The sequence below is a fragment of the Ranitomeya variabilis genome, chromosome 5 (assembly GCF_051348905.1).
Source record: "Ranitomeya variabilis isolate aRanVar5 chromosome 5, aRanVar5.hap1, whole genome shotgun sequence".
Classification (NCBI taxonomy): domain Eukaryota; kingdom Metazoa; phylum Chordata; class Amphibia; order Anura; family Dendrobatidae; genus Ranitomeya; species Ranitomeya variabilis.
Window position 1 is genome coordinate 98,613,211 of NC_135236.1, and position 72,089 is coordinate 98,685,299.

General features: G+C 45.2%; 1 protein-coding gene across 1 annotated transcript in view; it reads left to right on the forward strand.

The window, feature by feature from the left end:
- The window catches only part of LOC143775188 (zinc finger BED domain-containing protein 4-like), a 13,829-nt gene extending 12,311 nt beyond the window's left edge, over positions 1-1,518 (forward strand). Inside the window, exon 2 of the mRNA XM_077263030.1 lies at positions 1-1,518. This exon is cut by the window's left edge and continues 1,347 nt beyond it. Within this exon, the coding sequence (XP_077119145.1) occupies positions 1-1,395 (1,395 nt within the window). The 3' untranslated portion in view covers positions 1,396-1,518.
- Positions 1,519-72,089: the final 70,571 nt, after the last annotated feature.

Sequence of the window (72,089 nt, forward strand, 5' to 3'; positions counted from 1 at the left end):
TCAGAGCTGCTGCAGAAAGTGAGGGCCATCTGTGCACGCTTTCGGCGTTCTCAACCAGCTGCTGCTAGCCTGTCTGAGCTGCAGCGTCTCTTCTGCCTTCCCGCTCACAACCTCATATGTGACGTACCCACAAAGTGGAACTCCACCTTGCATATGCTGGAGAGACTGTGCGAACAGAAGCAGGCAATAGTGGAGTTTCAGCTGCAGCACGCACAAGTGAGTCGCTCTGTGGATCAATACCACTTCACAACCAACGAGTGGGACTCGATGCAGAATGTGTGTGCAGTGTTGCGCTGCTTCGAATTCTCCACTAACATGGCCAGCGCTGATGACGCCATCATTAGCGTTACTATCCCACTTCTATGCCTGCTTCAAAAAACTCTTCAGACGATGATGTCTGAGGTGGTGCCACAGGAGGAAGAGGTGGAGGAAAAGGGATCATTCACACGATTATCAGGCCAGTCGTCCACACTTGGCTCGGAGGGTGAGTTTCTGAACCAACAGCAGCTAGGTACACAAGTGTCCAGTCAGGGGACGGTTTTGGAGGATGAGGAGGAGGAAGAAGAGGATGAGGAACCATCTTTACAGCAGGGTGGCACTCAAAGCAGCTCACGGACATCACTGGAGCGAGGCTGGGGGGATACAGAGGACCCAGACGATACACCACCCACTGAAGACAGCTTGTCGCCTCTGGGCAGCCTGGCACACATGAGCCAATACATGCTGCTGTGCCTACGCAATGACCGTAGAGTTGCCCGGATTGTTACCAGTGATGATTACTGGGTGGCCACGCTGCTGGATCCCCGTTACAAGGACAATGTACCATCCTTACTTCCATCACCAGAGTGGGATTGTAAAATGCAGGAATACAAGCGTATGCTGGTAGACGCACTACTGACGGCGTTCCCACCTGACAGTGGGGGCTCAGTGGAAGAACAAGGCAGAGGAGAAGGAGAAAAACACCAGCGAAGCTGGGGCTCCATCACCACCTCAGGAGGGAGGATTAGCATAGCAGAAATGTGGAAAACCTTCCTTAGCACACCACAACTTCTGGCACCACCATCTGAAATGGTCCATATTAGCAGGAGGCAGCGTTTCAACAACATGGTGGAAGACTACCTGTCCACACATCTCCATGTACTGAGTGATGGATCTGCTCCATTTAACTTCTGGGTCTCCAAATTGGATATATGGCCTGAGCTTGCCCGTTACGCCTTGGAGGTGCTGGCCTGCCCTGCGGGAAGTGTACTGTCGGAACATGTGTTTAGGATTGCAGGGGGTGTGAGAACAGACAAGCGCATCCGCCTATCCACAGCCAACGTGAGTAAGCTCACATTCATTAAAATGAACCAGGCTTGGATCCCACAGGACTTGTCTGTACCTTTGGCTGACTAGAGAAATATACCAGCCACACCCAGCCATTGTTATACTTCACTGCAGTTTGTTCTTTCTATTTGCCATTTCCAATGTTTTGGGGCCTCCCCAAATTTAAAATAAACACAAAAACACTGTTGGCTACCTCCTTCTCCACCTATACTGCCATGTCTACCTCCGCCTCCTGGTTCAAGATTATCAGTTTTTTTCCTTCTGTTATTTTAAGTCATTTCCTTGTCCACATTTGTTTTCATAGCAATTGTCCTGCTCTTAACCCCATTTTGCTTTCTTTTGCAACCCCCCTACCCATTACTACCCCCATTTTACATCACAAAACTTAGTGCCCCCATTGACTTCTATGGGGTCCGGGTTCAAATTCCGGTAGCGTTCTGGTACCCAAACTGTACAGTTCAGTCAAACCTGAACATCCACAGGTCTGCTCAGCCCCAGTCAGTACATCCTTTTTATTCTGGGACAACTGTCAGGAAGCCTGGTTCAGTATTCCTATAGAATGATTTCTGAAATCTGATATGGTGAATTGTTCCAATTGTGAAGGCTAAAGGAGGCTCAACACATGAGTTTCTGTAATATAGTGGCTGATGGGTGTATAGATGTTTTACAGTTTTGACTACAAAATGTGTCACAGACAACAATGAAATGAATTAGGGGGAGAGGGTTGCTAGGATTTTTTTTTCACTTTGTATAGTTTAGAGTACCTTTTATTCTTTGTGTTTGTACAGTATATAGTATCGTTAGAAATAGATTTGGTAGGATTCACAATATACATCATGTTACACCAACCATTTTGCCAAACGGACAAGATGTGAGTCTTAGTTAAAGGGAATACTGCCTTGCGCTGGCATGTACTCTGGAGGACAGAGAATGAACTTCAATCCAATATTGCGGCCAGCATGCAGCCAGCGGGTAAGGAAAGGGTGAATCAAACACCTGAAAACCCCGCCCATATGACCCAAAACCGGTCCCGCCAAATTCAGGTGACAGGTTCCCTTTAAGGCTTTTTAGGACTTGCGCAGACAATCGTGTTATCCGTTCGAGTGCAACCCGACAAAACATAGGATCACACCCTGACCATTGTCTATGGGTCCATGCATATGTCCAATTTTTCTCTTTCCTTAGAGTCTGATGCGATATTCGGACTGTATTCACCCATGCAAGTCAATGAGTCCGTGGAAATCCTCAGACGCCACTCGGATGACATTGGAGTGCAATCCGATTTTCATGCACTGACACAATGGAGGAGATGGAGGAATTTTTATTTTCCATATTCTCATCCAAGATAATCGGATCTCTCTATAATCAAACTGTGACAAGAGATTGTACAGTGTCATTTGAATAATTAAATCGATTCTCTCAGATGAGCGAATCTACTGCTTCCTGCACGAGCCCTAGGGCATAGAACTAAAGGTATACAAAATCATTTATATCATTGCCAATTATTTTGGATATTTTGTAACAATCTTATGCTAACCAAAGAAAGCAAGATTGTATATTTTGTAATATCTGTGCTAAGTAGTGTAATTCTCTAATAATCATTTTCCAAAGTGATAGTATTCCTAAGTGCCCCTCAGTATGATACTTAAAATGTGATAATTCACTTTTAATAGGATTCTATAAGCCATGCTCGATAAAAAAAAATAAAATGAAATAAAACATGCTTCCATTTCTACATTTTCCATGCATTTAAATATACAGATTTACATTATTCTCCAAATGGTTTGCCGAACTGATTTTTGATTCTTCCTTGATTATCAATTAATTTCCATAGTGTGACAGTGATGTGTTCTTCTCTCTCCCATAAGAATAGAACAGCTAATGAATTCAGCTGAATAGAATGAATTGAGTCGCAGTTTAAGCCATTTCAGGTGATGTACAGAGACAATGGCAGTCAAATATTCATGGAGAGAAGAACTGTATAAAATCAGGTTCCCCGGGAAACTGAGCTCCTACAATCTATCTTTAAATTAAAAATGGAATATTTATCTCCCGAGCTGACATAAGCCTGTCCTCTCGTCCCTCTGTTTAGTCCCTTGGGTCTTCATCTTGACCATGTCCTATTTCTTGATGACACATCCTGTCTCCTTCCAGTGGAATTGTAGTCTTAAGAATGATTATGTTAATTTATTTGTGGCCAAAGGAAAGAAGAAAATCGTTAAGGTCAATTTGTAGACCTTGAACTTCTCTTTTCTTCTATTCTAAATAAGTACAGTATCTATTAATCAGGCATTCTTCACCCTTTCCTTATAATAATTTATGTTCTGATTGCATGAAAAGGTTGAGTAGGTAGGCTCGCCAACCTTGTAACAACCATGGAATTGTCCAATATAAGCCATGTCCTTTGTATTTTTAGGTCATTGTTCAGTAGGTGATTATCCCATGTGCTGAAATCGCTTATATACAAGATATAAATCAAACAATGATCTCAAAAATAAGCACAGAGTAATAATTACATCAGTTATGCCCCCCCGTACACATTAGATCCGCTGAAAACAAAGCTTTTATCCAACAGTCTACGGAGTATGGGAGCTATGCATAATTGATTATGAAGTTAAGGACTTGGCATGTCAGATTTCGAACTGGCGATCCTATTGTTCTCCTTGAGATGAGCCACCTCCATAGGTCAGAGTCATAGAGAATGCAGGAGCGCTTGGCAAAACAGTGATCCTCTATTTTTGAGATCAAGTCGAGACAGTTGCCATACGAACGATCGTCCAAACCATCGTTCAACCAATACCCATCTAATGTGTGCAGTATGTGGGGCTTTACACAATCCTATTCATCACTATAAGGAACAATAAAACATTTAAGTGAACGCCAACCCACGAAAACGTTTTCCTTTTCTTAATCTACACATACAAGTGCTTCTCACAAAATTAGAATATCATCAAAAAGTAAATTTCAGTTCTTCAATACAAAAAGTGAAACTCCTATATCATATAGTCATTACAGACAGTGATATATTTCAACTGTTTGTTTCTGTTCATGTTGGTGATTATGGCTTGCAGCCAATGAAAACCCAAAAGTCATCTCAATAAATTAGAATATTAACAAAAACACCTGCAAAGGCTTGCTAAGTGTTTACAAAGGATTCCTTAGTCTTTCAGTAGACTCCACAATCATGGGGAAGACTGCTGACTTGACAGATGTCCAGAAGGCAGGCATTGACACACTACACAAGGCAGGTAAGCCACAAAAGGTTATTGCTAAAGAAGCTGGCTGTTCAGAGTGCTGTATGCTCATATTATTGGAAAGTTAATTATTCTAACTTACTGAGATAATGACTTGGGTTTTCATTGGCTGTAAGCCATAATCATCAACATTAACATAAACACTTGAAATAGATCACTCTGTAATGACTCAATATAATGAGTTTCTCTTTTTGTATTGGTGAACTGAAATAAATTATGTTTTGATGATATTCTAATTTAGTGAGAAGCACTTGTATGTTCACTGTCTACTCTTACCTTTTCTTTTATTTTTTTGTTAGAGAACCTGTCCCTGTGAAAATGCAGTCCATTCTGCAGGCACCATTTTATTGAGAGGTGGGAGTTGAGTAGATTGATATACAGTGGGTGCAGAAAGTATTCAGACCCCTTTAAATTTTTCTTTGTTTCATTGCAGCCACCTTGACTGAAAAAAAACAAATGTAGATATTTTTGCAAATTTAATTAAAAAGAAAAACTGAACTATCACATGGTCATAAGTAGGGTTGAGCGAAACGGGTCGTTCATTTTCAAAAGTCGCCGACTTTTGGCAAAGTCGGCGTCTCATGAAACCGAGCCGATCCCAGCGTTGCATCGGCCATGCGGTACGCGACTTTCGCGCCAAAGTCGCGTTTCAATGACGCGAAAAGCGCCATTTCTCAGCCAATGAAGGTGAACGCAGAGTGTGGGCAGCGTGATGACATAGGTCCTGGTCCCCACCATCTTAGAGAAGGGCATTGCAGTGATTGGCTTGCTGTCTGCGGCGTCACAGGGGCTATAAAGGGGCGTTCCCGCCGACCGCCATCTCACTGCTGCTGATCTGAGCTTAGGGAGAGGTTGCTGCCGCTTCGTCAGAAGCAGGGATAGCGTTAGGCAGGGTCCACTAACCACCAAACCGCTTGTGCTGTAGCGATTTCCACTGTCCAACACCACCTTCGGTGTGCAGAAACAGTGGAAGCTACATTTTTTTTTTTTCTCTCAGCGCTGTAGCTCATTGGGCTGCCCTAGAAGGCTCCCTGATAGCTGTATTGCTGTGTGTACGCCACTGTGGAAACCAACTGCTTTTTTCAAAGCACATATCCTCTTGTTCCTTTCTGCACAGCTATCTTTTTTGTTTGTCCACACTTTTTATTTAATTTGTGCATCAGTCCACTCCTTATTGCTGCCTGCCATACCTGGCTGAGATTACTGCAGGGAGATAGTAATTGTAGGACAGTCCCTGTTTTTTTTTTTTTTTTGTGGGAGATTAAGATTGGCATTTCTGCTAGAGTGCCATCCCTGTGTGTGCCATCTCTCACTCAGTGGGCCATAGAAAGCCTATTTATTTTTTTCCTTGATTTGGGTTCTAAAATCTACCTTAACAAAAAAACACTACGTCAATCAGTGGGAGAAAAATATTGGCCTCAGTCAGGGCTTGTGTGCCACTCCTGTGTGTGCCATCTCTCACTCAGTGGGCCATAGAAAGCCTATTTATTTTTTTCCTTGATTTGGGTTCTAAAATCTACCTTAAAAAAAACACTACATCAATCAGTGGGAGAAAAATATTGGCCTCAGTCAGGGCTTGTGTGCCACTCCTGTGTGTGCCATCTCTCATTCAGTGGGCCATAGAAAGCCTTTTTTTTTTTTTTTTTTTTTATTATTTGGTTTCTAAAGTCTCCCTGAAAAAAAAAATAAAAAAACAGTGGGAGATTAATATTGCCCTTTCAGCTTGTGTGCCAGTCTTGACTCCTGGGTGTGCCACCTCTCTCTCTCAAATTGTGGGCCATAGAAAGCCTATTTATTTTTTTCCTTGATTTGGGTTCTAAAATCTACCTTAAAAAAAAACTACATCAATCAGTGGGAGAAAAATATTGGCCTCAGTCAGGGCTTGTGTGCCACTCCTGTGTGTGTCATCTCTCACTCAGTGGGCTATAGAAAGCCTATTTATTTTTTTCCTTGATTTGGGTTCTAAAATCTACCTTAACAAAAAAACACTACGTCAATCAGTGGGAGAAAAATATTGGCCTCAGTCAGGGCTTGTGTGCCACTCCTGTGTGTGCCATCTCTCACTCAGTGGGCCATAGAAAGCCTATTTATTTTTTTCCTTGATTTGGGTTCTAAAATCTACCTTAACAAAAAAACACTACGTCAATCAGTGGGAGAAAAATATTGGCCTCAGTCAGGGCTTGTGTGCCACTCCTGTGTGTGCCATCTCTCACTCAGTGGGCCATAGAAAGCCTATTTATTTTTTTCCTTGATTTGGGTTCTAAAATCTACCTTAAAAAAAACACTACATCAATCAGTGGGAGAAAAATATTGGCCTCAGTCAGGGCTTGTGTGCCACTCCTGTGTGTGCCATCTCTCACTCAGTGGGCCATAGAAAGCCTATTTATTTTTTTCCTTGATTTGGGTTCTAAAATCTACCTTAAAAAAAAACACTACATCAATCAGTGGGAGAAAAATATTGGCATCAGGGCTTGTGTGCCACTCCTGTGTGTGCCATCTCTCATTCAGTGGGCCATAGAAAGCTTTTTATTATTATTATTTGGTTTCTAAAGTCTCCCTGAAAAAAAAAAAAAAATAGGTGGGAGATTAATATTGACATTTGTGCTTGAGTGACAGTCCTGCGTGTGTGTCATCTCTGTGATTTGGTGCCACAGAAAACAGTGTGTAACATTGTGCCTGATTTTCCTTGTGGTCTCACCAACCTGTTAAGGGATATTGAAATCATACTGAAGTTATAGCTCACCGTGTAAGTTGTTTGGCAGCAACAAATAAAGTTACTTTGGTTAAGTTTTTAAAACAATGAGGAAGTCTGGTGCAAGAGGTCGTGGCCGTGGGCGTACATTGTCAGCTGGTAATGATGGTAGTGGTAGTGGAGCATCAGGTGGTCGTGGGGATAAAAATATTCCACCTAAGTCTGGAGCTGTGGAGCCAGTTTCGTCGTCTGGCTACACAAGGCCTCGAAAGCTTTCTTTTCTGGGAGTAGGAAAACCGCTTTTAAAGCCAGAGCAGCAACAGCAGGTTTTGGCTTACATTGCAGACTCAGCCTCTAGCTCTTTTGCCTCCTCTTCTGAAACTGGTAAATGTAAAAGCAGCGCGTCGCTTGTGGATGTTAACGGTCAGGGACAAGTCGCTTCCTTGTCGTCCTCAGCAAAAACAACAACAAGAGAGAAGGATGCAGCAGGCGACACAACGGGTTACTCCATGGAGCTCTTTACACATACCGTCCCTGGCTTAGAAAGTGAAACACTTAACAGGCCATGCCCATTACAAGTAGATTCTGACATGGAGTGCACTGATGCACAGCCACAGCCAGAGTACTATGCTGCTCCTTTGACTGAGACCACAACATTGCCCTCTCAGGGTACTGATCCGCAATCAGACCCTGATGAGACTATGTTGCCCCGCCACGAACGCTATACCACCGACCGACACAGTGACACAGACGAAGTTTCACACGAGCTCGAAGAGGAGGTAATAGATGACCCAGTTGTTGACCCCGATTGGCAGCCATTGGGGGAACAGGGTGCAGGCGGCAGTAGTTCAGAAGTGGAGGAGGGGCCGCAGCAGGCATCAACAACGCAACAGGTTCCATCTGCCGGGCACGTATCTGGCCCAAAACGCGTGTCAAAGCCAAAACCTGTTGGAGGACAGCGTGGCCATCCGGTTAAAGCTCAGTCTGCAATCCCTGAAAAGGGATCCGATGCTAGGAAGAGTGCAGTCTGGCATTTTTTTTTAAACAACATCCAATTGATCAGCGCAAAGTCATCTGTCAAAAATGTTCAACTAGCTTAAGCAGAGGTCAGAATCTGAAAAGTCTCAATACTAGTTGCATGCATAGACACTTAACCACCATGCATTTTCAAGCCTGGACTAACTACCAAACGTCCCTTAAGGTTGTAGCACCCTCGGCCAATGAAGCTAGTCAGCAACGCAACATCCCTTCCGTCACTGTAAGGCCACCATTTTCCGCACCACCGGCAGTATCTGTGCAGGTTTCTTTGACAGATAAAAGCAGTCAGGGTCAGGGAATCACCAGTTTTGTAGGAGGAAATATTGCATCTAGGGCACCGGCAGAAACAATACCGTCTCCAACCGTCTGTCTGCCATGTCCACCGGCACACCCCCAAGTTCCACGATCTCCATCTCTCCAGTTCAGCTCACACTACATGAGACTCTGGTTAGAAAAAGGAAGTACTTATCCTCGCATCCGCGTACACAGGGTTTTAACGCCCACATAGCTAGACTAATCTCGTTAGAGATGATGCCCTACCGGTTAGTTGAAAGCGAAGCTTTCAAAGCCCTGATGGAGTACGCTGAACCACGATACGAGCTACCCAGTCGACACTTTTTTTCCAGAAAAGCCATCCCAGCCCTGCACCAGCATGTTAAACAGCGCATCGTCCATGCACTCAGGCAATCTGTGAGTACAAAGGTGCACCTGACTACAGATGCATGGACCAGTAGGCATGGCCAGCGACGTTATGTGTCCATCACGGCACACTGGGTGAATGTGGTGGATGCAGGGTCCACAGGGGACATCAATTTCGGGACAGTTGTGCCTAGCCCACGGTCTAGGAAACAGTTGGCTGTAGGCGTTCGCACCCCCTCCTCCTCCTCCTCCTCGTCCTCCTGCAGAAGCTACAGCTCTTCCACAGACCGCAGTCGGCCAACCACTCCATCGGCAGATGACACTGTTGCACACCAGTTGTCCCATTATGGGCCAGCTACTGGCAAGCGTCAGCAGGCTGTATTGGCTATGAAGTGTTTGGGCGACAACAGACACCGCGGAAGTTCTGTCCGAGTTCTTGCAACAAGAAACGCAGTCGTGGCTGGGCACAGTAGATCTTGAGGCAGGCAAGGTAGTGAGTGATAACGGAAGGAATTTCATGGCTGCCATCTCCCTTTCCCAACTGAAACACATTCCTTGCCTGGCTCACACCTTAAACCTGGTGGTGCAGTGCTTATTGAAAACTTATCCTGGGTTCTCCGACCTGCTCCTCAAAGTGCGTGGACTTTGCTCACATATCCGACGTTCGCCCGTACACACCAGCCGTATGCAGAACTATCAGCGGTCTTTGAACCTTCCCCAGCATCGCCTAATCATAGACGTTGCAACAAGGTGGAACTCAACACTGCACATGCTTCAGAGACTGTGCCAACAGAGGCGTGCTGTTATGTTTCTCTGGGAGGATACACATACACGGGCAGGCAGTAGGATGGCAGACATGGAGTTGTCAGGTGTGCAGTGGTCCAAGATACAAGACATGTGTCAAGTCCTTCAGTGTTTTGTGGAATGCACACGGCTGGTTAGTGCAGACAACGCCGTAATAAGCATGAGCATCCCCCTAATGCGTCTGCTGATGCAAAGTTTGACGCACATAAAGGAGCTGGCGTCTGCACCAGAGGAAGAGGAAAGCCTTGATGACAGTCAGCCATTGTCTGGTCAGGGCAGTGTACAGGACGAGGTAGCGGGCGAAGAGGAGGTGGAGGACGAGGAGGATGATGGGGATGAGTATATTTTTAATGCGGAAGCTTTCCCGGGGGCACTGGAAATTGGTTGCGTGACAAGGCCGGGTTCTGGTTTTTTGAGGGACACAAGTGACGTAGATTTGCCTGAAACTGCCCCTCAACCAATCACAACCGGAGATTTGACAACTGGAACTTTGGCCCACATGGCAGATTATGCCTTACGTATCCTAAAAAGGGACACACGCATTACGAAAATGATGAACGATGACGATTACTGGTTGGCCTGCCTCCTTGATCCACGCTATAAAGGCAAATTGCAAAATATGCCACATGAGAACTTGGAACTAATATTAGCAACCAAACAATCAACTCTTGTTGACCGTTTGCTTCAGGCATTCCCAGCACACAGCGCACGTGATCGTTCTCACACGAGCTCCAGGGGGCAGCAGACTAGGAGTGTTAGGGGTGCACACATCAGAAGTGGCGTTGGACAGAGGGGTTTTCTGACCAGGTTGTGGAGTGATTTTGCTATGACCGCAGACAGGACAGGTACTGCTGCATCAATTGAAAGTGACAGGAGACAACATTTGTCCAGTATGGTTACTAACTATTTTTCATCCCTTATCGATGTTCTCCCTCAACCGTCATTCCCATTTGATTACTGGGCATCAAAATTAGACACCTGGCCAGAATTGGCAGAATATGCATTGCAGGAGCTTGCTTGCCCGGCAACAAGTGTCCTATCAGAAAGAGTATTCAGTGCTGCAGGTTCAATATTAACCGAAAAAAGGACTCGTCTGGCTACCCAAAATGTTGACGATCTAACATTCATTAAAATGAACCACAACTGGATTTCGAAATCTTTTGCCCCACCTTGCCCGGCCGACACCTAGCTTTCCTATGAAAAGCTCTTGCCTGTGGACTACTGTGAATTACTTTTCTAATGTATAATTTGCTGCAGCTGATTGTCCAGCATACGACATGTTTACACCTCCCTAAATGGCCAAACTCCCCACACGGGGCCGTGGTATCGCGACTTGGCGCAAGCACCCGTGAGACTGCTGTTTCTCTGAAGAGGTGGGTGTGCCCGCTTTTGGTCGACGGCACTGCCACTGGGTCCCTCATAGTACAATGTAGTGTCTCTGGCGGTGGTGGTGCGCACCCAACGTCAGACACACCGTTGTAACATGAGGGGCCCTGGGGCGGTCCTGCCGGCCACAAGAGAGTTCCCCCCTCCCCCAGCTCAAACTGTGCTCTGCCACGTGCAAAATTATGTCGCACAGCTCCACCAATGTTTAGTCTATTCGCTGACATCATTCAATGTCTGGCACTGACAATACAAATTTGTAGACATCTATGATGCAACTTAAAGTAGTCTGTGTCTGTGTCCTATATTGGCACCATTAAATAGTTACTGCCAAATTACTATGTCAGAAACTCAGCAGATGAGCCCACCCCTGTACCTAAGTATGCCACCTTTTTTTTTTTTTTTGGTTGTTTTGCGAGACATTAACATCTATTTATATTTTGGGAGTACTGGGACAGACACTCCTTGCAATACTCCTCCACTGACCACAATGCTGCCTGCCTGTGTATCCATGTAACCGACGTAAAACTGCCATGAGCCTATGTTTTGTTATTTTAGGCCTTTGATAGCCTGTCTGCGGTCCCTTCTTTAAATACTCCTCCACTGAACACCAAGCTGCCTGTGTATCCATGTAACCGATGTAAAACTGCCATGAGCCTATTGTTTGTTATTTTAGGCCTTTGATAGCCTGTCTGCGGTCCCTACTTTAAATACTCCACTGACAACAATGCTGCCTGTGTATCCATGTAACCGACGTAAAACTGCCATGAGCCTATGTTTTGTTATTTTAGGCCTTTGATAGCCTGTCTGCGGTCCCTACTTTAAATACTCCTCCACTGACAACAATGCTGCCTGTGTATCCATGTAACCGACGTAAAACTGCCATGAGCCTATGTTTTGTTATTTTAGGCCTTTGATAGCCTGTCTGCGGTCCCTTCTTTAAATGCTCCTCCACTGACCACCAAGCTGCCTGTGTATCCATGTAACCGATGTAAAACTGCCATGAGCCTATTGTTTGTTATTTTAGGCCTTTGATAGCCTGTCTGCGGTCCCTTTAAATACTCCTCCACTGACCACCAAGCTGCCTGTGTATCCATATAACCGATGTAAAACTGCCATGAGCCTATTGTTTGTTATTTTAGGCCTTTGATAGCCTGTCTGCGGTCCCTACTTTAAATACTCCTCCACTGACCACCAAGCTGCCTGTGTATCCATGTAACCGATGTAAAACTGCCATGAGCCTATGTTTTGTTATTTTAGGCCTTTGATAGCCTGTCTGCGGTCCCTTCTTTAAATACTCCTCCACTGACCACCAAGCTGCCTGTGTATCCATGTAACCGATGTAAAACTGCCATGAGCCTATTGTTTGTTATTTTAGGCCTTTGATAGCCTGTCTGCGGTCCCTACTTTAAATACTCCTCCACTGACAACAATGCTGCCTGTGTATCCATGTAACCGACGTAAAACTGCCATGAGCCTATGTTTTGTTATTTTAGGCCTTTGATAGCCTGTCTGCGGTCCCTTCTTTAAATACTCCTCCACTGACCACCAAGCTGCCTGTCTATCCATGTAACCGATGTAAAACTGCCATGAGCCTATTGTTTGTTATTTTAGGCCTTTGATAGCCTGTCTGCGGTCCCTACTTTAAATACTCCTCCACTGACCACCAAGCTGCCTGTGTATCCATGTAACCGATGTAAAACTGCCATGAGCCTATTGTTTGTTATTTTAGGCCTTTGATAGCCTGTCTGCGGTCCCTTCTTTAAATACTCCTCCACTGACAACAATGCTGCCTGTGTATCCATGTAACCGACGTAAAACTGCCATGAGCCTATGTTTTGTTATTTTAGGCCTTTGATAGCCTGTCTGCGGTCCCTTCTTTAAATACTCCTCCACTGACCACCAAGCTGCCTGTGTATCCATGTAACCGATGTAAAACTGCCATGAGCCTATTGTTTGTTATTTTAGGCCTTTGATAGCCTGTCTGCGGTCCCTACTTTAAATACTCCTCCACTGACAACAATGCTGCCTGTGTATCCATGTAACCGACGTAAAACTGCCATGAGCCTATGTTTTGTTATTTTAGGCCTTTGATAGCCTGTCTGTGGTCCCTACTTTAAATACTCCTCCCCTGACAACAATGCTGCCTGTGTATCCATGTAACCGACGTAAAACTGCCATGAGCCTATGTTTTGTTATTTTAGGCCTTTGATAGCCTGTCTGCGGTCCCTTCTTTAAATACTCCTCCACTGACCACCAAGCTGCCTGTGTATCCATGTAACCGATGTAAAACTGCCATGAGCCTATTGTTTGTTATTTTAGGCCTTTGATAGCCTGTCTGCAGTCCCTAATTCAAGTTGTCCTCAAATGAATGAAGCTGAGCTTCTACCTTCTGCCTCTCATTAACTGCTGTTTTTTTTTAAAAAAAAATGGTGTTTAGGGCCTACTAACGGTTTCTGCCCCTCCCTGGTGTTGCCCTCAACTGAATACAGCTGAGCTTCAACCTTCTGCCTCTCATTAACTGGTGTTTTGTTTAAAAAACAAAATGGTGTTTAGGGCCTACTAACGGTTTCTGCCCCTGCCTTGTGTTGTCCTCAACTGAATAAAGCTGTGCTTCAACCTTCTGTTCCAAATTACGATTTTTAAAAATGAACTTGGCTGTTCCGGCCTACTAAAGGTGTCTGCCCCTCCCTGGTGTTGTCCTCAACTGAATAAAGCTGTGCTTCTACCTTCTGCCTCTTATTAACTGCTGTTTTTTTTTAAAAATTGGCTGTTCTGGCCTACTAAAGGTGTCTGCCCCTGCCTGGTGTTGTCCTCAACTGAATAAAGCTGTGCTTCAACCTTCTGTTCCAAATTACGATTTTTAAAACTGAACTTGGCTGTTCCGGCCTACTAAAGGTGTCTGCCCCTGCCTGGTGTTGTCCTCAACTGAATAAAGCTGTGCTTCTACCTTCTGCCTCTTATTAACTGCTGTTTTTTTAAAAAATTGGCTGTTCCGGCCTACTAAAGGTGTCTGCCCCTGCCTGGTGTTGTCCTCAACTGAATAAAGCTGTGCTTCAACCTTCTGTTCCAAATTACGATTTTTAAAAATGAACTTGGCTGTTCCGGCCTACTAAAGGTGTCTGCCCCTGCCTGGTGTTGTCCTCAACTGAATAAAGCTGTGCTTCAACCTTCTGCCTCTTATTAACTGCTGTTTTTTTAAAAAATTGGCTGTTCCGGCCTACTAAAGGTGTCTGCCCCTGCCTGGTGTTGTCCTCAACTGAATAAAGCTGTGCTTCAACCTTCTGTTCCAAATTACAATTTTTAAAAATGAACTTGGCTGTTCCGGCCTACTAAAGGTGTCTGCCCCTGCCTGGTGTTGTCCTCAACTGAATAAAGCTGTGCTTCTACCTTCTGCCTCTTATTAACTGCTGTTTTTTTTTAAAAATTGGCTGTTCCGGCCTACTAAAGGTGTCTGCCCCTGCCTGGTGTTGTCCTCAACTGAATAAAGCTGTGCTTCAACCTTCTGTTCCAAATTACGATTTTTAAAAATGAACTTGGCTGTTCCGGCCTACTAAAGGTGTCTGCCCCTGCCTGGTGTTGTCCTCAACTGAATAAAGCTGTGCTTCTACCTTCTGCCTCTTATTAACTGCTGTTTTTTTAAAAAATTGGCTGTTCCGGACTACTAAAGGTGTCTGCCCCTGCCTGGTGTTGTCCTCAACTGAATAAAGCTGTGCTTCAACCTTCTGTTCCAAATTACGATTTTTAAAAATGAACTTGGCTGTTCCGGCCTACTAAAGGTGTCTGCCCCTGCCTGGTGTTGTCCTCAACTGAATAAAGCTGTGCTTCAACCTTCTGTTCCAAATTACGATTTTTAAAAATGAACTTGGCTGTTCCGGCCTACTAAAGGTGTCTGCCCCTGCCTGGTGTTGTCCTCAACTGAATAAAGCTGTGCTTCAACCTTCTGTTCCAAATTACGATTTTTAAAAATGAAATTGGCTGTTCCGGCCTACTAAAGGTGTCTGCCCCTGCCTGGTGTTGTCCTCAACTGAATAAAGCTGAGCTTCTACCTTCTGCCTCTTATTAACTGCTGTTTTTTTAAAAAATTGGCTGTTCCGGCCTACTAACGGTGTATGCCCCTCCCTGGTGTTGTCCTCAACTGAATAAAGCTGTGCTTCAACCTTCTGTTCCAAATTACGATTTTTAAAAATGAACTTGGCTGTTCCGGCCTACTAAAGGTGTCTGCCCCTGCCTGGTGTTGTCCTCAACTGAATGAAGCTGTGCTTCAACCTTCTGTTCCAAATTACGATTTTTAAAAATGAAATTGGCTGTTCCGGCCTACTAAAGGTGTCTGCCCCTCCCTGGTGTTGTCCTCAACTGAACAAAGCTGAGCTTCCACATTCTGGCTTTCGGCCTATACTATCAGATATTAAACTGCATTTGGCCTACTAGTGTGGTTAGGCCCTTGAAACAGTGTCTGCTGCTCTTGGGTTTGCTACTCCACTGAACAAAGCAATGCCGCCTGTTTAGTCCTGTTACCAATTTTGAACTGCATTTAGCCTACTTTATTCTTTGGCCCTATATCTGTTTCCTCCTCATCCTGCCCATTGCCCAGCCACTGCTAGATGAGTCTGCTGGTACATTGACCTAGACCACTACATTCCCCTTGTACTCTACACAGGCAGAATCTGACCCTGCTGAAAGTAAGGTTCCCCTTCCCGCATGTTATACCACCTTACACAGGGACAAAGAGGAAGGTGCAGATGAAAGTGCAGGTTCCTTCATCAGGTGGGGGGGCATACTCGTTGGCGACGTCACTGGCACAGGGCCCCTCAGAGTACGCAAAAGTGTCGCTGCTGGTGGGAGGCGCCCCCGCCATGCAAACACCGCCGTACTTTGAGGGGCCCTGTGCCAGTGCCAATGCAAACGAGTGGGCCCCCCCCTGCTTGCTCAGGATCACAGCACTTGCAACGTTGAAATACTTACCTCTCCCTGCAACACCGCCGTGACGTAGTCCGCATTTCCTGGGCCCACGAAAAACTTGAGCCAGCCCTACTCCCCCCACAACTTTTGCCAAATGACCCCCAATTTCCTATGCCCAACTATTATTATAAAGTTAATTAAGATTGACAAGCTTCAGAAACAAGAATGGATGTTTTTGGCATTAAAATGGGCACTGTAGGTGTTTTCCTGGCCTCCACTCACTGCCGACTATGCTTCCCCATTGACTTGCATTGGGTTTCGCGTTTCGGTCGATCCCCGACTTTTAGCGATAATCGGCCGACTGCACTCGACTCGACTCTGGACAAAGTCGGGTTTCACAAAACCCGACTCGATCTTAAAAAAATGAAAGTCGCTCAACCCTAGTCATAAGTATTCAGACCCTTTGCTCAGACAATCATATTTAAGTCACATCCTGTCCATTTCCTTGTGATCCTCATTGAGATGGTTCTACTCCTTCATTGGAGTCCAGCTGTGTTTAATTGAACTGATAGGACTTGACTTGGAAAGGCACACACCTGTCTATATAAGGCTTCTTTCACACTTGCGTCGGTACGGGTTCGTCGCTAAGCGTCGGGCCGACGTACCGACGCACGTTGTGAAAATGTGGCACGACGTGGGCAGCGGATGCAGTTTTTAAACGCATCCGCTGCCCATTCTAAAGTCCGGGGAGGTGGGGGGGCGGAGTTCCGGCCGCACATGTGCGATAGAAAATGGCGGATGAGACGGACGAAAAAACGTTCCCTTGAACGCTTTTTCGTCCTGACGGTCCGCTAAAACACGACGCATCGAGTGCACGACGGACGCGACATATGGCCATACGTCGTGATCCGTCAGCAATACAAGTCTATGGGCAAAAAACGCAACCTGCGGGCACATTTGCAGGATTCGTTTATTACCCAAAACGACGTATTCCTAAAAACGCTAGTGTGAAAGTAGCCTTAGACCTCACAGCTCACAGTGCATGTCAGACCAAATGTGAATCAAAAGGTCAAAGGATCTGGCCAAGGAGCTCAGATCTGGCCAAGGTTACAACAGAATTTCTGCAGTATTCAAGGTTCCTAAGAGCACAGTGGCCTCCATAATCCTTAAATGTAAGAAGTTTGGGACCACCAGAAGTCTTCCTAGACCTGGCTGTCCAACCAAACTGAGCAATCGTGGGAGAAGATCCTTGGTGAGAGAAGTAAAGAACCACCCCAAGATCACTGTTCCCCAAAGTCAACTATCACTGCAGCCCCCCACCAGTTTGGCATTCATGGCAGAGTGGCCTGACGGAAGCCTCTCCTCAGTGGTATGTGTGGAGAAAACCAGGCACTGCTCATCACCTGCCTAATACAATCCCAACAGTGAAACATTGTGGTGGCAGCATCATGCTATGGGGGTGTTTTTCAGCTGCAGGGACAGGATAACTGGTTGTCATTGAAGGAAACATGAATGCGGCCAAGTACAGATATATCCTGGATGAAAACCTCTTCCGGAGTTCTCTGGACCTCATACTTGGCTGAAGGTTCACCTTCCAACAAGACAATGACCCTAAGCACATAGCTAAAATAACAAACCAGTGGCTTCAGAACAACAACGTCAACTATCACTGCAGTCCTCCACCAGTCTTGCCTTTATGGCAGAATGGCCCGACGGAAGCCTTTCCTCAGTGCAAAACATTTAAAAGCCCACATAAAGTTTGCTAAAAACACATGAAGAACTCCCAGACTATGAGAAATAAGATTCTCTGGTCTGACGAGACAAAGATAGACCTTTTTGGTGATAATTCTAAGCAGTATGTGTGGCACTGCCCATTAAATGGCCAATACAATTCCAAAAGTGAAACGTGGTGGCAGCAAGAAACATGAATGCAGCCAAGTACAGAGATATCCTGGATAAAAACCTCTTCCAGAGTGCCCTGGACCTCCGACTTAGCCGAAGGTTCACCTTCCAACAAGACAATGACCCTAAGCACACTGCTAAAATAACAAGAGTGGCTTCAGAACATCTCTATGACCATTCTTGGCTGGCCCAGCCAGAGCCCTGACCTAAACCCAATTGAGTATCACTGGAGAGACCTGAAAACGTCTGTCCACCAACATTCACCATCCAACCTGATGGAACTGGAAAGGATCTGCAAGGAAGAATGGCAGAGGATCGTCAGGTGTGAAAAACTTTTTGCATCATTCCCAAGAAGACTCATGGCTGTACTAGCTCAAAACGGCGCTTCTACTCAATGCTGAGCAAAGGGTCTAAATACTTATGACCATGTGATATTCCAGTTTTTCTTTAATAAATTTGCAAAAATTACTACATTTCAGTTTTTTCAGTCAAGATAGGATGCAGAGTATACATTAATGAGAAAAAAAAATGAACTTTTTTGAATTTACCAAATAGCTGCAATGAAACGAGTGAAAAATGTAAAGGGGTCTGAATACTTTCCGTACCTACTGTATATACTTTTGTGAGAAGATTTCATATAACCTGTGATTGCATCATCTAATTCTCTGATCCTCATGTGATTTCTGGTCAAGTGGGCAGTCATATCAGTGGCTGGGGGCTTTCTCTGTAAGCACTCTTATGCAAAGAAAGTCGTCAATCACTAATAGCACCGCCCACTGGACTGAATCAAAGCACAATCAGAGGTTTAAATGATTAAAACAAAGGTTATACTGAATATTTTCTCACAAAACTATATATCAATCTACTCGGCTACCTTTGCTCTATAACAGTGCCTTTAGATTGGACTGCATTTTTATCGTGACAAGAAGCTTTCTCATACAGAGCAGAATTTACTTTTACAGTCAGTGGTATAACTACCATAGTAAGGTAATGTGGCTAGTATGGGGCCCGTGCTGTGATAGGGCCTGATAAGAGTGCCTCCGAAATTGGGATAATTTTATAGCAGCTATCTACAGTTACATCTATGGGCACACTTTGTATACACTTGTCCACCTTTACGTTCACATGCTTGTTGCTCAGGACTCCAGTTTTTCACAGTACAAATTCAACACATTATAGGAAAACCATCAACAGGCTGCAATTTATAAAAAAAAAATAAGTCTACTTTATGCTATATAGAGACATACAGTATAAACAATTCCTTATAGTACAGTATCTTGAAATTGTGCTTGCTTTTTTCTCGTATGTAGAGCAAATAAGAAAGGTAAGGAAGATAATATTCTATCCTGATATAAAACTCCAAAATTCTCTGCATATACATTGTAAAGTTGCAGCTGGACAAATCCTGAATGGGAGGTATGTGTCACCGAGGTGGCTAGCCTTGGTGATGTAGGACCAGGAGAAGCAGGGTCCAGCATGGATAGTCCTGAGAGGGTTTTTTAAGGGGCCTAGATTTTGGGTCCTGGTTTTAGCTCGTCGTTTCCATACCTCTAATTCCAGGCTTTTGATACACTTTTGTGGTTTCCTGATGGAGTCATAGTACTCCGAAACGCGTTGAATAAAGCCACTTTTCATCTGAATATCCATTTGGACTTTTATCTTTCAAGCAGCGTGGAGTTAATCCACCTTTTTATCCCATTTTTTTTTTCTTTACTCTGGTTGGTCACAGGGAGACCAGTGTATCTGCAGCAGCTAATATTTCTATGAGAGCCCAAACACAGGCTATCTGGTGAGTAAAATCTGATTAGAGGTATCTCTTAATACCCAGATAAGACCCTATTGAGCTTTTACTTTCCTTCCAGCTTTTTAATAATTCCAGGCCTTGGAATGGCCTATTTAATGATGTTCACCTGCCTCATTCAGGGTCTGTGTGCAGATGGTGGAAAGACCTTGTATATGTCGCTCTCTGCCAGTGGCTGTGAGAGGAGGACTGGTATCTAAATGGGTGAGCCTGTACTAATATAAGGATTTTTTATTTTCAGTCTTGTTTGTGTTGGCCTTTTATGCTTAACCCCTTAACGATTGCCGATACGCCTTTTAACGGCGGAAGTTAAGGGTACTTAAACCACAGCGCCGTTAATTAATGGCGCTGTAGAAAATGTGAATAGCGCCCTCCAGAGTCGGATTTTCTCTGGGGTCTCGGTTACCCTGGGGTAGCCGAGACCCTAGAGAACATGATTCGGGGGGTTTTTACTGACCCCCGGGTTGCGATTGCCGGTAATTAACCGTTTACCGGCGGTCGCAAAAAAAACCACAGCAGACACATCTCTACAACAACTGTTAAGAGGAGACTTTGTGCAGCAGGCCTTGATGGTAAAATAGCTGCTAGGAAACCACTGCTAAGGACAGGCAACAAGCAGAAGAGACTTGTTTGGGCTAAAGAACACAAGGAATGGACATTACACCAGTGGAAATCTGTGCTTTGGTCTGATGAGTCCAAACTTGAGATCTTTGGTTCCAACCACCGTGTCTTTGTGCGACGCAGAAAAGGTGAACGGATGGACTCTCCATGCCTGGTTCCCACCGTGAAGCATGGAGGAGGAGGTGTGGGGGTGCTTTGCTGGTGACACTGTTGGGGATTTATTCAAAATTGAAGGCATACTGAACCAGCATGGCTACCACAGCATCTTGCAGCTGCATGCTATTCCATCCGGTTTGCGTTTAGTTGGACCATCATTTATTTTTCAACAGGACAATGACCCCAAAAACACCTCCAGGCTGTGTAAGGGCTATTTGACCAAGGAGGAGAGTGATGGGGTGCTACGCCAGATGACCTGGCCTCCACAGTCACCAGACCTGAACCCAATCGAGATGGTTTGGGATGAGCTGGACCGCAGAGTGAAGGCAAAAGGGCCAACAAGTGCTAAGCATCTCTGGCAACTCCTTCAAGATTGTACTGTATGTATGTATGTGGCAGGGCCGGGTCTTATCATCCTGTCTACTTTCTTCCTCCATTGCCACCTGGTACACATGCAAAGCTACCTCGTTTTGAGCAGTGTGTAGACACAGAAGCAGGATGATAACGCTAATTATGTTGTCATCGCCGCTCACCATGTTGGTTAATTCCTTGAAGTTTCTGAGAACCTTAAAGATGTCTGATATCAATGGCCACTCGTCGGTTGTGTGGAGGCAAAGCGGAATACTTATGGGCATGTTGGAATTGGTGTTCAACTACTTCTCATTGCTGCTTACAATGCCTTTCCAACATATGCATTGTTGAGTTCAAACTCATGTGCAAGTCACAAAATGGGTGAGGTAGTAGTTACAAACACTACTGCAGCACTGCCAGACTTAAAGCAGCTGTAGGTGACTTGCAGAAATGGGCGCACATACAGCGTACTTTCACAAGTAGCTCAGGAAATTAGGGTTAGGTTTTCAGAAAGCGCTGAACCGCTATGTTGAACACATATGGCCTGGCATAGTATGTGTTCGAGGTTGCCATGTTTCAGATCCACCACCAGGTTACGGCAGTTATCAGACATGACCATGCCTGGTTGTAGGTTCAGCGGCATGTCTTATCTGTTAACATTTTCAACAATTCTGCTGCAGTGTGCCGTTTGTCAACTAAACATATAAGTCTAAGTAGAGCTTGTTGCCACTTTGCCGAGGCAGTGCTTCCAACTTGCGACTGATATAGACGATAATTCTGAGATTGGAGGATGAGGAGTAGGAGGAGATGCAGAAACTGGAGCAGGAGGAAGGGGAAACCCTGATGAAATTTGGGCCCGTAATTCTAGGTGTCGCAAGTATATGTTCAGTCCCAGGGTTAAACTTGGTCCCGGCCTCTAACAGGATCACCCAGTCCAGGACCCGTTGAAGCGTCTCATCAAAGCAAAACGGCTGTCATCCTTTGCTGCACCTGCTGCTCCCCTGCATCCATGTACTACTTGCACTGTATTAAACCACTTGAGTGGTTTCCACTCTTTGTCTCAGAGAACCTGGTGTAATCACTATTTGAATACATATATATATTTATTCTTTTTTAATAGAATTATTTATTCATTTACTTAGTTGCGTTATTTACAGGTGGTACTGTTTTTTATATACACTAACATTCATAAGTTTATGGTCACCCAGACAATTGTGTTTTCCATGAAAACTCATACTTTTATTAATCAAATGAGTTGCCAAATGAATTGAAAATCTAGTCCAGACATTGACAAGGTTTGAAAAAAAGATTTTTATTTGAAATAATAATTTTCTCCTTCAAACTTTGTTTTTGTCAAAGAATGCTCCCTTTGCTGCAATTACAGCATTGCAGACCTTTGGTATTCTAGCAGTTAATTTGCTGAGGTAATCTGGAGAAATTTCACCCCATGCTTCCAGAAGCCCCTCCCACAAGTTTGTTTGGCTTGATGGGCACTTTTTGCGTAACATACGGTCAAGCTGCTCCCACAACAGCTCAATGGGGTTGAGATCTGGTGACTGCGCTGGCCACTCCATTACAGATTACAGATCGAATACCAGCTGCTTGCTTCTTCCCTAAATAGTTCTTGCATAATTTGGAGGTGTGCTTTGGGTCATTGTCCTGTTGTAGCATGAAATTGGCTCCACTCAAGCGCTGTCCACAGGGTATGGCATAGTGTTGCAAATTAGAGTGATTGTCTTCCTTATTCAAAATCCCTTTTACCTTGTACAAAACTCCCACTTTACCAGCACCAAAGCAACCCCAGACCATCGCATTACTTCCACCATGCTTCACAGATGACATCAGGCTCTCTTCCAGCATATTTTCAGTTGTTCTGCATCTCACAAATGTTCTTCTGTGTGATCCAAACATCTCAAACTTGGATTTGTCTGTCCATAACACTTTTTTCCAATCTTCATCTGTCCATATTAATCTTTTCCTTTTATTAGCCAATCTAAAATATGGCTTTTTCTTTGCCAGTCTGCCCTGAAGGCCAGCATCCTGGAGTCGTCTCTTCACTGTAGAAATTGACACTGACGTTTTGCGTGTACTATTTAATGAAGCTGCCAGTTGAGGACCTGTGAGGCGTCGATTTCTCAATTTACAGACTCTAATGTACTTGTCTTGTTGCTCAGTTGTGCGGCGGGGCCTCCCACTTCTTTCTACTCTGGTTAGAGCCTGATTGTGCTCTCCTCTGAAGGGAGTAGTACTCACCGTTGTAGGAAATCTTCAGTTTCTTGTCAATTTCTTGCAAGACGTAGCCTTCATTTCTAAGAACAAGAATAGACTGTCGAGTTACACATGAAAGTTTTTTTTTCTGGCCATTTTGAGAGTTTAATGGAACCAACAAATGTAATGCTCCAGATTCTCTTTATCTCCCCTCCGACCCATAACCTTCTCGCACTGTTCTGGCTTCAACTGTAGTGTCCCCCCCCCCCCTTCCCCGAAAAAGCAAGGTCTCGTGGATGAGCATTTTGTTGTGCTCCAGCAGTAGGATAGTTTCACCTCGACCATGACCATGTCCTCAAATCTATTTGAATTGTCCCTGAAAGGAGTTTTGTCTGTGCGTGGCAGCCACAGGATCTGTAATGCAATCAAACCTGTCAAAATATCTCTTAATATGTTAACCCATTCCACCAGCTAACCCTAAATGATTTTCATATATGAGCAGTATTGTTAGAGAATAGAATTTATTTGAATTAACCTTCAAATAAGGGTTGTTAGTTTAACTTTGCAACACCAAGGTCTTTAATGCAATCAACCCTGCTCTAAGTGTCTCTAATACTCTTCCTACTACAAGAGTTAAGCCTACCCTAATTGCAACTAACAGCGGTATTATAGAATGGAATCAATTTGAATTGGCCCTAAATAGGGCTGCTGTTTTAACCTTGCTCCAGCAGTTAAATAAACTCTGTAAAACACTCTGTCCCTCATGCAGCAGTGACCTTTCCTACACTATTTCCGGGTACAATGTACCCAGGATGGCGTCACTCTGTCTTATATACAGTAGACTCGATGACGCTATGCGACTGGCCAATCACCGTAAAGTGCAGAGCTTCTTGAGCAGAAGGATGCTCAATCAAGCCCAGAGCAGTGTCGCGCACTCTTGCCCAGCACAGGTCAGTCAGAGAAAATAAGATGTCATCTGCAGGATAGGTGATAACTTGTTGAACATGGGGGGCTGACCACTAGTACTAGCACTGATCAGCAGAATGGAGCACTTTTATACCTGCTAGAAGTCTGAACATGCTATATTCACTCTACATGGGACTGCCGAGTGCTGTGCTCTGCTTTTTTCCTCCAGCCCGATAGAGAATGAATTGTATTATTTATTTATATAGCACCATTGATTCCATGGTGCTGTACATGAGAATGGGTTACATACAAATTACAGATATCGCTTACAGTAAACAAACTAACAATGACAGACTGATACAGAGGGGCGAGGACCCTGCCCTTGCGGGCGTACATTCTACAGGATGGTGGGGAAGGAGACAATAGGTTGAGGGTTGCAGGAGCTCCGGTGTTGGTGAGGCAGCATCTCCGGTAGTGATGAGGAGACAGCGGGGTCAGTGCAGTCTGTAGGCTTTCCTGAAGAGATGTGTTTTCAGGTTCCGTCATGACAGTCCAGCATCCGACCTGCTGCTCCACTTTGTAATGGGGATAAAAGTTCCCTGTTCTCATGATTAGTGCTGACCCAAGTGATGGGACTCCCACAGTCCAACACATTATCACCTATACATACAGCCTAATGTAATAAGGTAGATATACCCACAACACCTGACAACACCCACTACAGTTTCAGAAGAACTGCACAAAAGGAGTTGAACCGTTTTGTTCAAGTGGCAAGAAATGAGCATGGAGAGAAAACTAACCACATACATTCTGCTAGTAAGTGGTACAACTTTGCACCATAATTTGGGGGGGTCTATTCGTTTTTCTCTTTGTGGCTTCCTATCCTCTATGTACTGATGCTAAAACCCTCAGCTTAAAACAGCTTTCACGCTCTCTGTCCCCTTACCAATCAGTATGAGCTTTTAATATACAGAAGGATATACATAGTTACATGACTATTTTGTTCTGCATTTACAATGTTTTCAAGTACTACGGGTTGTGAACAGGAATTAAATCTATCCTGACTCTCCTCTGTCAAATCTTTGATTTATGTAGCATTTGATGTAAACTTGGCATTGAGCAGTGGTGCTATTGGATGGCCTGTGCTCGGCTGCCCTCTGTACTAATGAACATGGAACCGCTGGGTGCCAGTGTCCAATCATCCAAGTAGCAGAGATAAAAGGCAGTCGGACATTTATAATGAACACAACGTCTAGAAATGCTCTGATGCTGACTTTTGATAGTCAAGGGGTGGAAGGCTGGAAAGAAAATCTGTTAAATAGAGAGTGTATGAAATACAATACCATGTGCAACTGGAGAAAGTGGAGATAAAACCGCGCTGCCAGTAGTATAACATGCAGTTGAAAAACTGTGAAGGTATAAATGCTTTTTTTATTTATCAACATGTTTCAAAGCATACGTGGTTTTCTGTGATTTGTCCTGAGGGAGAAGCAGATGTGCTTCGAAACGCGTTGATGAATAAAAACCGCATTTATTCACCGTTTTTCTACTGCATCTTATTCTACTGGCAGTGCGGTTTTATCTCCACTTTCTCCAGTTGCACGTGGTATTCTCCTTTTGTGGATCAGCAGCAGCCAATTTCTTCAGCAATCATGGGTTGTGCCTCTCACAACCTTCGAAGGTAAGCATATTCTTTATTTTCATTTTTTAACCCCGATAAGACCCTATTGCGCTCATTATCTTTCCAGTTTTCATCATCACATTATGAAAATGCAATTGCTGTTCTGTAGAGGTGTGCAAATCTGTTCTTGGTGAATTCAATTTTCCAGGAGTTTTAGAAAAAAATTTAGATTTCCCTGAATCTGAATAGTTTGCAATTTGTTTTGAACAAATTCAGCAAAATGGTGGCGGGCTGGCTGCTATTTTGCTAAATTGAAGCGTAGAGGGCTGGTAAAAAATAAAAAAATATATATATTTCACCACTCACCTGTCCTTCCGCCATAGCTTGCCATCCAGTGCCCTGTGTGTCCTCCTCGGCTCTTTCTTCATCTTCAGAACTTGAGCAAGCCTCAGACATCACGAAACACATTGACCGATTCTTAGCGTCGGGGACCCCATAGAGCCTAAAAATGGACATTCTATTGAATAATTTCAAAGCAAATCAAATTTACAGGGCCAATATTGAGCGAACTGGCAAATCCAAACTTGGCAGATTTGCTCATCCATACTATTCTGATTTTCAGGAAAGAAAGACAAAAAGAAAGAAAGAGAGACTCTTGGAGGACAACTAATAAATGTCAATTTTTAAGGATGACACACATTATGCCGCAGGCAGACGACCATATAACTGGGATGATTTCTATCTGTCGTTTTGAGGGATAATCACTTGTCCTCATGTTATTCTATGGGGGTGTGCACATCACCGATTTTTTTCCTCAGTCCTAGTCGGTCCAAGCAAAATACCACAGCATGCACGATTTGCCTCAGGGAGTCTGATGGCACTCACCCAATCACCTCTTTGGGTCCATGAAAAATATCAAACAAAACTCAGATGACATCCGAATGCTGTCAGATTTTGATGGAGTGACATTATAAAGGAGGTGGAGAAACCTTTTTATTATCGCCGCTTTTAAGGAAATAAGATTATACTGGTCAAACTCTGATCAAAATTAGCCTTAGGGTAAAATCATCCAATATTAGCAAAACCAGACAATCATATGATGTGTATAAGGACCTCCTAATGCCCCTCCACCCTTCCCTTCCCCCCCCCGATGGATGATGATAGGAGGAGGAAAGAACCGGACATGTTGAATAAAACTACCCAATCCTTTTTTCTTAGGAAATAAGCAGCTGCTATAGATGTCAGATGGCCTTCTCCCTCTACCCTTTGAAAACAGATGAACACTCGGCTTCCATGTATGTGGTTGGTTAGGATAACTGTCGGCTATTTCATATGTATAGGGACCCTGAGGCCAAATTAACATGTTCAGTATTTGGTCAGTAGCTTACATCAGTATTTGTAAGTCAAAATCAGGAAATGAGTTAAAAAATGCAGATGTGGTGACATGTTTCTATTGTACTTTTCTTTTGATTGCTCCACTCCTGGTTTTGGCTTACAATACTGAGGTAAAATACTGACCAAATACTGAACATATGAATGTGGCTATAGTCAGGTACTGCACAGATATAAACAGGATTTGCGCTCACAAAATGACCTGTGGCTGTTGCCTACATTGTTCTATGCTAAACATGCTTTTTTGAAAATTTGGGGTGTTTTATTTTTCCTTCCTTTTTACATATTTCTATATTAAAGTAAAATCTGAAATCTTGCAGTTTTGACTTTGACCACTGAGCGACACTTCCTGTTCTGTAGCGATCACTTCTCAGCAGTAACACCTATGTATAGATAACACAGGATCCCCCATATGTCATGAGGGAGGTCAGAGCTACACAGATCGTTAAGCATGCTCAGATCACTCCTGCTTAGAAGTCTTTATATTCAGATTACAGGTCCATATGGTCATTGTGGCTACAGTAAAGAATTTCTCTCAGTGCTCTTATCAGCAACTGAAGTGGGATGTCTGCCCCCATGATCATCTCAGGCAGAGTCTCTGCCGCCATGATCCTCTCAGGCAGGGTCTCTGCCGCCATGATCCTCTCAGGCAGGGTCTCTGCCCCATGATCCTCTCAGGTATGGTCTCTGCCCCCATGATCCTCTCAGGCAGGGTCTCTGCCCCCATGATCCTCTCAGGCAGGGTCTCTGCCCCCATGATTCAGGCAGGCAGGGTCTCTGCCCCCATGATCCTCTCAGGTAGGAGCTCTGCCCCATGATCATGTGCATAAATTTACATAAAAATGTATGTATCAGTATCTGATTTTAATGAATTTAAAATATAGGAAATACTCTCACTTTAGGTGTAAAGCAGATCGGCAGCCAGATTTGACAATATAAACCGCAAGTATTATTAAATACATCTGTTAGACTAGTTGAGGCTGGTGTGCTTGCACTATAAGTCCTTGCCAGAATTGCTGTATAATCCCTTTTTTACATTTTGAGAAACTTCTCAAGGACAAGCTGCAGCACATTAATCAGAACCAAGTAACTGAGCCAGAGAGTGTGTAGGTGTAAGTGCAATGTGTAGGTGCACATTCACACTTTGGCCATTCAGCAGACAAAACCTAGGATTGTACTTTGTACATATAGGGGCACAGCGCCCCCTTTTTGGGAGGGGCATCTCATCTATATAGCTTCCATGAGCAAGTGTTGAAACAGTCATGTCTTGCGCCTGCTCTGCCTCCTATTTTGAGGTCAGCTGGCAGATAAAGTGGTGGATTACACGAGTTGGGGTCCATCATGATTGGGTACACCTTGTCGCGATGTGATGGGTTTTGGTCAAAAGAATCAGTTAAGATCCCGATGCTATTTACATGTATTATTACTAGTCATTTACGTACTGCAAGGTATTGCTCATTTTATTTTTATCTTCTGTTTTAGCACATTAATCAGACAGGGTCCGCTGAGATTGAGAATAGCTCATAAATACACTTGGATTTATGAGCAGTTTCCCTCTTCTGCATAATTCAAACAGCACCACCCATGTCCATAGGTTGTGTTTTGTATTGCAGGGGACTACATTGCCAAACTTTTTTTTATATTCTTCAATAACCTCTTTAATGGTTGCTCCATTTTTATGATTGTTGGAAAACCAACATGGACAATGTATGTATCATAAGAACACTGAGCTCACAATTGAATCCATAAACTCTGGATAAGACCAAAGACCTACATCAAAGAGACCATGAGCTGTAAGTGTGGCGGTCCTAAAACCTATTGGGCAGGAAGGCAATTGTTTGTTGATGGGGTAAGGGTACTGTCACACAGTGCCATTTTCATCGCTACGACGGCACGATTCGTGACGTTCTAGCGATATCGTTACGATATCGTAGTGTCTGACACGCTACTGCGATCCGGATCCCCGCTGAGAATCGTATGTCGTAGCAGATCGTTTGAAACTTTCTTTCGTCGTCTAGTGTCCCGCTGTGGCGGCATGATTGCATCGTGTGACACAGGTTGTATACGATGTGCGCACAGTAACCAACGGCTTCTACATCGCAAATACGTCATGAAATTATCGCTCCAGCGCCGTGTATTGCAACGTGTGACCGCAGTTTACGACGCTGGAGCGATAATCATACGACACTACAACGTCATGAATCGTGCCGTTGTAGCGATGAAAATGGCACTGTGTGACAGTACCCTAAGGAGAGTACCTACATGTGATGGAAATCTTGTCTGGCCTCTTGGAAGGTACATAACTCCTCTGGTGTTTGAGTTACAAGCGATTGTTCTTTATTAACCCTTTGTTCTTGATGGACATCTTGACTCCAACCTAAATTGAATTTGAACCTGCCCTCAGGCCTTTTTGATGCAATGACCTGGCTATATACAAGGACGCCATATGTAGGAAGATGAAGACCACTGCACTCACGTTGGACCCTTGACTCCAATACTTTCTCGATCAAAGAGTGCCCAGCCTTCAGGAAAGCATGGACATCAGCACGCGCATGTTTCTGGAGAACTCAACAGACTGTGACCTGATTGAATGGTACTATTATGTGGAGGTGTTAAAGGGATGGGCAATGTATGGGCTATGTCTGTGTCACTGATCTAAATGTAGCACACCAAGCTAGTTAGGCATTTTTCCAACTTCCCGTCTTCCACCATCCTCTCCCTTTTCCCTTTCATTGTACCCTTGTCCCTTAGCTAGGTTTCCCTTATGTATGACATTATAAATATCCTATTTTTAATAAATCCCCTTTTAAAGATCCAGTTGCTCTTGTTAATTAATATTAACTGGCACCCTTAAACCCAGCAGATTCTACAATGATAGTCATTGTATTTTAAAATCTTTTTTTCCACTTTTCCTATACACATATCGTTGCAATCTTCATTTCTGCTTTTTACTTTAGGTTTACTTTTTCCCTGGGAAATCCCACCGCTTTATTGTGATCACTGGATTCGATAATTTTTTTCCAGAAAGCGGCTTTGGGTCATGCGTCAGTAATAATGAGCTGATTTATAAGTGTGCTGATATAAGCTTTTCTGCTGCATCTGATCGTGGCAGAAAAACTGTGCTTCTATTTGTTTGCTGTGCTTCTGCTGAGAATATTTTCTTTGCACGTGGCTGCAGCCACAGACTACAGGGACATTTGGTAATTTTTCCAGCTTTTCTGAGAAGCTGATGTGTCCAGATTAGATGTAGTTACTCTTGTGTGCAGCAGAAAAGAGACAATATAGCACAGAGGCTCAAAAAAATTCACACATACAATAAATTCTCACATGCTCCGCATAGTGTTTACATATGAATGCAGATGGCTTTTACTTAAATACAGATGGATGAACTGACATACCTGTATTTGTAGGGATTAACTCTTTAATGACCCCATTATATTATAACTTAAAGCAGGGGCGCACAAACATTTTTGGACGGAGAGCCGCATTGCCGGATTGAACCAATCTAAAGGTCTGCAGTGAAACCTCAGAGTCATAAGCATCACAACATAAATATGAAATAAGTGCTGATTCTATTAGGACTTCTGCTATCAGGATGGAGGTCCTCTTTTCTCTCCTTCACAATCCAGAAAGGAAGAGACCGTGGATTTAGCTTTCTCCATTGTAGTTTATGGGAAAGGCTGACCACCAAGTGTTTCCCTTCTTCCATAAGCTACAGTGATTATCGCAGCACTCGTACATGGCCACTTCTTTTCGCTATCTACCCCTTACCTAGATGATGACATGGCCACAGACATGACCACACGGTGCACCATTATTAATTAGCTATCACTATGGTGCTACCTGACTGTCATCTATTCCCCAACATGGTAAATACATGTGAGCGCCCACAAGACCCTGTTAGACATGGCTGTGACTATGAAGTTGAGGGCTACGCAGAAAGGCATCAGAGGCCGCATGTCACCCCTGGGCCTCAGGTTATGCACCCCTGGCTTAAAGGAGTAGGTACTTCATAAGTATGCATTGGGAAGATGAAGGCTCACAATCTGTATTGTAGAGTGTCACAAGTGTGTTACTCTAACCTGGGAGATCTGGGGTTAGAAGATCACTGCGTGATCACTTGTGAATCGCAGATCGTCCCTTTAGCCTGTATGTTTGGATCCCTCCTATAATAATTGAATTTGGTTTCTGTTGGTGCTGAAGAGGTTAATGATCCTCTCTATGCTGGTCAGAAACATGCAGCTTCATTGCAGCTGCTTGTGATCTGTTCCTTAACTCTTCCTATGAAACCTGGCCAGACCCTCTCTACCTTGCCAGTGACTGTTCTGCTCCCTTGCTCTTAGGAGATGCTGAACAGATTAATCTTCCTGCGTTGTCTGATTAAGCTTACGGCTTTGGAGAGAAGTTTTTGTACAAATGTTCTGTTGTATATGTCTGTTTATCTCCTGGTCCCTGGTCCCGTTTCATTTATTCCTCCTTGTCCCTATCCTCTGTCCTATTGTTGGTTGGTGCTTTTTTATGAAAGAGGACTTATGTTATCCCTGTTTTCTCTTGCATGCCTTGTTCACATTACATTTCTGTCCCAGGCTCCATTGGGTGGGGCAGGGGACAGACCAGGGATTAACAGGAGCAAGGTGAGGTCTGAGATTCGGGCCTCTCTAACATCAAGAATATGAAAATGGTAACGTTCGGCACTCAGTCAAAGACAAATTCAAATTTCAGATGATTTTAAATTTAATGAACAGCCGACATATTAAGATAACAGACATCAATACATCCAACGTTTCGGCATCATCCCCTTTATCAAGGACGTCTGTATAGAATGTATGATGGATTTTCAGTGCAGTGTGGTATAAATGATGCCAATTGGCATAAGGTAGAAACAGCTCATGTGTTGTGATAAGGAGATGCCGGTGCATGTAATCAACGCTAGCATGCCGGCATCTTATCACAGCACATGGACTGTTTCTACCTTATGCCAATTGGCATGATTCGTACCACGATGCACTGAAAATTCATCATACATTCTATACAGACTTCTTTGATAAAGGCATTGATGACAAAACGTTGGATGGATTGATGTCTGTTATCCTATAACCGTATGTCGGCTGAATTTGAAATCATCTGAAATTTTAATTTGTCTTTGACTGAATGCCGAAGGTTACCATTTTCATATTCAACTTTTTTCCTTTGAGCACCTTCCACTTGACTATAGGGTACACCACTTTTGACCGACTTAACATCAAGAGTAGCCCGGGACTAGGATAGTTGAGGTTCCAGTTCCAGGGACAGTTTAAGGCCTCCCTCCCCTACCTAAAGATGGCGACTATATCCTGGAACAAACCCTGGAAGAAATTTTTGGAATGTGAAGCAGATACTGGACATTGAATTGATTGCCATATATGGAGTGGAGTTGGCAAGGACCTATCATAGACTCACACCTGTTATGACCCCAGTGGACAGGGTCTCAGAGGAACGTGTAAGTCTGCGAGATTCAAAAATCCAGCTCATAGGGCTGTGGTAACTGGGTTGACCAAATAGCTACTCCTAACGCCAACACTAGAAGTAGCCGGGGATCATGCCTACGGTGATCGCTAGATGACTCGCGCCAGCCGGAGAATCTAACTACCCCTAGGAGAAGAAAACAAAGACCTCTCTTGCCTCCAGAGAAAGGGCCCCCAAAGCAAGATACAAGCCCCCCACAAATAATAACGGTGAGGTAAGAGGAAATGACAAACACAGAAATGAACCAGGTTCAGCAAAGAGAGGCCAGCTTACTAATAGCAGAATATAGCAAGATAACTTATCTGGTCAACAAAAACCCTATAAAAATCCACGCTGGAGATTCAAGAACCCCCGAACCGTCTAACGGTCCGGGGGGAGAACACCAGCCCCCTAGAGCTTCCAGCAAAGGTCAGGATACAGATTGGAACAAGCTGGACAAAAATACCAAACAAAACAAAAGCAAAAAGCAAGGAAGCAGACTTAGCTTGAAATACAGGAACCCGGATCATAGGACAAGAGCACAACAGATTAGCTCTGATTTCAACGATGCCAGGCATTGAACTGAAGGTCCAGGGAGCTTATATAGCAACGCCCCTGAACTAACGGCCCAGGTGAGGATATAGGAAAAGACAGAAGCTCCAGAGTCAAATCACTAATGACCACTAGAGGGAGCAAAAAGCAAAATCACAACAGTACCCCCCCCTTAGTGAGGGGTCACCGAACCCTCACCACGACCACCAGGGCGATCAGGACGAGCGGCGTGAAACGCACGAACTAAATCGGCCGCATGAACATCAGAGGCGACCACCCAGGAATTATCTTCCTGACCATAGCCCTTCCACTTGACCAGGTACTGAAGCCTCCACCTGGAGAGACGAGAATCCAAGATCTTCTCCACCACGTACTCCAACTCGCCCTCAACCAACACCGGAGCAGGAGGCTCAGCAGAAGGAACCACAGGCACAACGTACCGCCGCAACAAGGACCTATGAAACACGTTGTGGATAGCAAACGACACACGAAGATCCAGGCGAAAGGATACAGGATTAAGGATTTCCAATATCTTGTAAGGACCAATAAAACGAGGTTTAAATTTGGGAGAGGAAACCTTCATAGGAACAAAGCGGGAAGAAAGCCACACCAAATCCCCAACACGTAGTCGGGGACCCACACCGCGGCGGCGGTTGGCAAAGTGCTGAGCCCTCTCCTGTGACAACTAGAGTTGAGCGACTTTCATTTTTTTAAGATCGAGTCGGGTTTTGTGAAACCCGATTTTGTCCAGAGTCGAGTCGAGTGCAGTCGGCCGATTATCGCTAAAAGTTGGGGATCGACCGAAACACGAAACCCAATGCAAGTCAATGGGGAAGCATAGTCGGCAGTGAGTGGAGGCCAGGAAAACACCTACAGTGCCCATTTTAATGCCAAAAACATCCATTCTTGTTTCTGAAGCTTGTCAATCTTAATTAACTTTATAATAATAGTTGGGCATAGGGAATTGGGGGTCATTTGGCAAAAGTTGTGGGGGGAGTAGGGCCGGCTCAAGTTTTTCGTGGGCCCAGGAAATGCGGACTACGTCACGGCGGTGTTGCAGGGAAAGGTAAGTATTTCAACGTTGCAAGTGCTGTGATCCTGAGCAAGCAGGGGGGGCCCACTCGTTCGCATTGGCACTGGCACAGGGCCCCTCAAAGTACAGCGATGTGTGTTTGCATGGCGGGGGCGCCTCCCACCAGCACTTTTGCGTACTCTGAGGGGCCCTGTGCCAGTGACGTCGCCAACGAGTATGCCCCCCCACCTGATGAAGGAACCTGCACTTTCATCTGCACCTTCCTCTCTGTCCCTGTGTAAGGTGGTATAACATGCGGGAAGGGGAACCTTACTTTCAGCAGGGTCAGATTCTGGCTGTGTAGAGTATAAGGGGAATGTAGTGGTCTAGGTCAATGTACCAGCAGACTCATCTAGCAGTGGCTGGGCAATGGGCAGGATGAGGAGGAAACAGATATAGGGCCAAAGAATAAAGTAGGCTAAATGCAGTTCAAAATTGGTAACAGGACTAAACAGGCGGCATTGCTTTGTTCAGTGGAGTAGCAAACCCAAGAGCAGCAGACACTGTTTCAAGGGCCTAACCACACTAGTAGGCCAAATGCAGTTTAATATCTGATAGTATAGGGCGAAAGCCAGAATGTGGAAGCTCAGCTTTGTTCAGTTGAGGACAACACCAGGCAGGGGCAGACAGACACCTTTAGTAGGCCGGAACAGCCAATTTTTAAAAAAAACAGCAGTTAGTAAGAGGCAGAAGGTAGAAGCTCAGCTTTATTCAGTTGAGGACAACACCAGGCAGGGGCAGACATTCACCTTTAGTAGGCCGGAACAGCCAATTGCATTTTTAAAAATGGTAATTTGGAACTGAAGGTTGAAGCTCAGCTTTATTCAGTTGAGGACAACACCAGGCAGGGGCAGACAGACACCTTTAGTAGGCCGGAACAGCCAATTTTTTAAAAAAACAGCAGTTAGTAAGAGGCAGAAGGTAGAAGCTCAGCTTTATTCAGTTGCAGCTTCTTGGCAATAATATAAAGAAGACGCGACAGGACAACACTCGGTGGATGCCATATCTGTGTTTTCAATGGAAAAAAACCTTTCAGTTAACTACTTGCAGGAGCAAGTTTTTGTAGCTGGTGGCCAATTTTTGTACTGTACCAGTTTTTTGTTGTATGTGTTTTTGTTTTTAATGTTAAAATGTCTGCATTTGATATCTCTCCAGTATTTTCTTTTTTATAAGCAAAATACTGCAGTTTTACATCGGTTACATGGATACACAGGCAGCTTGGTGGTGAGTGGAGGAGTATTTAAAGTAGGGACCGCAGACAGGCTATCAAAGGCCTAAAATAACAAACAATAGGCTCATGGCAGTTTTACAGCGGTTACATGGATACACGGGCAGGCAGCTGGTGATGAGTGGAGGAGTATTTAAAGTAGGGACCGCAGACAGGCTATCAAAGGCCTAAAATAACAAACAATAGGCTCATGGCAGCTTTACAGCGGTTACATGGATACACAGGCAGCTTGGTGGTGAGTGGAGGAGTATTTAAAGTAGGGACCGCAGACAGGCTATCAAAGGCCTAAAATAACAAACAATAGGCTCATGGCAGCTTTACAGCGGTTACATGGATACACAGGCAGCTTGGTGGTGAGTGGAGGAGTATTTAAAGTAGGGACCGCAGACAGGCTATCAAAGGCCTAAAATAACAAACAATAGGCTCATGGCAGCTTTACAGCGGTTACATGGATACACAGGCAGCTTGGTGGTGAGTGGAGGAGTATTTAAAGTAGGGACCGCAGACAGGCTATCAAAGGCCTAAAATAACAAACAATAGGCTCATGGCAGTTTTACATCGGTTACATGGATACACAGGCAGCTTGGTGGTCAGTGGAGGAGTATTTAAAGTAGGGACCGCAGACAGGCTATCAAAGGCCTAAAATAACAAACAATAGGCTCATGGCAGCTTTACAGCGGTTTCATGGATACACAGGCAGCTTGGTGGTGAGTGGAGGAGTAGTGCAAGGAGTGTCTGTCCCAGTACTCCCAAAATATAAATAGATGTTAATGTCTCGCAAAACAACCAAAACAAAAAAAAAGGTGGCATACTTAGGTACAGGGGTGGGCTCATCTACTGAGTTTCTGACGTAGTAATTTGGCAGTAACTATTTAATGGTGCCAATATAGGACACAGACACAGACTACTTTAAGTTGCATCATAGATGTCTACAAATTTGTATTGTCAGTGCCAGACATTGAATGATGTCAGCGAATAGACTAAAGATTGGTGGAGCTGTGCGACATAATTTTGCACGTGGTAGAGCACATTTTGAGCTGGGGTAGGGGGGAACTCTCTTGAGGCCGGCGGGACCGCCCCAGGGCCCCTCATGTTACAACGGTGTGTCTGACGTTGGGTGCGCACCACCACCGCCAGAGACACTACATTGTACTATGAGGGACCCAGTAGCAATGCCGTCAACCAAAAGCGAGCACACCCACCTCTTCAGACAAACAGCAGTCTCACGGGTGCTTGCGCCAAGTCGCGATACCACGGCCCCGTGTGGGGAGTTTTGCCATTTAGGGAGGTGTAAACATGTCGTATGCTGTACAATCAGCTGCAGCAAATTAGACATTAGAAAAGTAATTCACAGGCAAGAGCTTTTCATAGGAAAGCTAGGTGTCGGCCGGGCAAGGTGGGGCAAAAGATTTCGAAATCCAGTTGTGGTTCATTTTAATGAATGTTAGATCGTCAACATTTTGGGTAGCCAGACGAGTCCTTTTTTCGGTTAATATTGAACCTGCAGCACTGAATACTCTTTCTGATAGGACACTTGCTGCCGGGCAAGCAAGCTCCTGCAATGCATATTCTGCCAATTCTGGCCAGGTGTCTAATTTGGAGGCCCAGTAATCAAATGGGAATGACGGTTGAGGGAGAACATCGATAAGGGATGAAAAATAGTTAGTAACCATACTGGACAAATGTTGTCTCCTGTCACTTTCAATTGATGCAGCAGTACCTGTCCTGTCTGCGGTCATAGCAAAATCACTCCACAACCTGGTCAGAAAACCCCTCTGTCCAACGCCACTTCTGATGTGTGCACCCCTAACACTCCTAGTCTGCTGCCCCCTGGAGCTCGTGTGAGAACGATCACGTGCGCTGTGTGCTGGGAATGCCTGAAGCAAACGGTCAACAAGAGTTGATTGTTTGGTTGCTAATATTAGTTCCAAGTTCTCATGTGGCATAATATTTTGCAATTTGCCTTTATAGCGTGGATCAAGGAGGCAGGCCAACCAGTAATTGTCATCGTTCATCATTTTCGTAATGCGTGTGTCCCTTTTTAGGATACGTAAGGCATAATCCGCCATGTGGGCCAAAGTTCCAGTTGTCAAATCTCCGGTTGTGATTGGTTGAGGGGCAGTTGCAGGCAAATCTACGTCACTTGTGTCCCTCAAAAAACCAGAACCCGGCCGTGACACGCAACCAATTTCCTGTGCCCCCGGGAAAGGTTCGGCATTAAAAATATACTCATCCCCATCATCCTCCTCGTCCTCCACCTCCTCTTCGCCCGCTACCTCGTCCTGTACACTGCCCTGACCAGACAATGGCTGACTGTCATCAAGGCTTTCCTCTTCCTCTGGTGCAGACGCCTGCTCCTTTATGTGCGTCAAACTTTGCATCAGCAGACGCATTAGGGGGATGCTCATGCTTATTACGGCGTTGTCTGCACTAACCAGCCGTGTGCATTCCTCAAAACACTGAAGGACTTGACACATGTCTTGTATCTTAGACCACTGCACACCTGACAACTCCATGTCTGCCATCCTACTGCCTGCCCGTGTATCCTCCCACAAATAAATAACAGCACGCCTCTGTTCGCACAGTCTCTGAAGCATGTGCAGTGTTGAGTTCCACCTTGTTGCAACGTCTATGATTAGGCGATGCTGGGGAAGGTTCAAAGACCGCTGATAGGTCTGCATACGGCTGGCGTGTACAGGCGAACGTCGGATATGTGAGCAAAGTGCACGCACTTTGAGGAGCAGGTCGGAGAACCCAGGATAAGTTTTCAATAAGCACTGCACCACCAGGTTTAAGGTGTGAGCCAGGCAAGGAATGTGTTTCAGTTGGGAAAGGGAGATGGCAGCCATGAAATTCCTTCCGTTATCACTCACTACCTTGCCTGCCTCAAGATCTACTGTGCCCAGCCACGACTGCGTTTCTTGTTGCAAGAACTCGGACAGAACTTCCGCGGTGTGTCTGTTGTCGCCCAAACACTTCATAGCCAATACAGCCTGCTGACGCTTGGCAGTAGCTGGCCCATAATGGGACAACTGGTGTGCAACAGTGTCATCTGCCGATGGAGTGGTTGGCAGACTGCGTTCTGTGGAAGAGCTGTAGCTTCTGCAGGAGGACGAGGAGGAGGAGGAGGAGGGGGTGCGAACGCCTACAGCCAACTGTTTCCTAGACCGTGGGCTAGGCACAACTGTCCCTAAATTGATGTCGCCTGTGGACCCTGCACCCACCACATTCACCCAGTGTGCCGTGATGGACACATAACGTCCCTGGCCATGCCTACTGGTCCATGCATCTGTAGTCAGGTGCACCTTTGTACTCACAGATTGCCTGAGTGCATGGACGATGCGCTGTTTAACATGCTGGTGCAGGGCTGGGATGGCTTTTCTGGAAAAAAAGTGTCGACTGGGTAGCTCGTATCGTGGTTCAGCGTACTCCATCAGGGCTTTGAAAGCTTCGCTTTCAACTAACCGGTAGGGCATCATCTCTAACGAGATTAGTCTAGCTATGTGGGCGTTAAAACCCTGTGTACGCGGATGCGAGGATAAGTACTTCCTTTTTCTAACCAGAGTCTCATGTAGGGTGAGCTGGACTGGAGAGCTGGAGATCGTGGAACTTTCGGGTGTGCCGGTGTACATGGCAGACTGAGAGACGGTTGGAGACGGTATTGTTTCCGCCGGTGCCCTAGATGCAATATTTCCTCCTACAAAACTGGTGGTTCCCTGACCCTGACTGCTTTTGGCTGGCAAAGAAACCTGCACAGATACTGCCGGTGGTGCGGAAAATGGTGGCCTTACAGTGACGGAAGGGATGTTGCGTTGCTGACTAGCTTCATTGGCCGAGGGTGCTACAACCTTAAGGGACGTTTGGTAGTTAGTCCAGGCTTGAAAATGCATGGTGGTTAAGTGTCTATGCATGCAACTAGTATTTAGACTTTTCAGATTCTGACCTCTGCTTAAGCTAGTTGAACATTTTTGACAGATGACTTTGCGCTGATCAGTTGGATGTTGTTTAAAAAAATGCCAGACTGCACTCTTCCTAGACTCGGATCCCTTTTCAGGGATTGCAGACTGAGCTTTAACCGGATGGCCACGCTGTCCTCCAACAGGTTTTGGCTTTGACACGCGTTTTGGGCCAGATACGGGCCCGGCAGATGGAACCTGTTGCGATGTTGATGCCTGCTGCGGCCCCTCCTCCACCTCCGCTTCTGAACTACTGCCGCCTGCACCCTGTTCCCCCAATGGCTGCCAATCGGGGTCAATAACTGGGTCATCTATTACCTCCTCTTCAAGCTCGTGTGCAACTTCGTCTGTGTCACTGTGTCGGTCGGTGGTATAGCGTTCGTGGCGGGGCAACATAGTCTCATCAGGGTCTGATTGTGGATCTGTACCCTGAGAGGGCAATGTGGTGGTCTGAGTCAAAGGAGCAGCATAGTACTCTGGCTGTGGCTGTGCATCAGTGCACTCCATGTCAGAATCTACTTGTAATGGGCATGGCCTGTTAAATGTTTCACTTTCTAAGCCAGGGACGGTATGTGTAAAGAGCTCCATGGAGTGACCCGTTGTGTCGCCTGCTGCATCCTTCTCTCTTGTTGTAGTTTTTGCTGAGGAGGACAAGGAAGCGACTTGTCCCTGACCGTGAACATCCACAAGCGACGCGCTGCTTTTACATTTACCAGTTTCGGAAGAGGAGGCAAAAGAGCTAGAGGCTGAGTCTGCAATGTAAGCCAAAACTTGCTGTTGCTGCTCCGCCTTTAAAAGCGGTTTTCCTACTCCCAGAAAAGAGAGCGTTCGAGGCCTTGTGTAGCCTGACGACGAAACTGGCTCCACAGCTCCAGACTTAGGTGGAATATTTTTATCCCCACGACCACCTGATGCTCCACTACCACTACCATCATTACCAGCTGACAATGAACGCCCACGACGACCTCTTGCACCAGACTTCCTCATTGTTTTAAAATCTTAACCAAAGTAACTTTATTTGTTGCTGTCAAACAACTTACACGGTGAGCTATAACTTCAGTATGATTTCAATATCCCTTAACAGGTTGGTGAGACCACAAGGAAAATCAGGCACAATGTTACACACTCTGTTTTCTGTGGCACAAAATCACAGAGATGACACACACGCAGGACTGTCACTCAAGCACTAATGTCAATATTAATCTCCCACCTAATTTATTTATTTTTTTTTCTCAGGGAGACTTTAGAAACCAAATAATATTAAAAAAACCAAAAAAATAAATAGGCTTTCTATGGCCCACTGAATGAGAGAGAGAGGTGGCACACCCAGGAGTCAAGACTGGCACACAAGCTGAAAGGGCAATATTACTCTCCCACTGTTTTTTTATGTATTTTTTGTTTTTTAAGGGAGACTTTAGAAACCAAATAATATTAAAAAAAACAAAAAAATAAATAGCCTTTCTATGGCCCACTGAATGAGAGAGAGAGGTGGCACACCCAGGAGTCAAGACTGGCACACAAGCTGAAAGGGCAATATTACTCTCCCACTGTTTTTTTATGTTTTTTTTTTTTTCAGGGAGACTTTAGAAACCAAATAATAAGAAAAAAATAAATAAATAAATAAATAGGCTTTCTATAGCCCACTGAATGAGAGATAGCACACACAGCAGTGGCACACAAGCCCTGACTGAGGCCAATATTTTTCTCCCACTGATTGATGTAGTGTTTTTGTGTTGAGGTAGATTTTAGAACACAAATCAAGGAAAAAAAAAAATGCTTTCTATGGCCCACTGAATGAGAGAGAGAGGTGGCACACCCAGGAGTCAAGACTGGCACACAAGCTGAAAGGGCAACATTACTCTCCCACTGTTTTTTTATGTTTTTAGGGAGACTTTAGAAACCAAATAATATTAAAAAAACCAAAAAAATAAATAGCCTTTCTATGGCCCACTGAATGAGAGAGAGAGAGGTGGCACACCCAGGAGTCAAGACTGGCACACAAGCTGAAAGGGCAATATTACTCTCCCACTGTTTTTTTATGTTTTTTTTTTTTTCAGGGAGACTTTAGAAACCAAATAATATTTAAAAAAAAAAAATAAATAGGCTTTCTATGGCCCACTGAATGAGAGAGGTGGCACACCCAGGAGTCAAGACTGGCACACAAGCTGAAAGGGCAATATTACTCTCCCACTGTTTTTTTATGTTTTTTTTGTTTTTTAAGGGAGACTTTAGAAACCAAATAATATTAAAAAAACCAAAAAAATAAATAGGCTTTCTATGGCCCACTGAATGAGAGGGAGAGAGGTGGCACACCCAGGAGTCAAGCCTGGCACACAAGCTGAAAGGGCAATATTACTCTCCCACTGTTTTTTTATGTATTTTTTGTTTTTTAAGGGAGACTTTAGAAACCCAATAATATTTAAAAAAAATAAATAAATAGGCTTTCTATGGCCCACTGAATGAGAGGGAGAGAGGTGGCACACCCAGGAGTCAAGACTGGCACACAAGCTGAAAGGGCAATATTACTCTCCCACTGTTTTTTTATGTATTTTTTGTTTTTTAAGGGAGACTTTAGAAACCCAATAATATTTAAAAAAAAAATAAATAGGCTTTCTATGGCCCACTGAATGAGAGAGGTGGCACACCCAGGAGTCAAGACTGGCACACAAGCTGAAAGGGCAATATTACTCTCCCACTGTTTTTTTATGTTTTTTTTTTTTCAGGGAGACTTTAGAAACCAAATAATATTAAAAAAACCAAAAAAATAATTAGGCTTTCTATGGCCCACTGAATGAGAGAGAGAGGTGGCACACCCAGGAGTCAAGACTGGCACACAAGCTGAAAGGGCAATATTACTCTCCCACTGTTTTTTTTTTTTTTTTTTTTTTTCAGGGAGACTTTAGAAACCAAATAATAAGAAAAAAAATAAATAAATAAATAGGCTTTCTATAGCCCACTGAATGAGAGATAGCACACACAGCAGTGGCACACAAGCCCTGACTGAGGCCAATATTTTTCTCCCACTGATTGATGTAGTGTTTTTGTGTTGAGGTAGATTTTAGAACACAAATCAAGGAAAATAAAAAAAATGCTTTCTATGGCCCACTGAATGAGAGAGGTGGCACACCCAGGAGTCAAGACTGGCACACAAGCTGAAAGGGCAATATTACTCTCCCACTGTTTTTTTATGTATTTATTGTTTTTTAAGGGAGACTTTAGAAACCCAATAATATTTAAAAAAATAAATAAATAGGCTTTCTATGGCCCACTGAATGAGAGGGAGAGAGGTGGCACACCCAGGAGTCAAGACTGGCACACAAGCTGAAAGGGCAATATTACTCTCCCACTGTTTTTTTATGTTTTTTTTTTTTTCAGGGAGACTTTAGAAACCAAATAATATTAAAAAAACCAAAAAAATAAATAGGCTTTCTATGGCCCACTGAATGAGAGAGAGAGGTGGCACACCCAGGAGTCAAGACTGGCACACAAGCTGAAAGGGCAATATTACTCTCCCACTGTTTTTTTATGTATTTTTTGTTTTTTAAGGGAGACTTTAGAAACCAAATAATATAAAAAAAAAAACAAAAAAAAAAAGGCTTTCTATGGCCCACAATTAGAGAGAGAGAGGTGGCACACCCAGGAGTCAAGACTGGCGCACAAGCTGAAAGGGCAATATTACTCTCCCACTGTTTTCTTAAGTTTTTTTTCTTTTATTTTCAGGGAGACTTTAGAAACCAAATAATATTAAAAAAACCAAAAAAATAAATAGCCTTTCTATGGCCCACTGAATGAGAGAGAGGTGGCACACCCAGGAGTCAAGACTGGCACACAAGCTGAAAGGGCAATATTACTCTCCCACAGTTTTTTTTTTTTTTTTTTTTTTTTCAGGGAGACTTTAGAAACCAAATAATAAGAAAAAAAAATAAATAAATAAATAGGCTTTCTATAGCCCACTGAATGAGAGATAGCACACACAGCAGTGGCACACAAGCCCTGACTGAGGCCAATATTTTTCTACCACTGATTGATGTAGTGTTTTTGTGTTGAGGTAGAATTTAGAACACAAATCACGGAAAAAATAAATAGGCTTTCTATGGCCCACTCAGTGAGAGATGGCACACACAGGGATGGCACTGTAGCAGAAATGCCAATCTTAATCTCCCACAAAAAAAAAAAAAAAAAAAAAAAAAAAACAGGGACTGTCCTACAATTACTATCTCCCTGCAGTAATCTAAGCCAGGTATGGCAGGCAGCAATAGGAGTGGACTGATGCACAAATTAAATAAAAAGTGTGGACAAACAAAAAAGATAGCTGTGCAGAAAGGAACAAGAGGATATGTGCTTTGAAAAAAGCAGTTGGTTTCCACAGTGGCGTACACACAGCAATACAGCTATCACGGAGCCTTCTAGGGCAGCCCAATGAGCTACAGCGCTGAGGAAAAAAAAAAAAAAATAGCTTCCACTGTTCCTGCACACCGAAGGTGGTGTTGGACAGTGGAAATCGCTACAGCACAAGCGGTTTGGTGGTTAGTGGACCCTGCCTAACGCTCTCCCTGCTTCTGACGAAGCGGCAGCAACCTCTCCCTAAGCTCAGATCAGCAGCAGTGAGATGGCGGTCGGCGGGAACGCCCCTTTATAGCCCCTGTGACGCCGCAGACAGCAAGCCAATCACTGCAATGCCCTTCTCTAAGATGGTGGGGACCAGGACCTATGTCATCACGCTGCCCACACTCTGCGTTCACCTTCATTGGCTGAGAAATGGCGCTTTTCGCGTCATTGAAACGCGACTTTGGCGCGAAAGTCGCGTACCGCATGGCCGACAAGCACAGGGGTCGGATCGGGTTTCATGAGACGCCGACTTAGCCAAAAGTCGGCGACTTTTGAAAATGATCGACCCGTTTCGCTCAACCCTAGTGACAACTTCAAGTTGTCCACCACAAGATTCCAGATCCGCTGCAACCTATCCACCACAGAATCCACCCCAGGGCAGTCAGAAGGTTCCACATGACCCGAAGAAAAACGAGGGTGGAAACCAGAGTTGCAGAAAAACGGCGAAACCAAAGTGGCGGAACTAGCCCGATTATTAAGGGCAAACTCAGCCAACGGCAAGAAGGTCACCCAATCGTCCTGATCAGCAGAGACAAAACACCTCAAATAAGCCTCCAAAGTCTGATTAGTTCGCTCCGTCTGTCCATTAGTCTGAGGATGGAAAGCAGACGAAAACGACAAGTCAATGCCCATCCTACTACAAAAGGATCGCCAGAATCTGGAAACGAACTGGGATCCTCTGTCTGACACAATATTCTCAGGGATGCCGTGCAAACGAACCACGTTCTGGAAAAACACAGGAACCAGATCGGAAGAGGAAGGCAGCTTAGGCAAAGGAACCAAATGGACCATCTTGGAGAAGCGATCACATATCACCCAGATAACAGACATGCCTTGAGACACCGGAAGATCAGAAATGAAATCCATGGAGATATGTGTCCAAGGTCTCTTAGGGACAGGCAAGGGCAAGAGCAACCCGCTGGCACGAGAACAGCAAGGCTTAGCTCGAGCACAAGTCCCACAGGACTGTACAAATGACCGCACATCCCTAGACAAGGAAGGCCACCAAAAGGATCTGGCCACCAGATCTCTGGTGCCAAAAATTCCTGGGTGACCTGCCAACACCGAGGAATGAACCTCGGAAATGACTCTGCTGGTCCACTTATCAGGCACAAACAGTCTGTCAGGTGGACAAGAATCAGGCCTATCAGCCTGAAATCTCTGCAACACACGTCGCAGATCTGGAGAAATAGCTGACAAGATAATACCATCCTTAAGAATACCAACCGGTTCAGCGACTCCAGGAGCATCAGGCACAAAGCTCCTGGAAAGAGCATCGGCCTTCACATTTTTTGAACCTGGTAAATATGAGACAACAAAGTCAAAACGGGAGAAAAACAATGACCAGCGGGCCTGTCTAGGATTCAGGCGTTTAGCAGACTCGAGATACATCAGATTTTTGTGATCAGTCAAGACCACCACATGATGCTTAGCACCCTCGAGCCAATGACGCCACTCCTCAAATGCCCATTTCATGGCCAACAACTCCCGATTGCCCACATCATAATTTCGCTCCGCAGGCGAAAACTTCCTAGAGAAAAAGGCGCAAGGTCTCATAACAGAGCAACCAGGGCCTCTCTGCGACAAAACGGCCCCTGCTCCAATCTCTGAAGCATCCACCTCAACCTGAAAGGGAAGCGAGACATCAGGCTGGCACAAAACAGGCGCCGAAGTAAACCGACGTTTCAACTCCTGGAAAGCCTCCACGGCAGCAGGAGCCCAATTAACCACATCGGAGCCCTTCTTGGTCATATCCGTCAAAGGTTTCACAATGCTAGAAAAGTTAGCGATAAAACGACGGTAGAAGTTAGCGAAACCCAAGAACTTCTGAAGACTCTTAACTGACGAGGGCTGAGTCCAATCAAGAATAGCTCGGACTTTGACTGGGTCCATCTCCACAGCAGAAGGGGAAAAAATGAACCCCAAAAAGGGAACCTTCTGTACACCAAAAAGACACTTTGAGCCCTTGACAAACAAAGAATTTTCACGCAAAATTTTAAAGACCATCCTGACCTGCTCCATATGCGAGTCCCAATTATCAGAAAAAAACAGAATATCATCCAGATAAACGATCAAAAATTTATCCAGATAGTTCCGGAAAATGTCATGCATAAAGGACTGAAAAACTGAAGGGGCATTAGAGAGCCCAAAAGGCATCACCAAGTACTCAAAATGACCTTCGGGCGTATTGAATGCGGTTTTCCATTCATCCCCTTGCTTAATGCGCACAAGGTTGTACGCACCACGAAGGTCTATCTTGGTAAACCACTTGGCACCTTTAATCCGGGCAAACAAGTCAGACAACAGCGGCAAAGGATACTGAAATTTGACAGTGATCTTATTTAAAAGCCGATAGTCAATTCAAGGCCTCAAAGATCCGTCCTTTTTAGCCACAAAAAAGAATCCCGCACCAAGAGGGGAAGAAGACGGACGGATGTGTCCTTTCTCCAGAGACTCCTTGATATATGAACGCATAGCGGTATGTTCAGGTATCGACAGATTAAACAGTCTTCCCTTAGGAAATTTACTGCCTGGAATCAAATCTATTGCACAGTCACATTCCCTATGAGGAGGCAATGCACTGGACCTGGACTCGCTAAAGACATCCTGATAATCAGACAAATACTCAGGAATTTCCGAAGGCGTAGAAGAAGCAATAGACACAGGCAGGGAATCCTCATGAATACCACGACAGCCCCAACTAGACACTGACATAGCCTTCCAGTCAAGGACTGGATTATGGGTCTTTAACCATGGCAGCCCCAAAACAACCAAATCATGCATTTTATGTAGAACGAGAAAACGTATCACCTCGCGGTGTTCAGGAGTCATGTACATGGTAACCTGTGTCCAATACTGCGGTTTATTTTCTGCTAATGGCGTAGCATCAATACCCCTAAGAGGGATAGGATTTTCTAATGGTTCAAGAATAAAACCACAGCGCTTAGCAAATGAGAGATCCATAAGACTCAGGGCAGCACCTGAATCTACAAACGCCATGACAGGATAAGATGACAGTGAGCAAATCAAAGTTACAGACAGAATAAACTTAGGATGCAAATTACCAACGGTGACAGGACTAACAACCTTAGATATACGTTTAGAGCATGCTGAGATAACATGTGTAGAATCACCACAGTAGTAGCACAAGCCATTCCGGCGTCTATGAATTTTCCTCTCATTTCTAGTCAGGATTCTATCACATTGCATCAAATCAGGTGTCCGTTCAGACAACACCATGAGGGAATTTGCGGTTTTTCTATCACATTGCATCACATCAGGTGTCTGTTCAGACAACAACATGAGGGAATTTGTGGTTTTGCGCTCCCGCAACCGCCGGTCAATTTGAATAGCCAGGGACACGGTATCATTCAGACCTGTGGGAATGGGAAAACCCACCATAACATTCTTAATGGCCTCAGAAAGGCCATTTCTAAAATTAGCGGCCAGTGCACACTCGTTCCAATGTGTCAGCACGGACCATTTCCGAAATTTGTGGCAATACACCTCAGCCTCGTCCTGGCCCTGAGACATAGCCAGCAAGGCTTTCTCTGCCTGAATCTCAAGATTGGATTCCTCATAAAGTAAACCGAGCGCCAGAAAAAACGCATCAATATCAGCCAATGCCGGATCTCCTGGCGCCAACGAAAAAGCCCAATCTTGAGGGTCACCCCGTAAGAATGAAATAACAATTTTTACTTGTTGAGCAGAGTCTCCAGACGAACAAGGTTTCAGGGACAAAAACAATTTACAATTATTCCTGAAATTCCTAAACTTAAATCGGTCTCCTGAAAACAGTTCAGGAATCGGAATCTTGGGTTCAGACCTAGGATTTCTGGTAACATAATCTTGTATACCCTGCACACGAGCGGCAAGCTGGTCCACACTTGTAATCAAGGTCTGGACATTCATGTCTGCAGCAAGCTTAAGCCACTCTGAGGTAAAGGGGAAAAGAAAAAAAAAAAAAAAAAAAAAAATGAGAGAGGGAAAAAAAAACTCAAAATTTTCTTTCTTATAATCCCACTTCTGCAATGCATTAAACATTTAATACTGGCCTGGCATACTGTTATGACCCCAGTGGACAGGGTCTCAGAGGAACGTGTAAGTCTGCGAGATTCAAAAATCCAGCTCATAGGGCTGTGGTAACTGGGTTGACCAAATAGCTACTCCTAACGCCAACACTAGAAGTAGCCGGGGATCATGCCTACGGTGATCGCTAGATGACTCGCGCCAGCCGGAGAATCTAACTACCCCTAGGAGAAGAAAACAAAGACCTCTCTTGCCTCCAGAGAAAGGGCCCCCAAAGCAAGATACAAGCCCCCCACAAATAATAACGGTGAGGTAAGAGGAAATGACAAACACAGAAATGAACCAGGTTCAGCAAAGAGAGGCCAGCTTACTAATAGCAGAATATAGCAAGATAACTTATCTGGTCAACAAAAACCCTTTAAAAATCCACGCTGGAGATTCAAGAACCCCCGAACCGTCTAACGGTCCGGGGGGAGAACACCAGCCCCCTAGAGCTTCCAGCAAAGGTCAGGATACAGATTGGAACAAGCTGGACAAAAATACCAAACAAAACAAAAGCAAAAAGCAAGGAAGCAGACTTAGCTTGAAATACAGGAACCCGGATCATAGGACAAGAGCACAACAGATTAGCTCTGATTTCAACGATGCCAGGCATTGAACTGAAGGTCCAGGGAGCTTATATAGCAACGCCCCTGAACTAACGGCCCAGGTGAGGATATAGGAAAAGACAGAAGCTCCAGAGTCAAATCACTAATGACCACTAGAGGGAGCAAAAAGCAAAATCACAACACACACCATTACGATTCAGAAGTTGTACAACACTCACTTCCTGCCTGTAACAAGATTCTTTGTTTTAAGAATAAAGTTCAGTTGTGTGCCAGCCTTTGCCGAGGAAGGAGCATACATCCGACTCTGTGTCCGGTGTCTCTCTTTTAAGCATGCACTTGGCTCATATTTTGGTCAGGAACAGGCAATCACAAAAGATCTCACCATAAGAGATCTGTTGTGAATTCCGCTCTGGGGCTCCCTCCGGTACTTGTAAGTGGCACTTTTGTGAGTTCTGCTCTTGGGCTCCCTCCGGTGGTTTTGAGTGGAACTGCTGCTCCTTGGATTTAGCAGTCAGCAGCTGCTTCCACTGATCATCTTTCTGGCTCGGCTATTTATCCTGGCTCTGCTGGGAATGCTGCTAGAGGCAGCTCAGCAATATGACCTGATACTGGGAGGAGCAGAGTGGCAAACTCAGTGAATAGGAAGGTGAACACTAACCGTATGAGTCACAGGCATAACACACTGCCTTTACTTTTGGGTTACCAGGAAGGCTCATTGCCTATGCTATAGGACTATCAGGAAGGCTTTCTGCCTGTGATGTAGAGCTGCCAAAATGTCCTACTGCCACTATAGGATTACCCACAAGGCTCATCTTCTACAGTACACCATTCTGCTTCCACCATTATTAAAGGATTAAAGGAATACACTCTGCTGGACTACTCCCTATCCATCATGTCATCTGTAGTGTTGAACTGCTGCTGCCATGGCTGCCGCAAACTGCTGGCCTTAAACTGCTACACATCTCTATGCCTACCCCTATCCTAACTCTGTACTGTGCTATTCCTGCCGCATCTACTGCACAGCCACTCCAGCCACATATCTCCTGACTGCTCCCTATGTTGCATTATCCTAGATTGTACTGCTGCTGCAGTGATTGTGGTTGCTAGCAGGGCTACCACTAGAGATTTCAGGGCCCATACTGACAAAATTTTTGGGGCCCCCTTGTGACACTGCCCAGGCTCCACCCTAGCCCCGCCTCCACGCTCCACCCCTTGAACTGTCCACAGTCCCACCGTTCTCTCTTGGAAAAACACTTCTCACCTGTCACACATTAATAGTTCCCATCACCAGATCACACATATAGCCGGCAGCTTTTGTTTTGGCCAAAAGATTTTTTAAGCCGCCACCATAATACGGTACAGAGAAAAGGTTTTGGTGTGCACTCAGCCTTAATGGGGCAAGGTGCTGGTGTAACGGACCAATGGTCCCAAATAACAGTAGAGATTAAATTCACCGCACACCCTATATTTTTTCAATGCAAAATTTGGTGTAAATTTATTGTACATAATCTGGGAGCGTAACAGAATATTACAACTTATGCGATCTTTAAACAAAGTTTTGTCTCTGCCAGAGCCTTTGTCACGTGATGACTTATTCAAGTTGAGACAGTGATGTGTGGAAAAGGGAAAGTCCCAGTAGTGACAAACATTATATGTTATAACTAGCTATTGAACCCGTTCTACGCCCGGGTGGCGAGCATTTATATTGGTATATGGTCTCCATCCTGGTATGTGCTGCTCCCATCCTGGTATGTGCTGCTCCATCCTGCGCCCCCATCCTGTCATGTGCTGCTCCACCGTGTCATGTGCTGCTCCATCCTGCGCCCCCATCCTGTCATGTGCTGCTCCACCGTGTCATGTGCTGCTCCATCCTGCGCCCCCATCCTGTCATGTGCTCCCATCCTGCGCCCCCATCCTATCACATGCTGCTCCATCCTGCGCCCCCATCAGTGTGGGCGGCTGTGCTGAGTGCGGGCGGCTGTGCTGAGTGCGGGCGGCTGTATGTGGCTGTGCTGAGTGCAGGCGGCTGTATGTGGCGCGGCTGTTCGTGGCTGTGCTGGGTGCGGGCGGCTGTGGGTGGCTGTGCTGGGTGCGGCAGCTGTGGACGGCTCTGCTGGGTGCGGTGGCTGTGCTGGGTTCAGCGGCTGTGCGTGGCTGTGGGCGGCTGTGCTGGGTGCGGTGGCTGTGCTGGGTGCGGTGGCTGTGGTGGGTGCGGCGGCTAAGGGTGGCTGTGCGTGGCTGTGCTGTGTGCGGCGGCTGTGGACGGCTGTGCTGGGTGTGGTGGCTGTGCTGGGTGCAGCGGCTGTGCGTGGCTGTGGGCGGCTGTGCGTGGCTGTGCTGGGTGCGGCAGCTGTGCTGGGTGCGGCGGCTGTGCTGGGTGCGGTGGCTGTGGTGGGTGCGGCGGCTGTGGGTGGCTGTGCGTGGCTCTGCTGGGTGCGGCGGCTGTGGACGGCTGTGTTGGGTGCGTCGGCTGTGGACGGCTGTGCAGGGTGAGGCGGCTGTCGCCACCTGATTGATTTCCGCCGCCATTTTCTTGGTCCTGCTCCCGGAATCGGCGCCTGCGCAGTCCGCGCTTTCCGGCGCCATTTTCTTGAAGACACACTGCAAGTCTTCAAGAAAATGGCGCCGGAAAGCGCGGACTGCGCAGGCGCAGATTCCGGGAGCAGGACCAAGAAAATGGCGGCAGAAATGAATCAGGTGGCGTAAGTAACAAATAGCTGTGGCATGAAGTGCCAAAGCCTCATGGCACAGCAATTTGTTACTTGCGCTACCTCATTCATTTCCGGCGCCATTTTCTGTGTCCCCCTGGTGCTGGAATCGGCGCCTGCGCAGTCCGCGCTTTCCGGCGCCATTTTCTTGAAGACACACTGCAATGTGTCTTCAAGAAAATGGCGCCGGAAAGCGCGGACTGCGCAGGCGCCGATTCCGGGAGCAGGGGGACATTCATGGCCCGGAATCACGTCGGTGGAACGGGACAGGTAAGTATACTCACCCTCCGCCTCCTGGCTCATCCCTGCTTCTCCGTTGGAGATCGCGGTGTGCGTTCAGCACTTACGCATACCGCGATCTCCTGGGAGCGTCGCTCTGTGGGGTCCAGACTGCGCCGGCGCTTGTGCTTGCGCAGTCTATAAAGGCTTCAGACAGAGTGACACTCCCAGCGTTATATTATAGATTTTTGAACTGCTTGCATAAAAAGCCTTTTGTTTTTACCTAATCATATTGTGATTAGAAAACCACTTACAGACTCCAAAAAGGATATATTTTCAATTCTATTTGAGAAACTAACTCTTCATGTATAAAACAGTGCACCTATTTCATCAAACTAATTAAAGTGATCATGTTTGTATGGCTTGTGAAAAAGCAATTGTTTCCTCATTTAACATTTAACAAAGTGCTAAGTCTAAGTTCACATTTGCGGTCAGCGCCGCAGCGTCGGGAGCCGCAGCGGCGCCGCATGCGTCATGCGCCCCTATATTTAACATGGGGGCGCATGGACATGCGTTGTGCTGCGTTTAGCGCCGCATGGCCGCAAGCGTTGGACGCAAGAAACGCATCAAGTTGCATTTTTTTTGCGTCCAACTTGCGGCCAAAAACGACGCATGCGGCGCAAAACGCAGCGTTTTAGCGTGCGTTTTGCCGCATTTTTGTTTGCGTTGTGCGCTACGGCGCCGACGCTGCGGCGCACAACGCAAATGTGAACGTAGCCTAAGTTCTTCATACTGCTCAAACAAGAACAATTTTTGCACACAGCTGTGTGAAAATGCCATGGGTTCTTCCCTTTACACCACCTTACCTGTGTATAAACAAGGCAGGCATACAATATAGATAGCCTTCATAGCCTGAAAATGCTGTGTGAGGTTAATTAGGCTCCTGGTTACCACTGATTACCATCCTTTCCCACTAGCCAAATACAGTTATATGAAAAAGTTTGGGCACCCCTATTAATCTTAAGCTTAATGTTTGATAAAAATTGTTTTTTTTGCTAAAGCTATTTCAGTTTTATATATCTAATAACTGATGGACACAGTAATGTTTCTGCCTTGAAATGAGGTTTATTGTACTAACAGAAAATGTGCAATCTGCATTCAAACAAAATTTGACAGGTGCATAAGTATGGGCACCTCACCAGAAAAGTGACATTAATATTTAGTAGATCCTCCTTTTGCAAAAATAACAGTCTCTACTTGCTTCCTGTAGCTTTTAATGAGTTCCTGGATCCTGGATGAAGGTATTTTTGACCATTCCTCTTTACAAAACAATTCCAGTTCAGTTAAGTTTGATGGTCGCCGAGCATGGACAGCCCTCTTCAAATGATCCCACAGATGTTCAATGATATAAAAATTTGTCAGCCTTTAAATTGTTCCAGAAAATGAAGTATTACAGGGTGAGTGCAACTGTGATCAGAGATATAAAGTTCACTTCTGGTCACTGGTGTCGGCTGATAGGACTACTGCTCCCATCAGCCGATGCCTGCTGCAGCTAATAACAGCTGCTGATGGGGAGGATTCATCAGCCGGTTCCTACTCTGTAAATAAATTATAAAAAAAAAAACGGCATGGGTTTCCCCCGTATTTTTGATAACCAGCCAGGCAAAGCTCACAGCTGGGGACTGTAACCCCCAGCTGTCAGCTTCAGCAAGGTTGGTTATCAAGAATAGAGGGGTCCCCACACTGTATTAATTATTTAAATAATTTTAAAAAAGCGGTCTGTAGTCCCCCCCAATTTTTGACAACCAGCCATGCTAAAGTTTTTTCTCACAGTGCTAGCGGGGATCTCACCGAGGTCACCGCAGTTCTGCCCGGCTGGGAATGGAGCCTCAGAGTGTGATAGAAATATATATATATATCATGTAGATCTCACTTGCATGTATACTCCTCTATAATCATATATACTCACAGCTAATATATACATTATAATAAATGGTTTAAAATGGCTGACACAAACTGATATAACCCAGACAGATCATATGGGGTTTTCCGTCGCAAATGCGGAACAGTGTCAGATGTTTTAACTCCTGATCAGATGTCTCCACTCTGTCCTACATGCAGAGAGCTACATTTTACTTGCTTGGTCAGCAGTCATATGAGCATTAATCACAATATTCCATATATGTTTAGATAACCAATGACAGAGGAGCTAGACAATATGGTAATTAACTAACCACCCCTGACAACCCCTAACCACTCCTTTCTATGTGAAAATATAAAACTATGTATGTACAATAAAGTTTCAGTATTTATGGAATGTTGTTCTGACACAATGGTGTTGCAGTCTCATTCCTTTGAGCGCTCAAAATACTCAGTCTAATTGGGAGCGGCCACAGCACACACAGAGGGATAAATTTATCCAACCCAAATATTTCCATAACATAATGGCCCCCAACAGCGAGGCATGGATGAAACGCACACGGGGACCCACTACTGACCGGAAAGAAGGAGGTGTTGCCACGGCCTTGGTTCACGGGCGGAGACTGCGCAGCTCCATAAGTAAGGTAAGGAAATGTTATCATCTTACCTGAAAGTCCCCTGTGCCCAGTCCTTGTCTATGCCTCTTGCCAGTCAGGTGTGGTCACCAATTCCCAGTTAGTGTAAAAAATCCGAAGCCGAATCCAGACCCTGGGAGGTGTCTGCTGTGTGCCGTGTATGTGTTATGTGTTTGTGTAAGATCCGGGAGAAGGAAGGAAAAGTGACTTTTGTTTGGGGTGGCTGGGTAACGGACAGCAGGAGGTCAAATCACTGAATAAGCTATCACAGATTCCCGTGCAATAGGAGAGACAGGAGGTCTCGGGACAGGCAGTTCCATGTTCCAGGCTCGGATGGTGATAGCTTTGAGGGCTGCCACAGATTCCCGTAGCCGGCGGCCAGTCAGGACGACCGGAGCGGAGGGTGGTAGAGTCGGCATATGCGTGCCAGTGCGATTGATAGTTGTCTGTTCCCAGCGCAACCTGCACGTGTCACAGAATTAAAAAGGGTGATTCTCCCGGACGTCTCTATCTGTATCTATTTCTGTTTGTGTCATGTACTATTGCCGCTTTAAGAAGCATACAATTGAAAAGAAAGTTTTGTTTTTTTTTCCTCTCTCTTGAACTTCCTCTTTTTCAGCTGCGAGGAGAGATATGCATTGTAAATCACACTGTCACATCTGTTTTTTTTTTAGTGATATTGGATACAGCAGCATATAAAAAGAGGAAGTGTGTCTCTGACTGTATTTGAGCGCAGAGATTCTAAAAGAAAAAAGGAGAAGAGAAAAGCCGTTTTCATCTTTAATTTTTTTTTACTCTCTTAAAGGGTCTTTCTTTTTGCGGCATTTTAAAGTTTTTTAATTAAGTTTTCCTCAATCTTCAATCTCTTTACTTTTTTACTTTTTTTGGGGAAAAAGTTTTTTTCTTTCCTTTTGTATCAAAATTTTGAGTTTTTGGTTGTGAACTAAGTTTTTGACGGTTTTTCTTATCGTTTTGGGTTTTTCTTAGAGTTTTATATACTCCTTTTTAGAAGTTTTTTTTTAGTACTGTTTTCTTTTTTTCATTTTTGTGTGTTTTTCATTTTTTGCTTTTGCCATGGGGAATAAAGTGGCAAAGCAACAGGAAAGTCTTTTTACTTCCTAATGAGAAAACAGCCCCTAGATAGTGGCAGAACACGAAGGTGTTGAGTATGTGAAGATTTTTGGAAGGTATAAAGTACGTGAAATTCATTAGAATGGCAGACTTCAAGCTGCAGAATGGCATGACGTAGAAAGGAAAATAAAGGAAGCTAGCTGATGTTAGATTGCTGAATACTAATACATGGTATGAAGTAGCAGCAGAGCTTACATCGTTTAGGTGGTACAGAAAGTTATGTGAGCAAACCAGGAAGGGATTTTTGTGGGTATGAGATGGGAGAATCTGCGCAGTCTGCTTTTAGCAGAATCCATGGTATAGGTAGTTATTTTTGCACAGTATGTGGTGCGCCCCGTCTCGCCCTACAGGGAGAAGGCATAATTGCTCCTCTCTATTATTCTTGTTCTCCTCTATCCTCTTTTTTCTCTGTCAGTCTTTTCTCTCCGCATTCTTCTCTCTCTCTCTCCTTTCCTCTCCTCTTCCTCCACATTTTTTCTCTTCTCTCTCTTCCCCTCTCTATCTCTCTCCTCCATACCCTCCATCTTCTCCTCCCTCCTTCTCCACTACCCCACCACACCTTTCTCCTCCTTCTTTTCCTTCTCCACACCCATCTCTCCTCCCTCTTCTCCTCACCCTCTCTCTCCCCTCCTTCTCTCTCCTCTTCTCCTCCCTCTCTCTCCACATTCTCTCTCCCCTCCTACTATTCCTTTGTCTCACTTATCAACCCCTCCTTCTTCTTCCTCTTTTTTCCTCTTCGTTGCCGGCTGGGCCAACGCCCAATTCAAACAATATGGTGCTTACAGCACAAGGTTCCCTTTCTATGCCCCTGGCACAGTCCAGCCATTGCCAGGTGTGATATCGGGGAAAGAAGGTGAAAATCCCCCTACACACAATACAGTGGGCAGCCCCAGACACATCAGGTAGCAGACAGCTCAGCCCTGGGTGCAGAGGGGGGAGGACTGATATCACCATGTATTGATAATGTACAGCTTCAGCACCGGTCAGAGCTGCCTACATTCACACCAACATGAAACTATAAGCCTAATCCATCATAGCTTCAGCAAGGGGGGAGACATCCTCACAAAAGAAAAAGCAACTTCTAAGTCCAATATCAGTCAGTGTACGACCCCAGTACAAGCTATCACAACTATTCCTCTGATGAAGATGAAGAGGGAACATCATACATGCTGTCCAGTACTTGAAAAGAAACCCACAGGCACCAAGAATGCAAGGGCAGATAGAGGCACCACCATTACACTATGTGCACTGCACTTCAAGTCAGGTGACAATCTTCCAGACCCAGGGATGCATCCCATGCCATTTTTACTGAAGAATGTAGCAGAAGCAGCAAACAATATGCAGCCACCTGGAATGATCTCTGGGCCATTAAATGAAAATAGAAGCAGGTGATGCACTCTGGCCAATCATGAAGGAACAATTCAAACTTCCAGCAGAAATAGATGTACACGCTTGGGAGTCAGGGCCACAGCTAATTGAACAGCTCAGAGAGTGGGCCAAAGGCAGATTGGCAGGACAAGCCATGACATGAGCCAAGACAAGACAGGGTCTGTAAAGAAGTTTCATGGCAGAGTAATGCAAGTATCCCAAGACTTGGGCTTCACCATTCAAGACCAAATACACAGGCAAATGTTGGCACAGGCCTTTGTGCATGGACTGAGACAGCCAATCAGGAAACCACTGATAGTGGCTAGGCCTGAAAACAGGTCAATAGCAGTGGACTGACCCAGCAAAATGTTTTATGTGCGCCTAGGAGACTGTTTATTGCTAATTGTTGCCAAAACTACCGCCATTATAGCACCACAAAGAGCGCGAAGAAGGAAACGGGTGCCGTGTTGCTGAGAACGCCGGAAGGGGAGCCAGAGGTGAAGACGCTGTAAAGTGCCGATCAACACACCGGAAGAACCGCTGCAGACTCCAGAGAGGAGACACCGACCTCAATAAGGTTAGCAAAGGGGAGAAGCTATGTCGGAGCAGGGGTAAGAAGTGATGGCAGATGCAGCCTCAGCCCCTGTAATGCCCCAAGACCTTGGGTTGGATGCAGCCGCTGGTCTCATGGCACCCCCGGGCCTCGCCACGAATGCACCTGCAGGCCCCGTCTTACCACCGCAGCTTCAATCAGCAGGCCGGACCCCGCTGCCGCTACAGTACCCATCATGCCGTTGTCCACAGTAGCCAAAGGGATTGAGTCCCAACCAGGGGTGCAGAAGACAGCCCCTCTCATGGTGACCACTGACCTGGAAGCCCAACCACCCTACAAAGACAGAAGAAGTGCCAAGTGTTACATCTGTGGCAAGTTTGGCCATTTCCAGAACCAGTGCAAAGCACCCACGCCCCCGAAGAGACTGAACCATGCAACCCAAGAGTTGGTCCAGAGAAACAGGTCAAGGAGGAAGTGCAGAAAGCAGTGAAGTACCCCGTCCATAGGACAGAGGCAAGCAAGCCAGGTCCGCAAGACACCTCGCTCCTGACATGTAAAACTTCATCTGCAAGACCAATACCTCAAATTACCCTTAAAATGGAAGGCGTTGTCAGATCCAATGTGGTGCAGCCAGAAGTGTGATGACACCTGTGGAACTCGCTGATCCCACCTGCATATCAGAATCCTCTGTGTGTCGCATGGGCATTGATGGTCAAGTCAGACATTCTTAGCTTACAAAGCCACTGAGCGTGTGCACTCAGCCAGGACACTCTATCCTGTCCCAGTTTGTGGTGTAAAGAACCTGCCACTCAACCTGCTGGGAGTGAACCTACTGCAGAAGCTGAAGGCAACCACAGTGTTCCAGGAAGATGGGACAGTGACACTTTCTTCATCCCTGACCCGAGAAGAGTCATGCTGGCGGCCCTACAAGAACATTAAACAATCGATGAGGCCTACCCAAGGAGGTACTGGATGTAGTACCAGAAAGTCTATGGTCTAAGGGACCCCAGCATGTGAGAAAACCTCAAGTTGCCCCAGTACGGGTATCACTCAAGCCAGATACCCTGTACCCTCGTAAGGCCCAGGCCAGGCCTAGAGTCAAGCTGCCTCTGACCAACTGAAGGTCTACCTGGAAATAGGAATCATTGTTCCTTGGACATCGCCTTGCAATACCCCGCTTTTCCCGGTCAAGAAAAAGACTGTAAAAGGAGAGCCAGCCAAGTCAGAATGGTACATGACCTGAGAGCTGTGAATGACGCCACGGTGTTTGAAACTGCAATTATGCCGAATCCGCATACTCTGCTCTGGAATGTGCCTGCCGCAGCTAAAGTGTTCACAGTGACTGACCTGGCTAATGTTTTCTTCAGTGTTCCCCTTCTTCCGGAAGACCAGTTCCTGTTTGCCTTAATGCACCAGGGGGGACACCACACATGGACAGTGATGCCACAGTGGGCCCAGAACAGCCCTTCACGGTTCACCAAAGCAATGTCCACAGTCCTCACTAACTGGGTCGCAGAACATGCAGAAGTAACCCTGCTACAATACATGGACAATCTACTCCTTTGTGCAATTGACTGACACGTGTAAAGCCCATTCCTTGTATCTCCTACTCTACCTGGCGGAGCAGCACTGCAAGATCTCAAAGAACAAAGTCCAGTGGTGTCTGAAGCAAGTTACGTTCCAGAGGCACTGTATTGCTCACCGGGCGAAACGCCTGACAGATGACCGGAAGACCACAGTGGAGAAGATGGTTCCTCCAACAACTCCAAAGGTGCTACAGGCCTTCCTTGGTCTAGTTTCGTATTGCAGAGCCTGGATCCCTGATGCTTCCGTCCTATTGCAGCCTCTGTGTGAATACGTCAGCGTGACCCCGTTCCTCCAGACAGATGTGGCCTTCAGTTCGTTCAAGAAGTTAAAAGGCTCTGTAGTCTCAGTGCCAGCACTAGGCCTATCTGACTACGAGAAGCCATTCCGTCTCTACTTGATGAGAAGAGAAGGCCTTGCTACTGGAGTCCTGACGCAGCTTCAGGGGGGAAAGCAGAGACTTTTGGACTACTTTTCAGCTCGCCTGGATCCAGTTGCAAGGGGAGCCTCTTCCTCCCGCTTGAGAGCAGCAGTTGCAGCACACGCCCTCCTGGACAGGACTACTGACATCAGTGGAAAAACTATTGGAAATCCTGGCTCTGCATGACATCTCCTCAACCAAACCCAGCTAAAACATCTCTCCACCGCCAGGCATCTTCGCCTCCAGTGCTCTCTACTCCTGCCCAACAATGTCACCATCTCCAGATGCACAGTCCTCAACCCGTCCACTCTACTCCCACTCCCAAGGGGGGATACAGATATGGACCCTCAGATAAAAAGTCTGCATGGGATCTGAATATGCTCCGGATGGATGACCATGATTGCTTCAGCATCATGCAGCAGGAAACAGCAGGACTACCCAAGAGACAACAACCCAGACACCTATATATGGATAACCAGAGAGCACCAGAACAAGGGACTATGTTTAAAAATAAGGTTTTATTCAATATATTTTGACAATAACAAATTAAATTAATATATTAGTTAAAATCAATATTTAAATACAGGACAAGAAATGATGGCATATATTATGCCGGCCACTTACACTCGTACTCCCTAAATATCACTGCTTATATGTGAAAGAGAAACTAAAGTGCAAAATGTGCTGAAGAGTCATATATGAAAAATCCAAATGAAACACCCTATAATATCAAATAGACTGGGGTTGACTTCTGACCCATGTGGGCTGCAAGGGACTTAATCACAGCAAGTAGAACAACCGTGAAGCATCATGGAGCCATTAAGGACCTGCTGAACACACTTCAACTTCCAAAAGTGGTGGCAGTACTAAAAGTCAAAGAGCATGGAAAACTAAACACAGTAGAGGCACGAGGCAACAACATGGTGGATATGGCAACCAAAGAAGTAGTCAAAGGAAGACAATATGGAAAAGTGGAAGAGGTCGTAGAGCCGGACGGCTACTACAGGACGGCTGAAGACAGAAAACCTGACAAGATGACATCCTGGAATCTGCTCAAAAAAGCTGCAAGAGCAAGCCCCAAAGGACAAGAAGGAATGCTGGATGCAGAAGAGAGCAACACATGAAGAAGGAAGGGTATACTCAATGGACTACAAACCCTGTTTACCCCGAAGCATGTACCTTATCGTGGTCCAGGGGGCACATGGGCCCACACACAGATTAAAGGCACAGATGAATGATCCGATTGGTGCTTACTGGTTCGCCCCAGAAATCTCCACCCTAACAGCCAAGTTCATGAACAGCTGTCTGACCTGTGGCCAATGCAACCCTGGAAGAATGGAGAAAGTTCCCATACATCATCTTGCCAGACAACCGTACCCCTCCCAGAAGATCCAGATAGACCACATCCAAATTCCGCCAAGTGAAGAATTCAAAAATGCCCTTGTGGTTGTGGACGTGTTCTCAGGATGGCCAGAAGCTTTCCAGTGAGTGAGGAACCAGTCAACAGAGACTACTGCAAAGAAGCTACTCTCAGAGACGAGATATGCAGCTATGGGGTCCCAGAAGTGATAGAGAGTGACCAGGGACCCGCATTCACAGCAAATCTCACACGAGAGATCTAGTCAGCAGTAGGGTCAGACTTAGGCCTACACACTCCCAATCACACTACTCAGTGTTAGGCACACTCCCAGAGGCCCAGAAAAGCTGTTACCATATGAAATTTTGTTTGTGTCTAGTCCCAGGTTAGGGGTATCCTTTCCCTTAGCAGCTGACTATGTAATATGATACTTTGTCTACTTATGTAATTGAAATCACCAAGAAACTTGCTAACATCCATTCTCGAGTTTTTTTCTTCATTGCCAGATCCAGATTCACTGTCCGGTATGCACTCCTCGAAGCCAGGAGACTGGGTGTTGGTGAAAAAGTTTGTAAGGAGAAGACCACTCGATCCCAGATTTGATGGTCCTGCTCAAGTGCTGCTGATGACACCAAACTCTGTGAAACTGGAGGGAAGACCCGCTTGGATCCACTCATCGCATCGCAAGAAAGCTCCCCTACCAGAAGATGACACCCAAGCCAGAATGATGTTGCGGCCTGACCGAATAGATGACCTACCTGATAAAGACTACACATCGCTCACTACACATGCTATTGACTAAGAGACTGACTGCAACGAACCCCCATTAGGGACAGATCTCCTGACCGCCCATTTGCGAAAAGTCTGTACGGAGTGGGGCACAGGCGTTAGGCTTGTGTCAGTTCACCGACAGCACAAGAGTTACAGCGCTTTGGGGCAGGAGGCTAGGATTAGGGCAAGTGATATCTAAGGGGGGCTTGTGATAGAAATATATATACACTCACCGGCCACTTTATTAGGTACACCATGCTAGTAACGGGTTGGACCACCTTTTGCCTTCAGAACTGCCTCAATTCTTCGTGGCATAGATTCAACAAGGTGCTGGAAGCATTCCTCAGAGATTTTGGTCCATATTGACATGATGGCATCACACAGTTGCCGCAGATTTGTCGGCTGCACATCCCAAAGATGCTCCATACAAGGCAGGATGGATCCATGCTTTCATGTTGTTTACGCCAAATTCTGACCCTACCATCCGAATGTCGCAGCAGAAATCGAGACTCATCAGACCAAGCAACGTTTTTCCAATCTTCTACTGTCCAATTTCGATGAGCTTGTACAAATTGTAGCCTCAGTTTCCTGTTCTTAGCTGAAAGGAGTGGTACCCGGTGTGGTCTTCTGCTGCTGTAGCCCATCTGCCTCAAAGTTCGACGCACTGTGCGTTCAGAGATGCTCTTAGGCCTACCTTGGTTGTAACGGGTGGCGATTTGAGTCACTGTTGCCTTTCTATCAGCTCGAACCAGTCTGCCCATTCTCCTCTGACCTCTGGCATCAACAAGGCATTTCCGCCCACAGAACTGCCGCTCACTGGATTTTTTTTCTTTTTCGGACCATTCTCTGTAAACCCTAGAGATGGTTGTGCGTGAAAATCCCAGTAGATCAGCAGTTTCTAAAATACTCAGACCAGCCCTTCTGGCACCAACAACCATGCCACGTTCAAAGGCACTCAAATCACCTTTCTTCCCCATACTGATGCTCGTTTTGAACTGCAGGAGATTGTCTTGACCATGTCTACATGCCTAAATGCACTGAGTTGCCGCCATGTGATTGGCTGATTAGAAATTAAGTGTTAACAAGAAGTTGGACAGGTGTACCTAATAAAGTGGCCAGTGAGTGTATATCATGTAGATCTCACTTGCATGTATACTCCTCTATAATCATATATACTCTTATACTCACAGCTAATATATACATTATAATAAATGGTTTAAAATGGCTGACACAAACTGATATAACCCAGACAGATCATATGGGGTTTTCCGTCACAAATGCGGAACAGTGTCAGATGTTTTAACTCCTGATCAGATGTCTCCACTCTGTCCTACATGCAGAGAGCTACATTTTACTTGCTTGGTCAGCAGTCATATGAGCATTAGTCACAATATTCCATATATGTTTAGATAACCAAGATGACAGAGGAGCTAGACAATATGGTAATTAACTAACCACCCCTGACAACCCCTAACCACTCCTTTCTATGTGAAAATATAAAACTATGTATGTACAATAAAGTTTCAGTATTTATGGAATGTTGTTCTGACACAATGGTGTTGCAGTCTCATTCCTTTGAGCGCTCAAAATACTCAGTCTAATTGGGAGCGGCCACAGCACACACAGAGGGATAAATTTATCCAACCCAAATATTTCCATATCAAGAGACTCTGTAAAAACAAAACCACAGTCAGGTAGACCAACAAAAATGTCATCCACAACTGCCAGGAAAATTGTTCGGGATGCAAAGAAAAACCCACAAATGACATCAGCTGAAATACAGGACTCTCAAAACTAGCGGTGTTGCTGTTTCAAGATGCACAATAAAGAGGCACTTGAAGGAAAATTGGCTACATGGTCTTCACCAGAAGAAAGCCATTACTCCACAAATGCCACAAAGTATCTCGCCTACAAAACAGCACAGAGATAAGCCTCAAAACTTCTGGAACAAGGTAATTTGGAGTGATGAGACCAAAATTTCACTTTTTGGCTACAACCATAAACATTACATTTGGAGAAAGGTCAACGAGGCGTATGATGAAAGGAACACCATTCCTACTGCAAAGTATGGAGGTGGATCGTTGATGTTTTGGGGATGTGTGAGCTACAAAGGCAAAGGAAACTTGGTCAAAGTTGAAGGAAAGTGGAATGCAGCACATTATCAGCAAATACTGGAGGCAAGTTTGCACTCATCAGCCCAGAAGTTGTGCATGGGACGTACTTGGACGTTCCAACAGGACAACGATCCAAAACACAAAGCCAAGTTGACCTGCCATTGGCTACAGCAGAACAAAGTGAATGTTCTGGAGTGGCTATATCAGTCTCCTGACCTCAATATCATTGAGCCACTCTTGGGGAATCTCAGCGTGCAGTTCATGCTAGACAGCCCAGGACTTTACAGGAACTGGAGGCTTTTTGCCAAGAAGAGTGGGCAGCTTTACCATCTTAGAAAATAAAGAACCTCATCCACAACTACCACAAAAGACTTCAAGCTGTCATTGATGTTAGAGGGGGCAATACATGGTATTAAGAAATGGGGTATGGGAACTTTTGATCAGGGTCAAATGGATGTTTTAGGTTGTCATTATGATTTAAAAAGAGAAAACACAGTCATTTGACAAGAAATTACTTCAACCAACCACTAACCATGAGTGGAGAAAAAGTTTGTGTTATCATTCATATTCTCTGAAAAAAGGTCAAGAAAGCAAAAATTCTGCTGGGGTATGCAAAGTTTTGAGCACAACTGTATCATCTTGCCCACAGGCCTGGAGATGGACCCTGAAAAGGTGTCTCCCATACTCAAGTAGCTGTGCCCCGCCGGCGTTAAAGCTTTCCAGAGATTCTTGGGATTTGCCAATTACTATTGACAATTCATTACGCATTTTTTGTATGGACTGCTCTCTTCTCTGCTATAATCTGTAGTAGTGCTGATCCAAAAGTATGGACTCCAGAGGCCAAAAATGCTTTTCTCTCCCTGAAACAGGATTTTTCCTCTGCTCCAGTAATAAGTTGTTGACTATTAAGATGGCTCTAGAAGCGTTATGGTACGTTCACAAACGAGCCGTCCATGCGGTTATTATTAGTGATGAGCGAATAAACTCGTTACTCGAGATTTCTTGAGCATGCTCAGGGGTCCTCCGAGTATTCTTTAGTGCTCGGAGATTTAGTTTTTCTTGCCGCAGCTGAATGATTTACATTTGTTTGCCAGCATAAGTACATGTGGGGGTTGCCTGGTTGCTAGGGAATGCTTAGGGTGCACATGTTCCCTGCATCTTAAAGGAGCTACACACTTCTGAAAATGTCCCCAGCCAATGGCTGGGAGACATCAGGTATTTAAGGCACATCCACCAAATGTTACGTGCCTTAGCAACATTAGTATCAGTGAGTTTCCTACCTACATTAGTTGTAACTTCCTGCTGTACCTATACCAAAACCCCTCCTGCCTGTGACTAATCCTGTTTCTGATCTGTCAGAATCTGCGCCTGTAATTTTGTACCTGTGGCCGTTTTGTGTTCCTGTCCTGCCTATGCCTGATTTTGCATCTGTCTACCAGCTGTATCCCTCTTGATAACCAGTTCCTGGCCGGTCCTACTTCCTTGCCCCTTTGAGGGTCGCTTGCCTTGGCTCCGGGGTCTGTCCTGGAGTAGCACCTGGTGTTTACCTGAGCTCAAGTTTACCAACACCATAAGGGGCCCTAGTGAAGAACCAGGGGTCGCTTAGTTACGTTCTTCCTTGCTCTCCCCGGATCATGGCACAGTGGTTTCACAACCACGTGCATAATAAAAATCACACCTGAAACCAGATAAAAAGGAGAGAAGTTGACTCAATCTTTCCATTGTATGTCTGTGTGTGCCACATGCAATGCAGGATAATCTGGATGGTGGATATGTAGCCCAAATCAAGTTTCAAAGAAATTCAAGCTGTCCTGCAGGCTCAGGGTGCATCAGTGTTTGTGCAAACTATCCGTCAACATATGAACTAAATGAAATGCTGTGGCATGAAACCCATGTATGTGAGGAAGTCAAAATCCTTCTGGGAAAGTGTCTTCTGGACAGATGAGACCAATATAGAGCTTTTTAGTACAGCACATCATTCTACTATTTACCAATAACAGAAAGAGGCCTACAAATAAAACATCACATTACCTACAGTCAAATATGCAGGTTCAAAGATGTTTTGGGGTTGTTTTGCTACCACTGGCATGGAGTGCCTTGACTGTTCGAGGCATCATGAAATCTGAAGACTATCAAAGGATTTTGGGTTGCAATGTAGTGCCCAGTGTCAGATAGCTGTGTTTGTGTCCTAGGTCTTGAGTTTTCCAGAAGGACAATAACCCCAAACATACTTAAAGGAGCACATAAAAAAGGATGGAAACAAAGCACTGGAGAGTTTTGAAGTGGCCATCAATGATTCCGGATCTAAATCCCATTGAATACTTGTGGAGAGATCTTAAAATTGTTGTTGGGAGAAGGCATCCTTCATATATGAGAGACATGGAGCAATTTGCAAAAGAAGAGTGGTCCAAAATTACAGTTGAGAGGTGTAAGAAGCTTGCTGGCAGTTATTGGAAGCAATTGATTGCAATTATTTATTCAAAAGGGTGTGCAACCCAATATTAAGTTGGTGGTGCCAACAATTTTGTCTGACCCATACAGTATTTGGGATTTTATGTGAAATACTGAAATTATGTCCAGTTTGCCTCTCTTTCAGTTTTTTTTTCGTGTTGTTTAGCCACCACAAGGGGGTGGAGTGAGGTTGCCCAAGGAGCAGAGATAGCCATTCAGTATTTTACCATTCGGTTGTGATTAGACATGAGCGACTATCGTCGGATCCCTCCTTATTCGGCCCGCTAATAGAGCTTACCGAATAGTTGCAGTGGGAACCCGGATACCTAGATCGCTCCTGATAATCAGGTGTCTGGCAACGCAGCTGCATGCATGTGCATGGAGAGCCAGTGTGTTGTGACTGTTAAGGTACCTTCACACTAAACGATTTTGCAAAGATAACGATAGCGATCCGTGACGTTGCAGCGTCCTGGATAGCGATATCATTGTGTTTGACACGCAGCAGCGATCTGGATCCTGCTGGGATATCGCTGGTCGTTGCTGAAAGTTCAGAACTTTATTTGGTCGTCAGATCGGCATGTATCGTTGTGTTTGACAGCAAAAGCAACGATGCCAGAGATGTTTTACAATGGTAACCAGGGTAAATATCGGGTTACTAAGCGCAGGGCCGCGCTTAGTAACCCGATATTTACCCTGGTTACCATTGTAAAAGTAAAAAAAACAAACGGTACATACTCACCTTCTGATGTCTGTCACACGTCCCTCGCCGTCCGCTTCCCGCACTGACTGTGAGTGCCGGCCGTAAAGTAAAAGCAGAGCACAGCGGTGACTTCACCGCTGTGCTCTGCTTTCACTTTACGGCCGGCACTGCTGGAAGCAGACGGCGAGGGACCTGACGGACACCGGAATGTGAGTATGTACTGTTTGTTTTTTTTTACTTTTACAATGGTAACCAGGGTAAATATCGGGTTACTAAGCGCGGCCCTGCGCTTAGTAACCCGATGTTTACCCTGGTTACCCAGGGACCTCAGCATCGTTGGTCGCTGGAGAGCTGTCTGTGTGACAGCTCTCCAGCGACCACACAACAACTTACCAACGATCACGGCCAGGTCGTATTGCTGGTCGTGATCGTTGGTAAATCATTTAGTGTGAAGGTACCTTTACTCAGCCGCGACACATGCAGCTGCGGTGCCGGACATCTGATTATCGCGAGCGGTCCAGGTATCCGGGTTCCCGCTGCAGCTATTTGGTAAGGTCTATTAGCAAGCCGAATAAGGAGGGATCCGACGATATTCGCCCATGTCTAGTTGTGATTTCTATAAAGTACAGTGGATCTTTTTAGATTGAATAAAATAAAATTTTAGAATCAGATGTAACCGCCACCAAATTGATGTCTTCGACACTATATTAAACACTACTTGCATGGCTTATGTACTGCTCCACACTATTAGCCTAGCACATCCAATCTTATTAACCTCTTAACGACCAGAGGTATTTTTGATTTAGCATTTTCATTTTTTGCTCACCTTCTTCCCAGAGCCATAACTTTTTTGAGTTTTTCAAAATAGCCATGTAAGGGCTTGTTTATTGCCGGACGAGCTGTACTTTTCAATGACACCATTGGTTTTAACATATTGTGTACTGGAAAACAGGGAAAAAAGTACAAGTGCTGTGAAATTGCAAAAAAAAAAGCAATCCCACAGTTGTTTTTTTTTTTTTACCATGTTCACTAAATATTAAAACTGACCTGCAGTTTTGATTCTCCAGGTCATTACGAGTTCTTAGACATCAAACATGTCTAGCTTCTTTTTTATTTAAGTGGTGAAAAAAAAATTTCCAAAGTTTGTAAAAAAAAAATTGCACCATTTTCCGATACCCGTGGCATCTCCATTTTTTGTGATCTTGGATTGGTTGAGAGCTTATTTTTTGTCTGCCGAGCTGACATTTTAACGGTACCATTTTTTGCAAATATGATCTTCTGATCGCCAGCTAATGCATTTAAATGTATTGTTGCAGCGACCAAAAAAAGGTAATTCTGGTGTTTTTACTTTTTTTCTCGTTACGCCGTTTAACGATCAGGTTAATTCTTTTTTTGTATTGATGGATCGGACGATTCTCAATGCAGCGATACCAAATTTGTATGTTTGATTTTATTTTTATTGTTTTATTTTGAATGGGGAGAAAGGGGGGGTGATTTGAACTTTTTTTACAAAATATTTTTAAAAACATTTTTTTTTATTTTTTGCATGCTTCAATAGTCTCATTGGGAGTCTAGAAGCTGCACTTGTCCAATCGGCTCTGCTTCATACAGGCGATGATCAGATCGCCTGTATGTAGCAGAAATGCTCACTTGCTATGAGCGCTGACCACCAGATCGCGATTCCACCCCCAGCTGTTAGAGACACATGTCAGAGCATGTCACATGCCGGAGCCCACATCAAAGGGAGGTAGTCCGACATCGGCGTACTATTACACCCAATGTCGGAAAGGGGTTAACTATAAATAGAAATACATGGGCAGGCTACGCTATTGCTATAGTTCAATGCTATCTATTTGGCAGCTGCTACATTTGTTTCTTTCCTCCCTGGACCACCATCCTTAACCAACTATAGCATAATAAATACATTATAGTAACTAGTAAACTTCCATAGACTTTAAGAAATACAGACCAGCATAGGCATGAAAAACTTGATTCCTAACTAATCAAATTCATTACAAATTTTCTGAAAAATTTGGATTCTCTACAATCTAAGTTTTTTATAATTTAGTTTACCTAAATTTCAGTAAAATTGCCATATTGTTGGGATCTGAGGGCTTTGAAGATATAAAAAAAAAAATTGCATACTCGCACCTCCTCTACCCACCTCATACCTCTCCCATCAATACTGCTCCTCCAATCAGCTGCTCTATCTTCTCTCTTCAGTCTTTTGTCTCTTGTTACTTTCTGTGCCTCCACCACTGCCATTTTTCTATGCCACGGTGGTATGCTGAGCATGATGCACATTTATGATATAGGGTCCAACACATGATATCGACATCAATCATATGTTTGATCACCCATTGGAAAATGCTGGGCTAAGTGATGAACAGCAGTGTATGGGGCCAGCCCTTGCTAGGCACTGAATAACACTGTGACTTTAAGAGACCATGTTCGCCTCTGATTTGTGTGCAGTTGTACTAGTCATTTCCCCTCTTCAGTTTGCTGTGTTTTGATTTTGGACCAGAAGCCTGGTGTCTGAGGGAGACTGGGAGGAATGTTTTCTGTGTCCTTGCAATGAGAAACTGACAAATGAGCTAATGGCTTCAAAGGGGAAGATAGTCCTGGCTACTGCAGGATTGATCACCAGGTCCGTGTCCTAAAGGAAAGCGTTACACCACACAGCCAGGATAGTTCTCCCTGAACATCTGTAACCTGAGAGAGAAAATAACACTGTGGTACCAGTCATCTCTCAACATTGAAAGTGGGAATGAGACTTGCTCAGATCCAGAAGAAGAAAGATCTGTTAACCTGAAGGAAGTGCTCAACAAAACGAACTTAGCTCAGCTACAACATGACCTAGCAACAGCTGCCAGACTTTCTACAGAACTGTGAGTGAAACATTGGTGTTTAACTGTGTTAGGGTGTAGAGCATGGATCTTTAGCTAGGGCACTGTAGCAGCATGGCCCAATTATTGGAAACCAGGTAGTAAATTAGAATAGAGTAGTTTGTGAAACTTTTTATACTGTTTATATTGAACTTTGCATTGCCATAGCTGGAGCACAGCTTGTGTGACACGCTTCAGCTATCTCTCCTTGTATCTATTGTTACTTTATCATTCCAATAACTGTTAGTCTTAATTTCTGGCACATAATTCTCATACCATATTTGACTCCTGCCTGGCAGTGTCCTTCAGGCACCTCTACAGCAGCCCAGTTGTCCTAGGATGAGATAAAGATAGAAGATAAAAAACAGAAGTCAGAAGTGAGAAGACAGAGGACTGGTGGCAGTGGGAGAACTATAGGAGGGCCAAAGAGAGATTAGTATAAAAGTTTATTTTAACCCCTTCTCAACTGATTAAATTCAAACTTAGTTTATTCAATGCAAATAATGAATGGTGAAAGAATCTGATGAATAGAAATGTTAGATGTCAAGTTCCCACCGCTGCACAGGGTTCATTAATTATTATCGCCAGTTCATTCCCCACTTCTCAACTTTGGTAGCTCCCTTGGTTGCCCCCACCAACAAATGAGCAAATCCCAAATTGTGGTCGGAGGAGGTCTCCAAGGCCTTTCTCTCAATTAAGTCACACTTTGCTAGCTCTCTCATTTTACATCGCCCCGATGTTGATAAACCATTTATCATGGAGTTGGACGCCTCTTCTGTTGGTGCTGGAGCAGTCCTCTTCCACAAGGATGCTCAAGGTCGGAAGCATCCTTGCCTCTTCTTCTCCAAGACCTTCTCACCGGCAGAGAGGAATTATTCCATTGGGGACAGGGAGTTGCTAGCCATGAAGTTGGCCTTTTCAGAGTGGAGACACCTCCTGGAGGGGGCTCGCTATCCCTTCCAAGTATTCACCGACCACAAAAATTTGGTATATTTACAAACTGCCCAGCGGCTAAACTCTCGCCAGGCTAGATGGTCCCTGTTCTTCTCCCAGTTCCACTTCACCTTCCATTTTCTCTTCAGGGAGAAGAACACTCATGTCGACGCTCTCTCCCGCTCCTTAGTGTCATCAGAGAAGGAGGAAGAGCCTAGGCTAATTGTCCCTTCAGAGAGATTGAGGACCGTGGCCCCGATTTTGCTAGCATCTGTGCCCCCGGGCAGGACTTTCGTGCTATCCAATTTTGTGACCGGAGGTTCTTTCTTGGGCTCATGCCTCCAGGGAGGGTGGACATTTTGGGACCAAGAGGAGATCTGATCTTCCTGGCGAGGACGTACTGGTGGCCGCATATGGTCTGTGACGTCGGAGACTATATTCGGGCGTGTGTCTCCTACGCCAAGAATAAGTCTTCTCAACAACGGCCTGCTGGGTTACTTTACCCCCTGCCAGTGGCAGACAGGCCCTGGGAAATGGTCGGGATGGACTTCGTGGTGGGCTTACCCAGGTCCCGTAGCTGCACCATTATTTGGGTAGTGGCCGACCATTTTTCCAAAATGGTGCACTTGGTGCCTCTTCCACAGCTACCTTCTGCACGGGCGTTGGCGGCGTTGTTTTTTAAACACATTTTGCGCCTACACGGTATGCCAGACAAAATTGTAAGTGACTTCCGCCGGCTCCGGGGTGGCAGACTGGGCTGTGGAGGCATGTGACATTTGGGACCGCACACAGGATGCCATCCTGGCCTCCAAAGAGAGAATGAGGGTCTCCGCCGATGCACATCGGTGCCCTGCTCTGACCTTTGCTCCTGGTGACTTAGTGTGGCTCTCTGCCCATAATGTCAGGCTGCGATTTGAGTCCACTAAGTTTGCGCCTCGCTACTGAGGCCCCTTCAAGGTTCTGGAACAGGTTAACCCTGTGGTCTACCGTCTGGCCCTTCCTCTATGACTGGGTATCACCAACACCTTTCATGTCTCCCTCCTAAAGCCCGTTCACATGTCCTGGTTTTCTGAGTCATCTGCCGGGACATCGGGTTCGTCCACGGACGATAACGAGGTGAACGCTATTATGCGGTGTAAGGTGGTACATGGCAAAAAAATTCTATTTGGTGGATTGGAAGGGTCATGGCCCAGAGGACAGGTACTGGGAGCCTGTTGAGCACATTTGGTTCCTGCAGCTCATTGCTGCGTTCAAGCGTAGCGAGGCCCACAATGAGGGGGGCCTAGGAGGGGAGTAATGTTAGGTGTCGAGTTCCTGCCGCTGCACAGGGGGAATCTCGAACCATGTCCGCTGCGGTCTCCCATTCTCCTCCAGCCGCAGTGGAGCCTGCTCAGCAGAGACATCGGTTCCCGCATCTGGCTCAAGCTGATACTGTGCTGCTGGTTACTGCTGTCCTTCCAGGCCCAGCCGCCATTGTAACCAGTACTGATCAGTGGCGAGCAAGCGCTCCTGGGACTAAATCCTGCTTTTCTTCTTCTGAGCATGCCCAAGGGACGACCTCCCATTGGAGGTCGGAGGTCTCATGCTCAGGTCCTGCAGCAGCTCCTATTCGACCACTAGGGAGGTCCTGGAGAACATCCACTATAAAAGGTTTGCATGGCCGCACGGCCATGCGCTAGTATAAATCAGTTATTGTGTGTGTGGATGTGTGCCTGTTCTGGTGAAAGCTCCGAATCATACTCATCCCTAGTGTTGATGACTGCTTGCGAATGTTGGAGCTATCTAGTGCCAGTTAGTGCCATCCAG